Source organism: Watersipora subatra, chromosome 5, assembly GCF_963576615.1.
Source record: "Watersipora subatra chromosome 5, tzWatSuba1.1, whole genome shotgun sequence".
NCBI lineage: Eukaryota > Metazoa > Bryozoa > Gymnolaemata > Cheilostomatida > Watersiporidae > Watersipora > Watersipora subatra.
In genome coordinates, this window is record NC_088712.1 from 10,531,007 (window position 1) to 10,603,095 (window position 72,089).

Here is a 72,089-nt window from a genome sequence, read left to right on the forward strand (position 1 = left end):
GTCATATGATTATGGAATCTTCAAGTCAGCACTGTGCAGTTTCCAAATTTTTTTAATCTATTCATAGTTTTTCAAATATTTTTTGATCTTTAGCACATCTAATAACTTCTTTCACAAGTTTTAGCATTTACACCATTTAATTGCTTTTATATTTCTACCTATTCATATGCACTTAGTTGAGACAATAAAACACGATTTCACAAAAAGTTAGGAATTCATTTTTGGAAAAGTTATACTAGGCAAAACTACTCGGTTGATGTGATGCGCTTCATGCCCCACAGCATCACAGACTCCAAAAACTACAGCATCACAGGCTCCATGCACTACAGCATCACAGGCTCCATGTCCCACAGCATCACAGGCTCTATGCCCCATAGCATCATAGGCTCCATGCCCCACAGCATCGCAGGCTCCATGCCCCACAGCATCACAGGCTCTATGCCCCACAGCATCACAGGCTCTATGCCCCACAGCATCGCAGGCTCCATGCCCCACAGCATCACAGGCTCCATGCCCCACAGCATCACAGGCTCCATGCCCCACAGCATCGCAGGCTCCATGCACCACAGCATCACCGGCTCCATGCCCCACAGCATAACAGGCTCCATGCCCCACAGCATTACAGGCTCCATGCCCCACAGCATCACAGGCTCCATGCCCCCACAGCATCGCAGGCTATATGCCCCACAGCATCACAGGCTCTATGCCCCACAGCATCACAGGCTCTATGCCCCCACAGCATCACAGGCTCCATGCCCCACAGCATCACAGGCTCCATGCCCCACAGCATCACAGGCTCTATGCCCCACAGCATCACAGGCTCTATGTCCCATAGCATCACAGGCTCCATCCTCCACAGCATCACAGGCTATATGCCCCACAGCATCACAGGTTCCATGCCCCACAGCATTACAGGCTATATCCCTCATAGCGTGAAAGGTTGGTACAAGCGCTTTGTTACTCCAATTTAAAAATGAACTTGTACAAAGTGTTTGTAGATGACATGAAAAGGTATTTTTAAATCGTTTCTAGTTGTTTTTGATGTTTGAGGTGATCTTACTGCCCGGATGTTTTAAGATTAAACTTGATAAAGCTCGAAAGTAATTAAAACACATCCAACAAAAGTGTGAATATGAGGGATATAATTGTAAAGGTGCTGACTCTGTAGAAACGCGTAGCTCTTCAACACGAATGCATAAGCCAATACCAACTATCACAGCGATGACTACTAGTGATATCATTATGCACGTATTTATCCTTTATGAGTTTTAACCACCAACTTTATCAATTGTTATCTTGAAATGTTCTGGCAGTCACGTGACCAAAAACATCAAAAATGAACAAAAATGATGTAATATTCTGATATAATCGTTGATAGAATCGCTATAGTTGTTAGGATAGACTCTACAAAAAATGTGTAAGTAATCTTTAATGTCAATGTAGTCACGAACAAGTTTACACAAACGCTTTCACTCTACAGACTCTAGAGCTCCCAACTCTAAAGTCAGTAAATATGAAACTATTCCAAAGCACAATTTTGAACAAGTTTGGAAAATTAATATAATTATTAAATATAATAACTCAATGAAACCTCTCTTTTGTATTTAATGTTTTTTATTACACTTGAACATCACCTAATATAAATATTTATAGAGTGTTATATACTTCTTATTGTCAATAACATTCAAACTAGATGTATCTTATTTAGAGCATAGTACAATTAAAAAGTTTTTTAGCTTTATGAGGCAGTTTAAGATTTTTGTGTGGTTCTGATAAAAAATAAATTACTAAATACGCCCTACCTAGATCATTAAACCTTACTTATACAAATATCTGGAGGTTGTAAACAAAATCTGACCGGTTGGTAGTGTTTTCATAGCACAAGCAAAAAGCCAATTGAAACACACTTTCATATTGTCTTTCAACCCTTTCACCGTCGTAGACAAATTTATGAGAAGTCTATGGTTGACTGTCATAGAAGCATTTTTCTGACTTTCCAAGCAATTACGTAGTAACTTACTTATATTATTTGTTGACAACATAAACAACAATCTTTAGGACTTTTATTGTATTGAAAGTGTTGTCCGAAGGATTCTTATAAAAATTAGCCAAAAATCACAAAGCAATTTTAAATTATTGTTTAAAAATTTCCGACTTTAAAATGCATCTTTTTCTTTCTGACATTCAAACTATTTACTGTTACCATGGTTTCCGTAAGTACATCTCCGGTTAGAAAACAGGGGATCACTTATATTGATAGCATTATAGCCAGTTCAGACTCAGATTTTCATGATCACACAGATGTTTAAAGTAGCAGCACTGACTATGATGATAAATTTAATAGTTTTGTGATATTACGGGACATTGTAGATGATTGTTTTAGCTTCAAGGCAATTGTAGCTTCACATAACTTTTATCAATGCACAAAGTAAAGATAGATTGATTTTTTTGTACAGCGCTATTTGTTAACATGTTGACAAAATGAAATATATAAAAATGTTCTAGATAGAGGCTGAAGCTAAAAACATTGTAGACACATCATGAAGCAAAATCAGCAATTTATGGTAAAACGGTTGGCAGTAGGCCAATAGCTAAATTTGTAGATGGAGGGCAGTGGAAGGGTTAAGCGGTTTTTGGCATGACCAGACCATCAACGCATAACCCTTTGCATTCAAAGAATCATGCCCCTACACAATCAAGCCACGAATCATATAATTTAAAAATTTAAATATAGTTCTTGTAAAAGGCAGTATTGATCGCATATTTATAATTCCTAAACATTACTTGATTTATTCAATCCACTAAGTCTCAGTCTAGACTTGTTAGTTGCCATTGAAGGATATAATAACTACCAATCAATTGTGAATATTGACAAATTAATTTCTACTAGCTATGACATGAGTAAATATTCTGAACCTTTTTAACCATGACAAAAATTACTCTTGATTCTTTCTGCTACAGTATTACATAGAACTATAGACATATTGATAGCACACAGGCATTGTATTGAATTATTGATTGATTAAATTAGTAAGTATAAATTATTTTTGGCTATCCATCAGCTCCAATCACTGAACTAATATCATAGCACACAGGCTCTTAGAGTCATGTTTGCTTTATAGCCGGCAGTCCTTATTTAGTGTGTTATATGCTTGTACTTAGCCGGCATGTATGCAAGTATTCACCTAACTCCTATAGCAGCTAATTCATGAGCTAAGAATAGCAACTTGCCTGCCTCTCGAAAATATCAATAACATTAATATACACAGTATAAAAAGAAGTGTAATATTATAAGTAAAATCTGTTTACTGATTTAATGCTAACGGAATATGACTGGTAAATTGGACCTACTTACAAGTACATTACAAGAATTGCATAGATTTTATGCACACTTCCTGTAAGCACTGTGATTCACAGAATGATCAATTATACTCACAGCATGTTTCAGCCTTCAAATTATATGCTTATCTTTACTAAACTAGTTGCTTTAATAATCACAATGGCTGACCAATTCTTTAGTTGCTCTTTAGTAAAAGCTTTTGATATCATTACAAATTAACCTGCAAGTCTTAAAAATGTACTTCCTTTTTAAAACAAAAATATTATCACTGTTTTAAAACTTAAATTTAAATTCTGTAAAGGCTTTGAACAAATGCATCTAGAACTGAAAAAATGAATGATTTTTCATTGCAAGCGCAAATAGGCAACCCACTTGGTGAGTAATTGTTGTTAAGATAACACGTGCAGTAACCCATTGTAAACAGAAGTAAGCATTACAATGGCAATTCTTTGAGCTTTGAGCTTTGAGATCTGAATTATTGGTAGAGTCTCTATAATAGCGACAACCAACTTCTTTTTTACTGTTGAAAGAACCGACGCTTCACATCGGAGCAATCAGCGTAACAATATAATCTACTCATACGTCATTGAGGCACTTGTCACAAAGGTTAATGCAGCAGTGAAACGGTTAATTCATTTCGTGGCAAAGACAGACTTTCAACGGACTGCAGACTGATTTTGTACCATAATTTGAATATAATAGTTAAAATTTAAACATTGGTAAGTTTCAACAATTAATAACTGGTAATAGCAATTAGAAATTGCCATCTAGCAATTAGCAATTGATAATTTGCACTTAGCAATGGTAAGTTAATAGTTAGCAGGTACAAGAATTATAAAATGTATTATAAATACTTTAATTTAGAACTTAAAACTAGTAAATGTGGTATATGTCAAATAAAAATGTAATTACTGTGCTGCATTTTCTGTATATTTCTGCAATGCATGCATCTAGTCTGATCGCAATTGCAACCAAACCAGTTTTAATCCTCATAAAATTACCTAGCTAATCTAAAATTCTAATATGTGCTGAAACACTACGATTTTGTTGCTAACATCAATTGCAGCAAACCTACTTGTGTTTAACTGATCAGCCTTTTGATCAGAAAACAACCATCGACAATAGCAAAGGGCTGGTGGTTAGTAAGCGTGATTCAATAATGGTCGTAGACGTATTCAGTTAAAGGAGCTATGGATTCTGCGAGATTTCAAGAACTTTCCATGTTTTAAACAGTTCTCAAACTAGAAATCAGTTACCTGAGCAATAAACATATTCTGTCACAGTGACATATTCCCAAAATACCGCAGAATGAATATGCATGCACCCATGAGCTGCACTTAGCAAATGTTGAATTTATTAAAAGCTGTTTACAGAAAAACAAACAAAAAGAGTGAGCAACTCCAATTTATAGTTTTTTCGGACTAACCATACTGATGCAATTGTTAGCTCCTAATAACGATAAATTTTTCCACCAAAGATATTAGCCCTAATGCTTTGCTTGAATCGAAAGAGTAAGCTCAGGTACATAATATTAGATACATGAGTTATGAATAAAATTGGGAGTGAAGAATTTACCCTGCAGGTACTACTAGCAGCCTATCATGATAAGTTCAGCATGCAATATGTCGTAGTGCAGAATCAGGAAAGTACACTGTCATCCATAAAAGAGTTGTGGAAAATCCTTTGAAGGTTTGCGCAGCTGTGTTTTTGGTTGGTTTACACATGTGTGTGCACGCGCAAGCGCTGTCACGCACACACACATGTGTAAACTTATGTTTGTGCGTGACACACATATGCGTATGTGCGTCACGCACATATGTGTGTGCGTATGTGCATGATGCACATACGCACACACACACATATGTAAACTTAACACACGTATATGTTAACTTACATATGCGTGTGCGCGCAAGGGCGTCGCAAGCATGTTTGTTTGTCAAGATAGCAAAGCTTAAACATCAGGAGGTTTTAAGTAACAGTAAGTTGTGGAAGACATGAACAATGACTGAATCAAACAGTGATGAAAGTCAAACAAGCACTTTGTGTTGCTAGTCAACATAAATATTTTACACATTGCTTTAGTCACTGTTTATTGTGACACTTTTTCCTCTATGAATATAGTAGCACAAGCTTATCGTACGAAGACGTTATCGCTAACTAGTAACTACCCTGTAGGTGGCATTCTCCCAAAAGGAGTGAATGTGGATTATGATCATCTTTAGCATATGAAAAACAACTTCTATGATATTCAACTTTGCCTGTGCATTGTATGGGTCCTTTCTGATAGTGTTTGAGAGACGTGAATGTAAATCCTTCATATTTTCTCAAGGCAGCCCTATTTTTCAAAACACCTTTAGATCTCAGCGACTTATTCATTGTTAAAAATAAATTTGTTAATAATCCACCAACACATTTATTTTTTATGTATTTTTTTAATCCATTAACACTGTAGTATTTCCACACAATCTAGCTAACGATTGCATACAATTTTATTACTCCTGTCACAACTGCTAAAGATTTGACAGCTAAATAAAATGGCATTGCTGTGCCTTTATTAGAAGTTAGATCATTCAAAAGTTATCTTATATTTAAAATATATTTTCTCTGTGACTGTTACAAAGATATACTGTTACATTGTCTCCAGAATCATATTGTATGAGTCAATTATTAAATAGTTTTTTACCTTACAAAATATTGACTGTCTGCTTTCGTCATCAAATAAAGTACCAGTATAGTTTGTACCACTTGGTGGCAATACAATTTCATGATACATTTTCAGGCAAATTCCAAAGCCAGCAACAAAACAAATACACATAATATGATCTGTTTTGTGAGCATAAAAATGCTTTGCTTGAATCGAAAGAGTAAGCTCAGATCTCATTTTAACATGAATTGCCAGATGATATGCTTCAGTTTGTTCATTAGCTAAGCATCTATATAAACATCATATCTGTAGACTCTATAGTGCCATAATTGGACTTGAGATAAATTGCTGGCAATTATTCACAAACAGTAAACAAATGTAACACTAGGGCTAATGTTCAAATGACCGCTACACAAACTTACTCCATAATTAAGTATATATGCAGTTATCGTTACAAGGTCTTGATAGTGTTGTATCCGAGCTATCGAAATAAGGAGAAAATGATATGACCACCAATATTATTATGAACTCTCAAGAACCTCGTATCTAACTGTTCAAATACGTATGACACAACAACACTTCCTGTTTGATAGGCGGTATCAATGGTGATGTTATTTACGCTTACCAGTTGCAATGTCAACTTTTCATACTATTTGCTTGCACTTGCCAATAGGCTATTGCCTAAGTTCTTATATATAATTATTATTGCGGAAACTACAATCATTTTTAATTGACAATATTATTTATAAAAATAGCATCTTCAGCACATTACAAAAACTAGACAAAAGCCTCTCAAGAATGATAGGAGAGCAATGATCATTCAACGACGTCCACAAATATTGCAAAGGACTATGCCAGCAAAACTGCACACTGAAAAAAATGGGTGCAAAAGTTAGAAATTGTCTAAGCTTAGAGTCAGTAATATAACTAATCGTAGCCCAGTGTACATGCACCTCTTTACTAGAATGTCTGAGTGTAATGCGAGTCGGGTACAAAGGATATTTCTATTGACTTTTATACTCAGCTAATATCATTGATTGTGCTATTCATATATGGTCTCTTAGGCTAGACTTATTATCATGTGGAATGCATTGTGTGAGCAGTTTCATTTCATACGTGTGTTCCGTGGTTACTAGGAGGAAACTACTGCTACTGTACTTTGATGGGTCGGCGAAGAGGAATTTTTAACTTTTGCACACCTTTTATTTCAGTGTGCAGTTTTTGTGGCATAGTCTTTACTTCTATCTTAAACCAAAATCATAATCAAATCTTTATCAATAATTTTAATAAAGCGCTTAAAGATTGTTATTCTAACCAAATACAAGTAATTAGTAACAACCAGCCATAACTACATGCATCTGTGAGTTGCCGCTTTCATGGCCGGTTAATTGTTTACGCAGATTACATTGATGTTAGCAGAACTTTACTAGTGTAAAGCTGGATGTCTATAATCGTTTGTAGTGAATGTCAGACAAAGTTTTATTTTCCGATGCCAACACCTGCTAGAATGAAGCTCACACATATCTTATTTTATTAGGTTGTTCACTGATAACTGGTCATCAGACTGATATTTGTTCACTGATAACTGGTCATCAGACTGATATTTGTTCACTGATAACTGGTCATCAGACTGATATTTGTTCACTGATAATTGGTCATCAGACTGATATTTGTTTACTGATAACTGGTCATCAGACTGATATTTGTTCACTGATAACTGGTCATCAGACTGATATTTGTTTACTGATAACTGGTCATCAGACTGATATTTGTTCACTGATAACTGGTCATCAGACTGATATTTGTTCACTGATAACTGGTCATCAGACTGATATTTGTTCACTGATAACTGGTCATCAGACTGATATTTGTTCACTGATAACTGGTCATCAGACTGATATTTGTTCACTGATAACTGGTCATCAGACTGATATTTGTTCACTGATAACTGGTCATCAGACTGATATTTGTTCACTGATAACTGGTCATCAGACTGATATTTGTTCACTGATAACTGGTCATCAGACTGATATTTGTTTACTGATAACTGGTCATCAGACTGATATTTGTTCACTGATAACTGGTCATCAGACTGATATTTGTTCACTGATAACTGGTCATCAGACTGATATTTGTTTACTGATAACTGGTCATCAGACTGATATTTGTTTACTGATAACTGGTCATCAGACTGATATTTGTTCACTGATAACTGGTCATCAGACTGATATTTGTTCACTGATAACTGGTCATCAGACTGATATTTGTTCACTGATAACTGGTCATCAGACTGATATTTGTTTACTGATAACTGGTCATCAGACTGATATTTGTTCACTGATAATTGGTCATCAGACTGATATTTGTTTACTGATAACTGGTCATCAGACTGATATTTGTTCACTGATAACTGGTCATCAGACTGATATTTGTTTACTGATAACTGGTCATCAGACTGATATTTGTTCACTGATAACTGGTCATCAGACTGATATTTGTTCACTGATAACTGGTCATCAGACTGATATTTGTTCACTGATAACTGGTCATCAAACTGATATTTGTTCACTGATAACTGGTCATCAGACTGATATTTGTTCACTGATAACTGGTCATCAGACTGATATTTGTTCACTGATAACTGGTCATTAGACTGATATTTGTTCACTGATAACTGGTCATCAGACTGATATTTGTTCACTGATAACTGGTCATCAAACTGATATTTGTTCACTGATAACTGGTCATCAGACTGATATTTGTTCACTGATAACTGGTCATCAGACTGATATTTGTTCACTGATAATTGGTCATCAGACTGATATTTGTTTACTGATAACTGGTCATCAGACTGATATTTGTTCACTGATAACTGGTCATCAGACTGATATTTGTTTACTGATAACTGGTCATCAGACTGATATTTGTTCACTGATAACTGGTCATCAGACTGATATTTGTTCACTGATAACTGGTCATCAGACTGATATTTGTTCACTGATAACTGGTCATCAGACTGATATTTGTTCACTGATAACTGGTCATCAGACTGATATTTGTTCACTGATAACTGGTCATCAGACTGATATTTGTTCACTGATAACTGGTCATCAGACTGATATTTGTTCACTGATAACTGGTCATCAGACTGATATTTGTTCACTGATAACTGGTCATCAGACTGATATTTGTTTACTGATAACTGGTCATCAGACTGATATTTGTTCACTGATAACTGGTCATCAGACTGATATTTGTTCACTGATAACTGGTCATCAGACTGATATTTGTTTACTGATAACTGGTCATCAGACTGATATTTGTTTACTGATAACTGGTCATCAGACTGATATTTGTTCACTGATAACTGGTCATCAGACTGATATTTGTTCACTGATAACTGGTCATCAGACTGATATTTGTTCACTGATAACTGGTCATCAGACTGATATTTGTTTACTGATAACTGGTCATCAGACTGATATTTGTTCACTGATAATTGGTCATCAGATTGATATTTGTTTACTGATAACTGGTCATCAGACTGATATTTGTTCACTGATAACTGGTCATCAGACTTATATTTGTTCACTGATAACTGGTCATCAAACTGATATTTGTTCACTGATAACTAGTCAACAGACTGATATTTGTTCACTGATAACTGGTCATCAGACTGATATTTGTTCACTGATAACTGGTCATCAGACCGATATTTGTTCACTGATAACTGGTCATTAGACTGATATTTGTTCACTGATAACTGGTCATCAGACTGATATTTGTTCACTGATAACTGGTCATCAAACTGATATTTGTTCACTGATAACTGGTCATCAGACTGATATTTGTTTACTGATAACTGGTCATCAAACAGATATTTGTTTGAATAAACAACCTGAAAATGTTCAGCTTGATCATTCAAAACATTTTAATACCAGTTTGTTTTCTTTTTACTGTTACTACTAAACACTCTTAAACTTTTTTCAAAATCATAACATACCAAGTAAATGATACGAGTTTACGCTATATGAGCTATTATATGCTTTACTCACAAGTTATTTACTGTCCAGTTTTTATAATCGCATAAGATGTGATTATAATTTGACAGCGTGCATCTGTATAAACTGGAAGCCACAGGCTTGAAAACTATGTAGCGCCATAATAGATTGTGAGAGAAATGGCTGACATTTCAACGCAGGCAATATACAAATACTACCCTAGCGCTGCGCTATGGATCAAATGTAAGATACACCAACTGGCTCTTTAAGTAATAGCATTAATGTAGCCGTGTTATTGTTACATGATGTTGGGAGTGTTTTACCAAGCTAATTAAATGTCCATGATGACATGACAACTCCTTCAGTTCATTAAATGCTATCCACTGTGATTCTGTTTTCATACCATTCATTTGCACTTTCTTTAATATCGATGCTTAATCCCTATATTTAATTATTAGCAGCCACCATGCTAATTCTTTAAAAACCTTCTTATTTATAAAATTAACAACTGCAGTGCATTACAAAAATAGACAGAAAACCACTCAAGCGTAGTAAAGAAGTGGTCTATCAATGGCGCCCACAAATAATGCACACGCGCAGGCATGCACAAGCCAAACTGCGGAGTGATAGCAAAGGGTGCAAAAATTGAAAACTACCCAAGGGTAGAAGATCAATAGGCTATCAACGACTAACACTAATTTTGCACAGGCCTATGCAAGCAAAGCTGCAGACTAAAAATATGGGAGCAAAAAATTAAATAAGCTTAGAGGCGGTAATATAACTAATCGTAGCCCATTGTACAATCAGCCCTTGATTAGACTATGACTGAATGTAATGCAAGTAGGGGACAAAAGATATTTCTATTGACTTTTATACATTGCTATTATCATTGATAAATTATAGGCTAGGCCTATTATCAATTGGAATGCATTGTGTGAGCAGTTTCATTTCATACGTATGTTCCTTGATTACTAGGAGGAAACTACTGCTAATACAATTTGACAGGTGGGTGAAGATATTTCTTATGTCTATCTTAAACAGCATCTCTAATCATATCATTATCATAGATTTTATTGAAGCATCTAAAGGTTCATATACTAACCCTGTATGTGTAGTTAGTAACAACGAGCAATAAAGATCTCCGATTGAACATATTCATAGCCGATAATTGGTTTGAGTGTATTACATTAATACACATTATATTCTATTAATTGTTATAGCAAGTTAACCTTTTTGTGTTGTTTATTGTTTAGTAAGTTTTCAAAGTAAGACATTTTTGGTTCATTTAAAATGTCTTTGAAACTTGATTTTTTGTTATCTGTTTGAGTGAACTGGTTGAGATAATTGGGCTACTACTAAGACAGAATTTTGCAGTTTTAGGTCTGCTACATAATTCATTGCTGAAAATTGTCTTAATATGGTTTATTACCTACTAATAAATCTATAAGAATTTTGATAGATTACAAGTAATATTTAATAGAATTCATAGGTAAAGCAAGCTTGCATTTTACATGCCAAACTGTTTATTCTTTGGTCAACTTTAAAATAGTAAATAATTGCTAATCATTACTGTTAGGTTAGTTAGTTAAATATCAATAGATATATTACATGTTGTTTTGTAGCTGCTGTTTCGCTCCTGGGGTAATAGCAGTTTTCTGCATGAGCCCTCAAGTAACAGAATCGTTGCTGGTAGTGAGCTGTTAGAGTTGAGCACACAATATAATAAGGTTTCTGAACATGATCTCCCAACTAAGCAAAATCAATTCTCTTTCAATTTTTACAAAAAAATGGTTAATCGCAATATAGCAATGTTATTATTTAGAATCGACCCCAAATTCTCCACAAGAATCAACAATTCACACATTAACAAAAACAAAACAGACATTGAATATGTTTTGTAGATTTGTGAAAATGCTGCAAAAAAACCCTCAATTTTTCCATTGTAACAAAACTTACAGGCATGACATAATATAAAATGTGGTAGTCTGAAATATCTCGAATTTAGTTTAGACAAATTTCCGTATTAAAAACAATTAGGTTGCTGTTTGCAGCATTCTCTTTTATTTATCCCAATCTGGATATAAAAACTTTGAAAACTACAATGTCATGCTGTGTTATGTGAGTGAAAGAAAAAGTAACAGGTTGGTATTTTACTACAAAATTAAAACCTTTCTTAGTAAATTTATTGTGGAAAAACTTTCAGTAAATGTATTGCTGTTTTGATCTATGATCAACGTTTTAAAATAAGCACTTAGACAAGTCACAATAAAAACTGACCTTAATAATAGTATTACAATAATGGGCAGCATACAAGCTAATCATATACTGATTACCAAGAGAACAGGTTAGCATTACACTAGTTAGCTAGAATTATAATAAGGCTATAGTATGGGTTAGCATATGAAATCACTGGCATCGGCCAAAGCAGTAGCTAGCAATACCATGATGGTCACAATATGTCAAAGCAAAGGCTAGTGCTATAGGGATGAGTCGAAGCAAAGGATGTCATTTTAGTGATCAGCAGAATATTATGAGAATTAGAGTTTGAGTGCTAGAGACAAGTATGAGCATGTGCTAGCTCTGCAGCGTTAAAGTGAAGTAGAAAACTACACTCTTATGATGTTTAAGTAAACCATACATAATGTTGAGTAAATGTCAAACATCTCAGAGCATCGACAGTTAGAAAATCACCATATTGAGTCATAGCACAGATTAGCACTTATGTGTGAGTCATAACATAGACTGGCTCTTATCTGAGAGTCATATCACAGACTAGCGCTTATGTCAGAGCCATAGCACAGACTAGCACTTATGTGAGGGTCATAGCACAGACTAGCACTTATGTGAGAGTCATAGAACAGACTATCACTTATGTGAGAGTCATAGAACAGAGTAGCACTTATGAGAGAGTCATAGTACAGACTAGCACTTATGTGAGGGTCATAGAACAGACTAGCACTTATGTGAGAGTCATAGAACAGACTATCACTTATGTGAGAGTCATAGTACAGACTAGCACTTATGTGAGGGTCATAGAACAGACTAGCACTTATGTGAGGGTCATACCACAGACTAGCACTTATGTGAGAGCCATAGAACAGACTAGCACTTACGTGAGAGCCATAGAACAGACTAGCACTTATGTGAGGGTCATAGAACAGACTAGCACTTATGTGAGAGTCATAGAACAGACTAGCACTTATGTGAGGGTCATAGAACAGACTAGCACTTATGTGAGGGTCATAGAACAGACTAACACTTATGTGAGGGTCATAGAACAGGCTGCCCCTGTAGTGATGAGGTGAAATAATTGAAACAGTTTCAAAAAGATTATTGCTGTTCAGTAACTTGTCAGATGGAATTAGATTGGCAGATGGAAGAAAATAACTTGCAGAATTAAATGTTAAGATTATATTGAAAGCGAACAATAGGAACTTGCAATTACCTAAAGGTTGACTTGCAACAAAATTCACATTAAAGTTATTTGGCATCAAAATATTCACCATGTCTTATTCTGTTGTGTTGTAGGTGCCAAATATGTAGAAATGTGATTACAAGCTCTTAAAAGCTCGAAGACGAAACAAAAGAAAAACGTGAGAACAACAGACATAGTTTTATTGAATGCGTGAAGTATATTAAAAAGGTTGACTCGCAACAAAATTCACCTTACAGTTATATGGTATCATAAGATTCACCATGTCATACTATGTTGTGTTGTTGGTGAAAAATATATGGAAATGTGATTACAAGCTCTTAAAAGCTAAAAAAATGAACAGTTAATCGCAGCAACGAGAGACCACCATAGTTTGGAATCGCTTTCCAAAACGGCTCAAATGGAACGTAGTTGTTACAGAAGGGTTCCTGTTTACACTTTCATGCAATCTCATTCGTCAAAATATTTTCACAAATATACTTCATACACTCAATAAAACCATGTCTATTGTTTTTACGCATCTATTTTATCATTGTAACGCTGTTACTTTTAGCACTGATATCTTTCAACTTACCGTAAAAAATTGTTAAACATTTTAACCTTAGCTCGAAAGAGTACATATCATTGTCTGATAATCATGACGAGCCTGTTGGTTACCTGTGATAATCAAAAAGTGCTGCAAAAATTATTTTCAAAGTATTGGGTCACATGATCAGATTACGACTGGACGATTAGTCCAAGCCGAAATAAAACTGTAAAGTAGCGAGCATCTATATTTGATACGGGGTCTTCGGTAAAACCCGAAGTGTTTGTCATAAACTAGTGCTACCGTAAGTTTTATATTAAGCTTTTTTATTGGCCTTTCAATTCACGTGAGAACATCGTGTGACAAGACAATAACCAAACTGTAATGAATACGTCAGATAAATAAAGAGATTCCAATCTATGGCGGTTTTTTGTTTTTGAGCTTTTAAGAGCTTGTAATCACATTTCCACGTATTTGGCACCTACAACACAACAGAGTAAGACATGGTGAATCTTTTGATATCAAATACCTGTAATGTGAATTTTGTTGTAAGTCATATTTCAAGCAATGACTATAAAACAGTCTGACAATAGATATATGTGCAATAACTTTTTGTAGTGCACTTCAGCATACATTGTATCAATGAATGATTACTTGTCATTCTATGTAACAACAGATATATAGAACTATATGTGTGTTATTAGGTAGACACCAAAATTAAACTAGCAAAACGTACCTAAGCCAGAAAACCGACAAACCTGACTAAATACAAACTCATAATATTTTATTGTTCATTCTGTCGTTAATAATCTTTCGGGCTAAAACTAAAAAAGTTCATACTATTGTAAAAACTCGTAAAAAAATGTTTACAGTAGTATCATATCTATTGAGCAATTGTTCATCATCATTCCATGACTCACAATGTGCTAGAAAATTATAATTAGTATCATAAAACTCTTCATTTGCATCACAATCATTTAAGACCTACCAACAAACAAATCATTTCATTTTTTTGCGATACCGTGCCAATAAAGTTTGTTATTATAACGAAGGAATTTGATAAAGATATTTGAGAATGGTTACAAATGGAAGGCAAATTTTCGGTATAATATCATGCACAAGAGTTAATTTGATTGGTTCACACTGTTACATAAAAAAAAGCTTTGGTAAACAAAGCCATGTGAATGCTGGAATTCCGGTCAAAAGGAATTCTGATACACCCTACGCCAGCTATGGCAATATGGTGGAGCTAGACCCAGATGCGGATCTCCACAGTGTTTTTGGGAATCTTTCAAATTGGCTGTCAAATATATAGTTGAAATAATTTTTTAATAGTTTGCTGTCAAAAAGATTTCTGTAAACTTTTTGTAAAATTTTTGTAAATTTATTGTTTTCAACAATAAACTTTGTGAAAACCAATCATATAAAATGACTCACAAATACTCCTATTGATGAACTTTAAGAGTCGCTACAAGTAGCAAAAATCTAGGTTTTGATAGTACTGTAAAGTCAAAGCTCGCTCATATCATTTTTTTGACTGATATCAGACCTATTTATTACAGCATATTCATACAGTGATTTTTAGTCAATAAATGTGTATATAAATAAAGTATTTTAAAATTGTATTTGATGCTTTGTTTTAAACAGTACGCAAATAATTACATGTTTATATATGATATGAAAGAAAAATGCGCATTTTCAGCACACTGTGTATCTTTAATCGGTCAGATTTGGCTGCAGCAGATCAAGACCAATATCATTTAACTTTCATTGTCCTACGCAATGCCATAAAACTGATTGTTAGAGTTCCAAGGGTTAAATTAATTAATAACAGCAACTAAGTTTAAGCAACTGTGATATCTCATTTCCTACAGTACACAAGAATAATAAATAAACACCTTAATATTAACAAATATGAAATCTGCTCAGTGGCAGTTTAAGACTCACTACGGTGCATATTAACAACCTAACCACAGAGCTTTCAAAAGTGTTAGCCTTAGACGCTTGATAAAGTACCCGCCACTCTACCGTGAACTAGCACTTGTAGATAATAAATTTGGGATACAAATCTTATTTCATGTTATCTTGAAAATCTGCTAACAATAATATAATAAAATATGCTGGTCACGAAACAAACAAAAATATGTAAACAAACCAACATTCGAGTGACATTATCTACAACATTGGCTAGACAAGTATGTACATGGATATTTAAACAGAGTGATATCCTTTGAGCAAACGAAACAGCCTGTATTTGTAATAATATGTAACTATATAATGTGTATTGTGTTCTACTGGGTGAAATAGGTTTAATTTTACATACTAAAGGGTAATACCAGCTGTCAGAAGTAAGGCATTTACTATTTATTACAGTTATGCTGTATATATTAATTCTTTCTAGTCTGATCCCGGATGTTTTGGTACACAGTTATGCTTTCCTCTCTCTCATCCTGGAATAACCGGGATACCAAGTTGGTGCGGCTTAGACATAGTCCAATGACTGTCTGGTAATGACATAACAAAACTAATTATTTTACCCCTATGTTAGGTCTCTTTAGGAATATAACCTTAGGTTCTACAGTATGTGTCTGTATGGCTCTACACTCTTTTTATTCACATTTTAAAAAGCACCAGGCTGCGAGCCGTTTTCAGTCATTTTTTGGCTATTAGTAAATATGAAAAGTTGATATTTATTTGCCTCTAGCATTGCTATTAGCTATAGTGGTGAAACTTTTTCAGTTGATGGCAGATATAAAGATCGAGACATTTTGTATGATCATTCAAAAGAACAAGGTTATTACAAGTCCTAGTGACTAGTGGATATGAAATAATTTAGCTGACCACAATATTTTTATATCGTTTTCAAAATAAAACCAAAACTGTCATTTGAGTAAAAGAGATTGCAAGATTTATAGCCAGTTACAGTTAGATTGATGATTTATTCTCTGTATATGTATTTTCGTCTGTCAATTTACTCCCGTATTTGTTTTTATGAGATAGGAATAACAAACCCGCCCATGGAACTAGGAGTAGTAGTTGTCATATTATTAGTAGAATCAGCTGCAAGCGGGAAACCAGAAATAAAATGATCCTTTACATTTATCATTGCATTTAGGAGAGGGTGTAGATACGTTAGGACTTGCTGACCATGGACCAACAGCATCAAAAGGATCATGATGGTGATCAAGACTTGGACATAGACATAGCACACACATAGTACCGAAGCATACTGGGCGTGATTTGCGATTAATGGGTTTGCCTAATTGTGTTTACTTGTAAATCTGAGAATAGGTCAATAAGTAAAATTACTAATTTTAATCTTTTAACACCGCTGTCAATAATGTCAGGTAAGATGGGATAACTCTGCTAACTGTTTAATTGAAGTTGTTGTGCTAATCTTGCTATATCTCGTAATGTAAAGATATTTTGCAGTGACTTTTTATGAGCTTACTTAAAACAAAATTACGCAGTATCTGATAAAATTTCATTGTGATGTAACATTTTGAACAATCATACCATTCTTGCCAAACTTTGCATACATGAAGCTTCGTACAAAGTCTCATGTCATATCCATGATTTTGTGCAGGGTTCAGAAAATATTGATAACTTAACATGCATTATAATCTTGTCGGAAAATATGACAGCTTTCTAATGTAAAAAACTAGAGCAAAATCTAACAATCCTAGACCAAGCAATCACAGTTTTAATGCATATCTGGGTTGATATTGAAATTGCAGGAAAAAATCAATTATTCATAGCAGGACAGTCCATCCATTCATAACACCGGTAGAAAGGGTTATAGCATTTGTTGTGAACACACCGGTTGCTTGGATGTAGTTACAAAATCAAGCGCTGTCAAGTACTACACTATAGAGTACAGAACTGAATTCATTACAAGCTAGCTTAAAAGTTTTCTATCATAGCTTTAGTTGTCTTTGTGCAATGATCCGTAGCTAGCCTAGGCTCATTTATCTGGCACATGTATTCTGACAGAGTTCGAAGTGTGTTAGTCTCTAAGGCTAATTCAATAAATCATTATCAGAGCAGTTTCATTTCATACGTATGTTCCGCCGCTACTAGGAAGAAGCTAACGCAACTAAACTGTGGTGGTGAGTAAAGTTATTTTTAACTTATATCATAAACCATTGTACAAATTATAAAGATAGAAGTACTCAATACTTTAAGAAACTGCTGCCTAAGTGTTAATGCAAGGAAAGACTATTGGCAGTGCATAAAAATTAGTTGGGAGTTTGTCTAACAAATATTCTGGAGCAGTTGTTTATTTTGATCTAATGCAATGAGTTGACAAAGCAACATTAGTGTTTCCAGTTATGAAGCTCTAGCGTTAGATCGTAATGCTTTAGGTTGTAACACGAAAGAGATCATTAATTCTGAAGCTTCAAGTGAGTAATCAGACTTTAAACATTTCTCCTTAAATTTATAAAAAGTAAATAATGTGGCACTACTATTCTTTGACTGGTAAGTCAAATATGTAGCGCTTATAATATAGCTGCCAACTCCAATGTGAAGGATGGTTTATAAGAGGTAATTAAAAAAGATAAAAACTTTAAAGAAAGCATAATGAGCTACAAACTAATTTATCGAAGCCTGTACTGTTTAATGTAATGTTCACATATGAAGTAATGGCTATGATTGTACTGAGCAGACTGGTGATAGTTTGCAATTAGCCCCTTTTCTGTAGTAGATAAATGTGTATAGTATTCAAACTAGCAATTGTGATGCATAGCTTCTCTTCTTAGACGTCAACTCCTGCAGTCAAACTTCGAGATAGAAAGATCTGCCTCACAGTTTTGTCAAAACTGTCTTCGGCTGATACTTGACATATTTTCAATGTGCTCAGATTGTTGACAATCTATTTGGCAGTGATTACATATAGGCCTGCTGTAGCATTAATCATCTACACACTAGTCAAGTATACATCCACTACTGACAATGCCTGTCTCATGGCAAGACTAATGTAGTCCATCTAGCGAGGATAAACTGGTCCTTGATGAAGTTACACTGATAACTGAGTTCAGAGTTGTGGGAGTGATGAGTTGACTGCTGATAATGTGTAATTACCACACATTCAGAACTCAAACAGTTTTTCTGATAAAGCTTTTAGCAAACATTACTTCTAATTTTTTATTTTATGTACCTCTTTCTCTTAACATCAGAATTTGACATGCAATAATATCTATCATGTTATTATTTTTATTGACAAAAAGAAGCTCTTGAAGCTTGTATTCACATCAAATTATTCAGGAGTTTTGATGTGAATACTTAATTTTATGTGTCTTGATTAGTTTTAAACTATAAACTACATGTAAAATTGAGTCAAGCAGGCTATGATATAGAAAATTAAAAAATATTTGAAAAAGTATAAGCTAAATTGTAAAAAAATACTAAACTAATCGTGAATACTAGAAGCATTTTTGCAACTTCACCTTTAGAGGCAAACAAACAGAAAAGTAAACCTGGCAGCTCATGAGTTTTGTGATAGAATGGAAATAAAAACAATTTGAGCAACTTGCTATAACCTACCTTAATTTTAGTTCATGCTGATGTAATTTTGATAGATTTGTAATATTAAATATTGTTTGCAATTGGCAATGCTCATTTTTCTTTCCTATTACTTACTATTTTTAAAACTGTAGAGACTATTATGCGCATCAAAACAAACCAACCCTTGAGGGTTACATCATAATGGCTTATTACTTACTAGTTAATCTAAAGACTGCTAATAAAATACAGGGTAATCTGCATGCAGAAGAACTAATAGTAATAGTTAAAACTGATTACATTACACCGTTTGATTATTTATAATTGTGGTTAACTGTTGGTAGATGTGAAGAGTGTTGCTTTGATCTTCGCTGTTTCCTGTTGCAAGGATTGAGCCAATTAGACTCAATATACCACATGACTTGTTTTCTGTATCGATACACATCGGTGGTGGAAATATTTCTTTTTCTCAGAATTACTGATGAAGTAGTGTGTCTGATAATACAATTAAATAAAGAAAGGTAATTGAGATATAAAAATGTATAAATATAATCTTGTCAAAACTTGAGTTGCCAGTAAATTCTAAGTCATGGCAACAAGCTATTCATTTGAGAGAGTCATTTCATTCACTAAATTTGTGTTTACTATTTATTAGACCATGTAATTCACTTTGGGCATAGATATTAAACTCATATTTGTAGTTCTTGTTATGGCTGCCATGGAAGAGATTGTGCCACCTGCTATAGAATGTGGTTTCTGTTTGAGACAAGGAGTTGCATTACCTAATCCTCGCCAACTCACCTGCAACCATGTACATTGCCTGGAATGTCTGACTGGCTTCTATGATGAGAATAACATTCTAGTGTGTCCATGGGAAGACTGCAGGTATGTTGCTCGTGACAGTGTGTGTTTCATGTTTGGAAGCTGGTCAAAATTTGATTTAAATAATATCTTGGTACGAATATTAAAATTAAAGTCTTCTTCATAAATATTCTCTTTGAAAAGATCTTAACACTTGTTCTGGCTTTGTGATATTTTGTAAAGAAAATATTCTCATAAGGCTCGTGTGTAGGCATTGCTAGCACATTGAAGATTTGCTAGGAATCCGTCAATGAGCACAAAAGGCTTACAGCTAGCGCCAGCTAATTCCAGACATTTCACATATTGACTAAGAACTGAAACTTATAATAATATGATCAGCTTCACTTCTTAGCCCGGCCCGAGGCGTTGAGTTTATGTTATGAGCTCAGGCTGGGCCGCTGGACAAACTTATCAGTTTACTGAATAGGACACCTAGCTAAAACTAAGGCAACACCCCTGATAAGATATCAATCAAGTGTAGTAAAATGATCTTAGTCACGTACACAATACACTCGTAGTAGAGCTATAGTTACACACTTTGCTTCAGTTGGGGAACCTGTTCAATTTTATAGAATCACAAGGACTTAAATATTCATATGTGCAAATAGTGAAAAGTGATAAGCTTGGAATCATAAAGTACTGATTTATATTATTTCCCTTTGCTTCTGAATATTCTCTTTAAAAAAATCTTTAACACTCGATTTGGTTTTATAATATTTTGTAAAGAAAATATTCTCATAAGGTTCGCGTGTAGGCATTGCTAGCACATTGAAGATTTGCTAGGAATCCGTCAATGAGCACAAAAGGCTTACAGCTAGCGCCAGCTAATTCCAGACTTTTCACATATTGACTAAGAACTGAAACTTATAATAATATTATAAGCTTCACTTCTCAGCCCCGCCCGTAGCTTTGAGTTTATATTATGAGCTCAGGCTGGGCTGCTGGACAAACTTATCAGTTTGCTGAATAGGACACCTAGCCAAAACTAAGGCAACACTCCTGATAAGATATCAATCAAGTGTAGTGAAAAGATCTTAGTCACGTACACAATACACTCATGGTAGAGCTATAGTTACACACTTTACATGAGTTGGGGAAAATGCTCAATTTTATAGAATCACAAGTGCTTGAATATTCATATGTGCGATGAGTGAAAAGAAATAATCTTGAAATCAAAAATCACTGATTAGTATTATTTTTCCTTGTTTTTGAGTGATCAAGCATAGACAGCAAGATGACAGAGTCAAGTACTAGTTTCATGTTAATTTATCCCACATTGTATAGTTATTATCAAAGCGGTGAAAAGTTTGTATATCATATTTGTTGCTTAAAAAGTTACTCACTTCCAGTTTGGAAATATTCATTACAAAGTACAGACATTTTTTCTTCAACTTAAGATTTAGTTTGTTGCTTTAGATGATTTGATTGCCAGGATGTATTAAGATAAGAGTTGACACAATTAATTGTGGTTAGGAGGCTCATTAAAAAATTATTTCTCCTAAAATAATATATGCGGTCACATTTCTTATTTGTAGCCTCTGTTGTGATATGGGCTACTGTGTTCAAGTGGCAGTCTCTATTGACAAATACTTTCTATATATATATTTCTCAAAGTCTGTCGACGTGGCACAGCTAGTTATTTTATATTTGCTCTCTATTGTTGTACTATGAATTCCAATATAGCTTCTGAAAGATTGCAATATATATTTCACATGGTTTAGGATTAGGCTGGTTAGAATAGGTCATATTGCCTTTCGCCAAATGCTGAGTAAGCGTAGAAGTGCTACATTTCACTTATAAACATTACGAGTGCTGAAATCCTTTGTGGAGTTCTGACGTCACTTTCCTATGAGCGTTGTAACTGCGATGAAGTTTTGTTGCTTTTGAAATCGCTGCTACTGTTTTGAAATTTCAATCTTAAAATCTTTTGGTTGTCAGATCAGATAGAAAACAGAAAATTTTCAAAATATGGATCTCAAAGTTGGTCTTTCCATCCGTTCGAGTGTATTGTGACTGCGGCAAAGTTTTAGGAATGAAAAATTTGCTATGCGCTTGTTTTGAAATTGAATTCTCCAAGTCTACAAACAGCCCTTACATCAATAGACTACACTAAAACTGGTTATACTATTGGACATAGCTGTGTGCATACTTATTACAGATGCTGATATTGCATGTCTTTATGCTTAATACTTCAACTAGCATTACGCTAGTTTTATGCCAAAATTGTTGGCTGGAAGGAAAACTTAAACTCACATGGTCAGCAAGTCTATTGCAATCAATATAAAACTAGAGTAGGCAGTGCAGCCTGTACAGAATGTATTACTTGGAAATAAATGCAGTACACAGATATAAACACAGTACAAAGAAATAAACACAGTACACAGAAATTAACACAGTACACAGAAATAAATGCAGTAAACAGAAATAAACAGTACACAGAAATAAACACAGTACACAGATATAAACATAGTACACAGAAATAAACACATTGCACAGAAATTAACACAGTACACAGAAATAAACACAGTACACAGAAATAAACACAGTACACAGAAATAAACAGTATGCAGAAATAAATGCAGTACACAGATATAAACATAGTACACAGAAATAAACAAAGTACACATATATAAACACAGTACACAGAAATAAGCACAGTACACAGAAATAAGCACAGTACACAGAAATAAACAAAGTATACAGAAATAAACACAGTACACAGAAATAAACGTGGTACACAGAAATAAACGCAGTACACATAAATAAACACAGTACACAGAAATAAACACAGTACACAGAAATAAACACAGTACACAAAAATAAACACAGTACACAGAAATAAACAAAGTACACAGAAATAAACGCAGTACACAGAAATAAACAGTACGCAGAAATAAATGCAGTACACAGATATAAACATAGTACACAGAAATAAACAAAGTACACATATATAAACAAAGTACACAGAAATAAGCACAGTACACAGAAATAAGCACAGTACACCGAAATAAACAAAGTATACAGAAATAAACACAGTACACAGAAACAAAAACAGTACACGGAAATAAACACAGTACACATATATAAACACAGTACACAGAAATAAGCACAGTACACAGAAATAAGCACAGTACACAGAAATAAACAAAGTATACAGAAATAAACACAGTACACAGAAATAAACGCAGTACACAGAAATAAACACAGTACACAGAAATAAACACAGTACACAGAAATAAACAAAGTATACAGAAATAAACACAGTACACAGAAAAAAACACAGTAAACAGAAATAAACAAAGTACACAGAAATAAACACAGTACACAGAAATAAACAAAGTACACAGAAATAAAAGCGGTACACAGAAATAAACACAGTACACAAAAATAAACACAGTACACCGAAAAAACAATACACAGATATAAACATAGTACACAGAAATAAACAAAGTACACATATATAAACACAGTACACAGAAATAAGCACAGTACACAGAAATAAGCACAGTACACAGAAATAAACAAAGTATACAGAAATAAACACAGTACACAGAAATAAACGCAGTACACAGAAATAAACACAGTACACATAAATAAACACAGTACACAGAAATAAACACAGTACCCAGAAATAAACACAGTACACAGAAATAAAAACAGTACGCAGAAATAAAAACAGTACGCAGAAATAAACACAGTAGACAGAAATAAACACAGTACACAGAAATAAACAGTACACAGAAATAAACAAAGTATACAGAAATAAACACAGTACACAGAAATAAACGCAGTACACAGAAATAAACACAGTACACAGAAATAAACACAGTACACAGAAATAAACAAAGTATACAGAAATAAACACAGTACACAGAAAAAAACACAGTACACAGAAATAAACAAAGTACACAGAAATAAACGCAGTACACAGAAATAAACAAAGTACACAGAAATAAAAGCGGTACACAGAAATAAACACAGTACACAAAAATAAACACAGTACACCGAAAAAACAATACACAGATATAAACATAGTACACAGAAATAAACAAAGTACACATATATAAACACAGTACACAGAAATAAGCACAGTACACAGAAATAAGCACAGTACACAGAAATAAACAAAGTATACAGAAATAAACACAGTACACAGAAATAAACGCAGTACTCAGAAATAAACGCAGTACACAGAAATAAACACAGTACACAGAAATGAAAACAGTACACAGAAATAAACACAGTACACAGAAATAAACACAGTACACAGAAATAAACACAGTACACAGAAATAAACAAAGTATACAGAAATAAACAAAGTACACAGAAATAAATGCAGTACACAGAAATAAACACAGTACACATGAATAAACACAGTGCAGAGAAATAAACACAGTGCACAGAAATAAACACAGTACACAGAAATAAACACAGTACACAGAAATAAACACAGTACACAGAAATAAGCACAGTACACAGAAATAAACACAGTACACAGAAATAAACACAGTACACAGAAATAAACACAGTACACAGAAATAAACACAGTACACAGAAATAAACACAGTATACAAAAATAAACGCAGTATACAAAATAAACGCAGTACACAGAAATAAACACAGTAGAGAAAAATAAACACAGTACACATGAATAAACACAGTGCACAGAAATAAAAACAGTACACAGAAATAAACACAGTACACAGAAATAAACACAGTACACAGAAATAAAAACAGTACGCAGAAATAAACACAGTACACAGAAGTAAACACAGTACACAGAAATAAAAACAGTATACAAAAATAAACGCAGTACACAGAAATAAACACAGTACACAAAAATAAACACAGTACACATGAATAAACAGTGCACAGAAATAAAAACAGTACACAGAAATAAACACAGTACCCAGAAATAAACACAGTACACAGAAATAAAAACAGTACGCAGAAATAAAAACAGTACGCAGAAATAAACACAGTAGACAGAAATAAACACAGTACACAGAAATAAACAGTACACGGAAATAAACCAAGTATACAGAAATAAGCACAGTACACAGAAATAAACACAGTACACAGAAATAAGCACAGTGCACAGAAATAAATGCAGTAAACAGAAATAAACAGTACACAGAAATAAACGCAGTACACAGATATAAACATAGTACACAGAAATAAACACAGTACACAGAAATTAACACAGTACACAGAAATAAATGCAGTAAACAGAAATAAACAGTACACAGAAATAAACGCAGTACACAGATATAAACATAGTACACAGAAATAAACGCAGTGCACAGAAATAAACACAGTACACAGAAATAAACACAGTACACAGAAATAAACACAGTACACAGAAATAAACACAGTACACATAAATAAACACAGTACACAGAAATGAAAACAGTACACAGAAATAAACACAGTACACAGAAATGAACACAGTACACAGAAATAAACACAGTACACAGAAATAAACAAAGTATACAGAAATAAACAAAGTACACAGAAATAAATGCAGTACACAGAAATAAACACAGTACACATGAATAAACACAGTGCACAGAAATAAACACAGTGCACAGAAATAAACACAGTACACAGAAATAAACACAGTACACAGGAATAAACACAGTACACAGAAATAAGCACAGTACACAGAAATAAACACAGTACACAGAAATAAACACAGTACACAGAAATAAACACAGTACACAGAAATAAACACAGTACACAGAAATAAACACAGTACACAGAAATAAACACAGTATACAAAAATAAACGCAGTATACAAAATAAACGCAGTACACCGAAATAAACACAGTACAGAAAAATAAACACAGTACACATGAATAAACACAGTGCACAGAAATAAAAACAGTACACAGAAATAAACACAGTACACAGAAATAAACACAGTACACAGAAATAAAAACAGTACGCAGAAATAAGCACAGTACACAGAAGTAAACACAGTACACAGAAATAAAAACAGTATACAAAAATAAACGCAGTACACAGAAATAAACACAGTACACAAAAATAAACACAGTACACATGAATAAACAGTGCACAGAATTAAAAACAGTACACAGAAATAAACACAGTACACAGAAATAAACACAGTACACAGAAATAAAAACAGTACGCAGAAATAAAAACAGTACGCAGAAATAAACACAGTAGACAGAAATAAACACAGTACACAGAAATAAACAGTACACGGAAATAAACCAAGTATACAGAAATAAGCACAGTACACAGAAATAAACACAGTACACAGAAATAAGCACAGTACACAGAAATTAACACAGTGCACAGAAATAAATGCAGTAAACAGAAATAAACAGTACTCAGAAATAAACGCAGTACACAGATATAAACATAGTACACAGAAATAAACACAGTACACAGAAATTAACACAGTACACAGAAATAAATGCAGTAAACAGAAATAAACAGTACACAGAAATAAACGCAGTACACAGATATAAACATAGTACACAGAAATAAACGCAGTACACAGAAATAAACACAGTACACAGAAATAAACACAGTACACAGAAATAAACACAGTACACAGAAATAAACACAGTACACAGAAATAAACACAGTACACAGAAATAAACACAGTACACAGATATAAACACAGTACACAGATATAAACACAGTACACAGAATTAAACACAGTACGCAGAAATAAACACAGTACGCAGAAATAAACACAGTACACAGAAATAAACACAGTACACAGAAATAAACACAGCACACAGAAATAAACACAGTACACAGATATAAACACAGTACACAGATATAAACACAGTACACAGAAATAAACACAACACACAGAAATAAACACAACACACAGAAATAAACACAGCACACAGAAATAAACACAGCACACAGAAATAAACACAGTACACAGAAATAAACACAGTACACAGATATAAACACAGTACACAGAAATAAACACAGTACACAGAAATAAACACAACACACAGAAATAAACACAACACACAGAAATAAACACAGCACACAGAAATAAACACAGCACACAGAAATAAACACAGTACACAGAAATAAACACAGTACACAGATATAAACACAGTACACAGAAATAAACACAGTACACAGAAATAAACACAGTATGCAGAAATAAACACAGTACACAGAAATAAACGCAGTACAAACAAAAATAAATACAGCACACAGGAACAAACACAGCACACAGAAATAAACACCGCACACAGAAATAAACACAGTACACAGAAACAAACTCAGTACACAGAAATAAACTCAGTACACAGAAATAAACTCAGCACACAGAAATAAACATAGCACACAGAAATAAACACAGCACACAGGAATAAACCGTTTCATTTATAAGTTTGAAAGGGGACTTTTGTATATGCTGTAGACGTTGATTAAAACAAATTTTCTCTGGTAAAACATTTTTAATGGTAATAATAGCTACTAATACTTGGGCATTTATCTAGTGTGTAATACATATGTGTATCATTTAAAATTTGACATGACTTAACATTTAGGGCTTAAATATGCATATACTGGCGGCGTGCATATTTTGCTTAGCCAGCCTATGTAAGAGTTTTCCTACGTTACGTACGCCTATGTTTTCAACCAGCGTTTCAGGTTGAAAAGAATTATTTTAGCAGACCTAAAATTTTCGCATGTTACCATTTTAAATAGCTTTCACAAGAGAGAAAAATAATTGTCATAAGCAGGATGACGCTTGCACATGCTAGCTAAGCACAAATCATAACTTTATACCAGCAATCAAGACTATAGGTGTTTCTCTGCACAAAAATGGTTGTTTCATGTTTTGAAGCAAGCAAAGTTTGCGTATTATATGTAATTACCACAAACTCTCTATACAATTATTCTATTAAAACAAAATCTTAAATATGATTATGTCCTGAACTTTGTTAGATGCGTGAAAACTGTCAAAATTTTAGCAAATATCTAGTGTCAGACTACTAATTATTTGCTAAAATTTTAATCCATACACATGAAAGACTCACAACTGGCAGCAGCTAAATATAAGCACTTATCTACAGAGTCTGCAAATATTGCATGTAATTTTGGTTAAAGTTGATTATCTAAGTGCTAGCAAGCACCAGCTAAGTTAAGCGCTTCAATTATTGACTGAGAACTGCAAGCTGTACAACAAAAAAACTGATAAGAGCCCTTGTGCAAACTTATCCACTCAATGGTTAAGACTCCTGGCTAGAAAATTAGGTGTCATGCGTGGTAATGTAAAAATTAAAATATAGTGACATGGCGTTAGTCACGTAGCCAATGTGTTAGTCAGTAGCCAGTGCGCTAATACTAGGGATACAGTCCGGGTTTGACACATAATTGACAATGGACGCCAAAAGGAAAGAGCTGACAAACGGGGATATAGTGTGAACCAGCCTTAAGAGCCCTGTGGACAAACTTATCGGTTCAATGATTAGGACTTCTGGCTACAGAAGCAGGCTTCATTCTTGCTAGCGTAAACAATCAAATATCATTGCAAAATTGCTTTTGTGCATAGAAACTGCACTATTAATTATAGGGGTGTAGTTAGAAGGTTAATTGAAGTAGAGGGAACCAAGTCTCAGTGTTTTAAAGAGTTAAAATCACTAGAATATTCATATGAAAACTGAATGAAAAGTGAAAAGTGAGATGCATAACTAATATGGCTGATGTATCTGCTAAAGTGCTATAAAATATACATGAACTTCATATCCATTTTCACTGAATGAGACTGGAATATGAACAGTTTGAGGATAAAAGTTGAAGCTGTTATAAAATTTATATTTCTTGTTAAGAAGTAATTGCAATTAGCAAACACAGGATTTAATATAAACTTATTGTTAGAATTTTTCCCGTAAGGTGTTAGGTCTGAAGCACATTAGCGGAGATATGAAGATTATGTTTATTGTTAATCCTGCATGAAACTTCCAACAACCAGTTTTACATTCATAAGTTAAACAAATTGGTTAAACTTGTTTAACTTTTGAAATTCAAATGTAAAATTACCTTGAAGGTATTTGAGTTTACACTTTCAATTTTTTAAACCAAGTTTATTTTTAAATTGTTTTCTGTTGTTTAAAGGACAAATCATTCCTTTTACTAGCATTGGTAAACTTTTCCCTTTAAATTTTTTATTTTTGACCAAACTCACCGACAATCAGCTAGATAAATATGTCAATTTTGCTAATTAAGTCAGGGCAGCAAGTTTAAACACTAACGCAATTCAATTTTCAAGTTAGCCGGCCACAAGTTATTAACAGCTCCCCTGAGTTTAGGTACTCCTTTAAAACTCAGTCTAAAAACATTGCTTTAGTAAGCTATATAGCCAATGCAATGTTAGGACACCTGAATTAACTAAAAGGCTTCATGCTCACTAATGTAATCAATCAAATACATTGGTGCTACCCTTTTTCCATGAAATTTTTCCATGATTTATCTTTTCTGGTAACAGGACTATAATCACACTCCTTGCTGAATTAGCAAGAACAAGATTTAGTTGTTTGAAAAATTGCAAGCACTAGAGCAAAGGTGCCCAAATACTTTTGCTGGAGGGCCAAACAGGTAACCAGGCCTTATCAGGAGGGCCAGGAATAGATATAGCTGTATATGTAAAGGTAATGTAATGTAATAATGTATCTTTAACTAAATTTAAAACTTTATTCCAGCCAACATAAGCAAACACAAAATAAATTGTAGAGGCGCAGACGACGAGACTTTTATTGCAATAGCCAATGTGAACACGAGAGATAGAGAAAGGTTGTATCACACATTACATCATTTTGGGCAAGTCTGGGCATATTTGACAATTTGACAATATTTGGCATTTTGACAATGAGATTGCCCAACACAACAAACAACATATCAACTGATAGACAAAGAAATATACTTGATTTTAAAATCAACTCAAATTTTACGCAACCACATCTTTAAAGAAGTGCGTGAACTATAGTTTGCATAAATTTTATTTGTAGATTTAACATGAAAGCTGTTGATATCCCTTTCGGTGGGTTAAAGCCCGGCAAAACCCCCAAAAGTCGTGTGATTTATCTTTCAAAATTCAATAAATTTGGTATTTTATGAACATGCATAGCTCAAATCTTAAATTTATTTCTCTGAACCAAATATTTTGTACGTAAACATTCATTCACATATCTAATACTACAAAAAAATACAACCATGTGCAATTTTTCCTGTATGAAACGCTTGGAAGCATTTCTTTCGGTAGGGTCAAATGCTATAACGTAGCCATGCGAGCTACCATAATGATCATTTTTCTTTGTATATTCCAAGTATGTTAAAAGTCCAAAAAGTTTATATCATCTGAACTATTATATTCTGATCAGACAAAACGTCACTAATGATCACAGTATCAAATAATCTTTTATTTTACCTTTTGAAAGTTGAGCCGATGTTGACTGGTTTTTCCAAATTTTGTTCTTTTCCAAGGAGGTGAGATTTATTTTGCTTTTAGCACAAAGCAACGCCTCTCAAATAATCGTTTCATATTGTAAATCATCGACTAATATCTTGTTGATGATATTTAAAACTTACTAGTGTTCATATTCTTTGTATAATGTTGCTAGGCGACAGCTTTAAAAACGTCTACCTAAAGCGACATAAATTTTGCTTCCCAATGCGACCGATAAACAAAATTTTGGTCGTTTCCCCAACCAAAGGGATATATTTTATCATATGTTTTGAACTATTGATGTTTGAGGTAATGTGACTGCCAGCATGTGTTGATATTAAAATTGACACCATTCACTGTGGTTGAAACACTCAGATCAAGCAGAAGTGCCATTATGGTGTTTACAGTTCCAAAGAGCTTCAACACACTAACATATATCAACTGTAGCAATGATAACAATTAGTGTTGTCATTTTCCATGTATTCTTCTTTCGAGTATTTTATTGACAATCATGTTTAGCCAACCAATTTCTAAAAACTGAGTCAGAATACTTAAAACAGACACAATTACAAATAATAGGGAAACAGCGATTTTACTAACAGAATCTAATACAAGTTTCTGTGTGTTTTCTTTAAAAAAAGATTCAATATTGTCATGGTAATTGATCTTACACAGAGACTTTGTGATAAGCTGAAGCAGCTGTCTATAGATAACTAGTAGTGACTGGTAAGGATACAATCACCTTTTTCTTGTGGAGAGAACCAAGCATCAATGTTTTTTTTAATATTGGCAAGCACTAAAGCTTTCACACCGGCTTGAAGAAATAAGCATTTAAGGTATACAAGGAACCCTGCTGATGGTTATCACCTCCTCTTATTTTACATTGACCAATCTAGACAGCAAGTTGACAGAGCAATATTTTAAAGTCCCACCATTTTGCTAAATCTCATGTTATTAATATCTAAACATAGAACAATAATTGTGTAAATTATCTAACCAAATGCAGAATGGAAATGAATAGAGATAATTAGTCACGGCAGTATGTCACATACTTGTTTTCAACTAAAAGTGTACACATGGTATTGTAAGTACTAAACCTTTTAAAAATACTGAAGTTTCTTTGTATTTCCTCCATTCAGTAAAAAGTTACCTGTGTATTGAATACTAGCGGCTCAGTGATATTCATCATGTTTTATCTATGAAAATAAATCTGTAAGTTCTGTAAATTTGTTACAATTTTCTCCCTTCAGTAACCTGCACATTTACATATTGATCACTAGTGGCTCAGTTATAATAATACTTTTTGATCTACAAAAATAGATTTGTTCATTTGAAAAAAATATCCAATCAGAGTAACTCGTGGTGAGGCCATGCAGCCATCATATTTTTCTTCATGCAAACATAGCCTTTTTAAGGTCTAAGGAACTTGGATAGCCTTAATGGTGTTTGTCTTAACAAAATCAATGGCCGAAGTACCGTAAATGCACCTAATTCTATGATTTAAGTTTTAGATGATGTAAAGAGTTAATGTGGAGTTTTTGAGTCCTTCTAACTCAGAATTGCATATACAGTTATTAATAAAAAATTGAGACCACTCAGTAAATCAATGCATATTATTGGTTTTATAGCAAAAGGAGCACATTTTGAAACATCTACCAAAAAGTTTAAAAACTTAGAATTTTTGGACAAGTTGCTTAGAATTACCGACATGAAATTGACAAGGACGGATAGTGTTTGAAAGGTTAATGTAATTTTACATTAATTATTGACTATAAACCTAATAAAAGAAATAGGAAAAAAACTGGATACAAACTTTTTAAACTAAACAAAGTTGCTGATACAAACCAATACTAGGATAGTAACTTTGCATTTATTAAAATAAAACCTCAAGTCTATTTCTCTTTTTTGAAGGGTTGAGGAGGTAAGCTTGGAAGGATTTTAGACCAGATTAGACAACTTACGTGTATATTACTTTTCAAAGTCCTTATGGCGCAGGCGTTCCAAAAATGGACTGTTCACTTGGTAGAAGCAACTAGTGCAATTCATTTACTTAAAAAGCACCTACATGTATTAGCTGATAAAACTGCAGGAAGTTGATACGAGTTACAGAGCTACAGTCACCCTACAAACACTTCACAATGCACATTAGAGTTTAAGATGCCAACAAGGTTTTCTCTTTTTGCTGCTTGGACATTCCTTGTTATTTCTGCTCATGACAGAAATTAAATGTAGTTTTGTGCACAATTCTTATCACTCAGCTTAAAGCAGTTTTATTTAAAGTCACTGTTATTTTTAATTAAGTCAAAATGTATTAAACTGGTTCTCCCATATCATTTTTAAACATATTGACCGACAATCAACTAATAGGTTTCATTAGGGCAGCTATTTAAATCTTTAATTATTTTTTAGTGAAGTCGATGTTTTACGTTTCAGATGTGAATAAAAATATTTTATTAGCTACGCAAAAGATACCTACTTTTTCTACATCAACACTGTAAAAATACGCTGTTCATTTTAGCTCTTTGAGCAGTCAACACTGTCCAGTTACACAATGGTAATTGATCACAACAATGATAATTTTTGGCTGTCTGGCTTCTCTGCTAACCCAGGCCCCTGCCTGGTGGTAAATACCATTTAAATTCAGTACGTGTAGTGTATATATCAAAAGTTACTAACAAAAGGTTCACATTTGAAAATATAGCTACATATATAATATAATTGTAGTTTATTTAATGGATATGTTCTGCAATGCAATGTAGCATTACAAAGTCCTATGTTCGATTCATACCATAGGGATTTATTACCGTCGAGACAGACATATATCAATATTTTTGATGCTAACTTTATTGAATTTAGCTTTTTAAACCCAGACGTCAAACTAAGTTCTTATACTTGTATGTATAGATGTTCTTGACTATTTTACTGAACTTCAATCTTATCATTGCTAAAATTTCATCATCACTAAAAATTGATTACCTATCAGTTACTGGCTCATTTTCACTCTAACTTTTAGCCGACATCATTAAAACATTTTTCAACTTAATTTGGCGAGAAAGCCAAACAATGTTGTTTTTATAAAGAAACAATTTTTGTGAGCAGATAAATGTTTAGAACAGGCTGTTCCTGACAAGGAAAGTGTCAGTAACTCTGGGCATTTTTCAAACCAACTGAAGTTTTTAAACTTTTAATAAATATCTCTAAATAAATCTAAATGTGCTCATAATACAATGATATTTGGTAAACACTGGTGAACTAGTAGGGCAACTCAGAGCAAATGTCATCAAACAGAACAAAACAGCGGTTCACCATTATTCTGGGTGAAAGTATAAAAGTTACTCCGATTTTATACACTTGTAAAAAACTTACAATAGTATTAACCCTTTCACTGCCAACCATGTACGAATTCGGGTATAGGCTAAGTGCCAGCAATTTTACAAAAAATTGCCGATGCTGTTTCGTGATATGTAAACAGTATTTTTTCCAATTTCAATCTCTACCTAGAACATTTCTGTTACATATTTTAATTTTCCAACATTTTTACCAACATTGCTATGCAAAAATTCAATGGATCTGTAATTTGTATGATGATAAAGCTATAGGAAGCTACGATCGATGCGAAGCTAAAACGATCCTCCATAATGTTCCGTACTCTTACAAAATTATTACTTTCACCACTATCAGAGACAGTGCTGCTGCTTTAATTATCTGCATAATTACAAAAATCTGATTCTAAATTGGCTATAATGCCATCAACCTAACTAATTACTTGTTTTCTGACTCACACGCGGTAATTAATAAACTCACACAAAAACAATGTTCGTTTCTAAATTAAAAATTCTCAAACAAAAGTTTAAAACTGTGTTGTTATTTTAGGCTAATTTTATAGACAAATCTTTGGACAACATTTTCAATTTCATAAAAGCCTTGAAGACGGTGGGTTACGTTGTCAACAAATAATAAAATTAGCTATCTACGCAATTGCTGGGAAAGTCACAATAATGCGTCTACGGCAGTCGTCCAACGAAAACGATTTCTTTTTTAAAGAAATCGCAACTCCAACTTTTCCACTAAGTTGGAAGAGAAATATTACGGACCACTTTTTACTAGAGGAATGGCAATCTGAAAAAAGTTGTATCTATTTAAAGCGTTTTGAGAAAGTTTTGGATGAATAGATCATTGAAATCCTTGCCGTTTCCATGTACATAATAAGCACAACAACTGCCTCCATTGAACTCGGCCAAAAATTTTGTTGAATTCATATGGTGAAATCAAACCTAATGTAAATATGTGTACCAAACTTTTTGTAAGGAATCGTTTTTTTACATGTTTATGAATATCTTATGTTTGTTTTCTTATAGTCAAGTCTGTGAGGAACCTCTCGAACGGCTGCCAGCCTATGATATTGTCAAGAATAAGCCGAAGTCATGTGATCTCTGCGCAAAGAAAGGAAAGGATAATGAGCAAGCATTTTCCTATTGTCCCCTGTGCGATACAGTTTATTGTGTAAAGCATCACGAGGTACATATGAATGAGTTGATAGCTTATTTTTTATTCAACATTTCAGCATCAGGCATTGAGGAATAATTAAACTTCTAAGTTATCAAAACTGCCTCACTAATTAACAATTCACTGCTGAATATGGTTGTTATGGTTATCTGTAATGGATCTCATTTTGTAGCTGTCTAGCAAATGTTGCTGGTTACATTTCATTTATTCAGATGTTCTGATCAAGCCAGAGTTTTTATAGTGTGAACTGAAAAAGCATTGTTGCTAATTATCTTTAAAAGTTTCAGTCAGGTTTTCTCTGCATCTCACAAGTGATGAACAACAAGAAAATCATTCACATCATAGTTACCATTTATTTAATATTGTCAAGGTTTGAGCAAAATAGAGCTTTTAAAAATTTTCCTCATGCTACAAACACTGCTGCTACCTTTGCTACAACTAACTACCAAGACGTACATGTACTTCATTATCATCAGTCTTTGTAATTTCAGCCACCAGTTTTTTTTAATTGTGATACTCTTTTAAATTGTAGTTTTGAAGTAATATGTTTTCTGTCAAATTTGTATTATGTTGTTGAAACCAACTAAGGTTGTTTATAGGGTAATGACTTTTTTGTAATTATTTATGATCAACCACAGTCCATAACTGCGAATAATATAATTAGATGATATTAAGTTTCTATTGATAAGCAACTGTTTTACTCATCCTTTGTTTTCATTCCTCAGTAACTATCAGTAAATAGAAAAAGTTAGAAGTTGTTAAATGGTTTTAGTAAGTCTAAAATATCAATTTGATTACCAAATCATATTTTTGTTAAAATTGGTTCATTTTTAATGCTTTGTATTGGAAAATTAAAATTGTGCAACTACATTGAAATACATAGCGAATAGTAATCTGTTAACTCTAGAATTGGGTTGATTACATACACATTTATTGTGTGAACAAAGTTGTTGGTCGCTTGAAGTAACTATCAAACTTTTTGAATATCTTTCTCATCGCACCTTCGAATCATTTTTGAACACCCCATTTATCTAGATTTGAGTCACTTTGACATTTGTTCTGACAAACTTTGCATTTTAGTTGCATCGAGAGTACCATGAAGCGATTGAAAACATTCATCCAACTATAAACATGGAGCAGTATGAACTACTGAAGAGTCAGAAAAGCAGAGTCTGTACTCATCACACTGACAAGCCAGTCAGTTTGGGATGTGATAAATGTCTGAAGATGATCTGCATTGAATGCGTTCGAAAAGCCAAGTTTTGTGATGATGGTAAGTGGTAACAATGTTAAGATCGTTGTGCATAGACTATAAGAAAAACTTGGCTAATTTTATTACACAGTAAACTTAAAATATGTCATAAAAATTCTACAATTCTCACTGGTTTGAATTAATTATTTCACCTCATAAACTAACTGTCCTAGTTAGATTACTAAAATACTGAAAGTAAGTTTTGTAGGTAATACAATGCAGAGAGCTTTCATATTTATGAATAGTTTCACCAAGACAACCTTGACTTGCTACTGTTATTATACCTATTTGATATGTAGTTTAGTGATGGATCATTGATAGTATTTGTTCAACTGTTTGATATTATTTTTTAGTATATATAATATATTTGTTAAAACTTCACCTCTTGTTTTAATATCACACACCCATTTTATATACCTTCTTACCTAGACATTAAAGATATCATAATAACTGCAGCAGGTATTTATATGCTAGCCACTCACTCCCAACCAGTTTACATTTTAACCCTTTCACTGCCATCCATGTACAAATTTTGCTATTGGTCTAGTGCCAGCTATTTTACCGAAAATGGCTGATATTGCTTGATGATATGCATACAACATTTTTTCATTTTCAAACTCTATCTAGAACATTTTTTGTATCATATTTTATTTTGTCATCATTTTAACTAACGCTGCTATGCAAAAAATTCAATGTATCTATACTTTGTGCAACGATAAAGCTATGTGAAGCGATCGCTACGAAGCTAAGACAATCCTCCACAATGTTCCTTACTCTTACAAAACTATTACTTCCACCACTATCAGAGTCACTGCTGCTACTTTAGTTATTTGTATAACCACGAAAATCTAAATCTGAGTTGGCTATAACGTCACCGACATAATAAATTACCTGTTTTCTGCGGTGTTTTATGAACTCACACAAAAATTGTTCGTTGTTGATTAGTAGTTCTCAAACAAAAGTTTAAAATTGCTTTGTTATTTTAGGCTAGTTTTATAAAGATATCTTCAGTCAAAGTTGTCAATATCTTGAAAATCATAAAGATCTTGGTTATGTTGTCAACAAATAAAAATATGAAGTTACTACGCAATTGCTGGGAAAGTCACAATTATGCGTGTGTGGGACTCGACCCTAGAAAACGCATAAATGCGTCTTTGGCAGCGAAAGGGTTAACTTTATAAATAATTAATTTTATTAAATGTTGCTTAGTTTTTGTCACCGCTTTATCTCTTTCAAAACCTGTAATTTTATATAAAAATTTTTTAGTGACAATCAGCTAAATGTTCTCGTAATTAGGAAAATTGTACAAGTTTGATTGGGAACTTTTATTTTTTTTCAGGAGAGTCTCATCAGCTGATGTCATTGGATGAGCTTGCTGAACAGCTCAATGATGAGATTAACAAGCTAAAGAAAGGGATGATTGAGAAGGAAGAGGGCTTGGAACGAATCTTCAAGTTCACTTCTCAAACACTTGCTGAATATGACGAGGAAACGGCTGAGACGGTGCAAAAAATTCATGATAAAAGGGATGCACAGGTTGTAATGACATTGCCAAATGTTTAACAAAGCATTTCTTAACTCCAAATGTTATTAGTTAACAAGATAGTATTAGTTAAAATGCTAAAACTTTTGAACAGTTCTCAATATATTGTCATACTAATTCCTATAGAGCTAGATAATAACACTATAAATATAAAGGTTAATAACATTACTATAATATACAAAGGTTAGCATAGATAATTATCAACTTGAATAACAATACAAGATCTAAAGGCCTCTAAAGTTGTAGTAATGCTCTTGTTGTGAATCTATTTCTGTTAATTTTTTGCTATGGCAGACTTTTTTTTATAAACTTGTTATGTATGACTGGATGGGAGGTCAAGTGGATCACAGATAAACTTCTATTCAAAAATGTATTTTGACTATATTTTAAAGTGAACTAAATTCAAAAAAACTGTACAAAAGTGCTTCTGCGTCAGCATAATATATATTTGATTTATGCTGTTTAACAACTCAAAAATTTGTCTCTAAGATGTATACTACCTTTTCTCAAATAGTCTTTTCTATTAGCAGTTGTCAAAGTCTTTTCATAATATTACACAAAGTAAAACTAAACTGTACAATAACTTATCTTGTGAGGTTATACATGATAAACATAATGTTTCCATATGTGCCATATATGATATAATTTTAAATTTTCATTTGTGTAGTTATGCAATTATTGTGATGTATTTGACAGTGTAGTCTATTGTGGATGGTTTCCACAATTGCAGGTGGTGATAACCAGCTATTGTATACTAATTAATACTTTGTCAAAGTCAGTAAAACGCTTTTGAATGTAGCAGTATTAGTGCATTTAAGACGAACGTAGTCATAAGATTGATTAACTTGTTGAAGATCAAAGCTTTGGAGTCTAAGTACAAACAGCTAGAAGCTGAATATACAGAGGATCGACTAATAACCAAAACGCTCATGACAGACTTTCTTGAAGATGAGATACTTAAGAAATGGAGCCAAATAAGAAATATCATGCGCAAAACAGAGTCTCAAGCCAAGCATGCTCATCAGGTATATACATCATTCAATCAGTGAAGACACTTTAATCTGGAAGTTTTTATTTGAAACATATAACATTGTCGAGTATGTCATTTCTCTACATAGACTGCTTGCATCTCAATACACTTGTTCTATTAATCTCCTAAATTTTTGACCCGGCCAGAATATAAGGTGTCTGGTCTACTATGCAGTGAGTGTTTCTCCTATTCGTTTTTTATAGCGAAAAGGTGCTTTCCGCCTAAAGCGTTTTTTGTTGGTCAAAACAGATAATAGCCACTAGGAGTTAACTTTGGAGTTGAAATTCTGACAGACCTCCAGTTAATACTTGCAAACTTATCTGGAGTGATTTTGGCTGTGTGTGGTTAGAATTGTCTTGCTAAAGAATGGTGCCAGTTGACGACATTCTTCTCCTTGTGAACCTAACTTAAAGGAAAATGTTGTAGCGCATCAACAAATTTACTGCTGTTGACAGAACCAGATTAAAACAGGCCAATTTAGAACGTGAAATATTTGCAACATGAGCTTGTCTAGATGTGATCACCTTAAACTTTTAAGCCAAAACAGGTCTTTCAGATCTACCACGGAGGTTCGACAAGCCTTCGACTAAAGCTTCAAGTTTGCACTGCAGCGTTTTTGCATTTCTAGACATTTATTCTTTTCATACATTTACTTCTATAGACTTTTGACAGTGTGTCATGTATTTAGCTCTACTCTTTTTATCAGCATTAAACATATTATCACAGTTTTCTGCTCTTCCAATTTAGAGCTTTATAGAGGGGCAGCTTTGGTCATGTAACTTCAGAAAACAGGGCCGATGTTAGATGTGGGTTTTCACTTGCAGTGATAGCTATAAGCCTTGTAGTTAAATGGTACCCAGAGCACTATCGCATAGTCTAAATGGAAGTTTATTAAAGTAATTAGGGTCTTCGCTTACTGAATCACCCTCACAGTATTGTAACTTTAAGAAATAACTAAATATTAGAGTTGTGTTGATGTGGTATTCTTTACAGCTATTGATTTTGGAAACCTTTAATTATAGTGCAATTCTGAACTTCATGAGCTTTAAACTTAAAATGTGAATAAGTCCATGTGTTTCCCATATAGCTTCATATTGCTCTGTTATGTGTTCATGTTGCTTATGGAATATGAGCTGTCAGTATACTGATAGTTTTAGTAGGCATACGCCGCCAACACGCACTTACCTCCCTACACACTTATCCACAACCATACCTACTTACACATGCTTACACAACCACACGCAGAGCCAGACACGCACCCAGATAAAGTGTGTCAATTCAGCAGCAGCTTATAAAATGCATAGGAATTATGCAAATAATTTAAAATGTAGCTAATTGGTGATTTGTGTATGTTTTGTTGCCTCACAGTCTCTTTTGCTTGAAGACTTCCATTGTTTATACTGTTATTGCAGTGTGACTTAGTCTCTAGCTACAGGGACACAAAGAATGAGATACAAAGGCTGATTGATGAAATCATACCATCAGTACAAGTACCTTCAGTCAGCAAAGTTAGAGAGAAAAGTAAGTCTAGTCAGGAAAACTTTTATTTCCGGATACTCTGTAGATGAGCCATAATTAGAACCACAATAAATCATTTTCCTATTTCAGCCCACTCGCTAGAATAAGTTTAATTTCCACTTGGTAAAATATTGTACACCATTAGCTGACTGTTCACATCAAAGTTTTATCACTCCAAGAAAAACACTATCAAATAATAATACTAGCAGAAAATTTGAAAATCTAAAACAATATCTATTTACAATATTTAAAAAACACCATGCAGGAAGCTGACTTATATGTTCATTACACTTGAAATCATTAAAATATGCAACTGCTTTGAGACATCAGTAAAAGTTTCACACAAACTTTGAGTTATTCGTTTTTGTAAGTACATCAGTACCTTTGAAATTGCCACTGGATTATTCTATATAATATTTAAACTGCTAGGGAATAGCTAACTAACAAATAAAACATATGTGACACAGATTTATCAAGGTACAGCTTTGGCAGCCTTTTATTGGTCATTTTAAGAGACTATATTTGCTGCAAAAAAGCTACAAACTCAAATTAAGGATATTCCACGTTTTTGGCAGACATTTTGGTTCCAAAAACTCTGTGCCCTGTATTTTTCCAGATTCACCATTTGGCAAACATCTTTTCAACTACACCCAACTAGTGACTTTGGTCTGGAAATACAGGCATCCCCTATTATTCCTTTGTATTTTTTTATCAACATTTGATTTGTGAGTAGAAATAATAAGAACAGAAACTTTTTCTGCAATCAGTAAGTCATGTGTGAGTTTGTAAAAAAATGTTTTGTATAATCAAACAATAATGTCCTTTTCTGCAAAGTTTAGTGCATTGTCGGTCCTTTTTTTATCATTCTCCATAATTAGCAGCCTGTAAACCTAGACTAGAACTTTGCCATACAAAGTGGAATATCTACAATTGCTAGTAAATTGGAATGATCAGCAATTGTTTAACTCTTAGGCTAATCTGGGTTGCATCAGTACGTCAGCTATACGCGACAGCAAGGCATTCTAAGTGTTTTCTAAGGCATTACTTGATGTAAAATTTTCCACCAATTATTTTGGTATTAAATAGGTTTTCTAGACTAAAGTTTAAATGTCATGGCGATCTATACGTGTCTTTTTCAACTATCAGGTTTTACTGAATATGGATTTATGTCCCGTTAAAAAAATTGATTTGAAAGTGAAAAAAGTTAAAGACTACAAAACAATTTTGTCACCATGTTATTTCAACAACCAAATGTAAGAACTTTATATATATTTCATATATTATATTTTAATTGGGTTACATAATCAATAATTGCAAATTTGTAATAAATGGTTTTCTAAACAATTTGTTTAGCGTATAAGTATAACTACCTTGTAAGCCATTTTGCTGTTAGAAAATGACATAAATATATTTTATCAGTTCCATGGGCAAACATCTTTTATGTCGTTTTTCGTGGATGTTGATGAGACGGTCGCTTATTTAACACAAAAAGTAGATATCAATGTTTTCAAACCCTCAATATATTTATTACTGATTTATCAATGATTAAAGACGTGGTTGCATCAAGTTTGAGTTGATTTTAAGAGAAAGTATTTTTTTTTCTCTTTCAGTTGATATGTTGTTTGTTGTGTTAGGCGATCTCATTGTCAAGATATTTGAAGATTGAAATCGAAAAAAACTGATTGCGGTAAAAATGCTCAGGCCAAAAAAACATGCCCTCGCTTGACCAAAATGATGTAACGAGTGATACAGCCTGTCTCTATCTCTCATATTCACATCGGCTATTGCGATAAAAGTCTAGTCCTACGCAGCTCTATTGGCATAAATTATATTTTGGATTTGCTCATGTTGGCTGGAATAAAGTTTAAAATTTAGCTACAGATACATTATTATGAATGTCTCAAATGCCTCAAAAAAGGAAAATTCAAAACTTGTCATATTAGCTTTCTCTAAATGCCGTGTAAACATTTGAGTACTGACTACCAATTCTACTGGTTACTGTAATTAGGTTGTCGAGTTAGCTTATTTCATCAAGGCCTTTGTATCTGCTAAGTTCTCAGTTGCTACACGCACACCGGAAACTAGCTACTAAACAAAATAGGCACGCCGCCATCATTGAAATTAATATGTTCAAATATATGGTGAAACCAACTGCATCAAAAAAAGTCATGTATAGTCTATGTTATCTAGTCATTATTAGTATCAATTTGTAGAAAATTTTACTGGTCCCACTCGATTAGTTAATTCAAGAACAAAACCAATGGTTTTATGAGTTGATCGAAATAGTGAACGCAAAACAACATCAAGTTCGTTGAAATCACTTAACCCACCGATTCTGACAAAGGGTTAATAAAACCTTTCTTGTAGCTGCATGTTTGGCGGTTTGTGGACTTGGCTGTTTTCAGCTAGTAGAGTGGAGCACAAAATCTTTTGAACTTAATATTTGGTCCGTTAGAATTGAGTTGAGCTATCCAAAAGTACCTGTCAATACAGCTTTGATTACACTCCATAAACCATCTATGAGAAAAGATTTTAACACAGATGATAACAGGGCTCTAATGTATTCAATATGTTCTGCAAATCATGTTTTGCATTGTTTTCAACAATAATACTTTATTACATGAATATAATTTTTTACAAGCCAAAAGATTTTCATCGCATCACAAAGTTTTTATTAAAAACATCCCTCCAAGTTGTGGCCATTCATATTGTTTCAGTTCATATAACAGAACAAATTAATCTACTGCAGCAAACTCAAACAAAACATATTATGGTTTGTACAGCACACATTCATGTCTTTCTTTCACGTTTATGGCAGTTTCCAAAACGACACGACTGCTCCGGTAGTGAAGCTGTAAACCAGGCCTGCATTCACTGGTTGCAAGTTGGGGCGGTTAATGTTAGGCGACTAGTTATGAACGCCTGGGGGTGTTGAGGAGTGGGAAGCGGTGTGAGCCCCCAACAGGTTTCTCTTGTGTAGGGCCTCAGCCGGGCCTCTCATGTGAAGTTTTAAAATTTTTTATCAGAAAGGATCAACATTTTTCTATTTTTGGAGATTGGTTTGGTTTTAGGTGATGTGACTGACGAGACGTTTTTAAATTAAAATAGGCAAAACTTGACGGCAGTTAAAACGTTCAGAAAAAGACATCTTTTTCTTTTGAGCGTTCTAACAAATATCAATTTTGCTGATTTTATTTTAAGTTCATACGGAGGTTTCCACGCTTTTGATGGGGCATGGCCAAGCGGATGTTTAATAAAACTTGATATTTTACAAACCTTTATAAAAGTCATTAACAAGAATGTTTTGCCACTGTTGATGACAATAATGACCCCTAAGAACTACTAAAAGTTGATGTTTGTCTCTATGGCTTGGAATAAAGTGATAGTCTACAGTGATAAAAACCGTCTCCATAGCCGTTGGGCAAAGAACTTTTCGAATAAATGATGTTGAGGTCAAGTTATCTGAAGCAATTTATCATTGCGTGGGAACGGACCAAACAAATCCGTTCGAGTTAACCTTGTGTTTGAGGTTGAAATGTGACATTTTATCCGAGGGCGAGTTATCCGAGTTTGACTTTACCTAGCCGCAGAAAGTTCCTTAAAAGTTGGGGCAGCTCAGCCGGCCAGTCGCCCCAGGGAATACGGGCCTGCTGTAAACAAGCATCCTGCAACATTGAAAACAATGTAATAAATGTCATTCATATATATGTATATATATATATTATGATATATAATATATATATATATATATATTTGTATATATATATCGTTCTAACACGTGTCTACTGAAAGCTTTCAATTTGAGAGTTAAATAGATTGCGAGTGTAATTTTCAAAACAAATAAATGTTTAACAAAGGCATAAATATGCCGAACCAACAATCCGAAGCTTTGTTTCTGAGAGTTGAAGGTGAGCATTGATCAATCAATTTTCCTCACTTTTTACACACTGAAAGTGAATTCTAATTATAAATCTAAATTTTTAGCTAAAATGCCAAAGAAAATGCTATCGCTAGGTGAAACGATAAAAAGTTGTTAAACAATTAAAAAAGTTAGGCAACAATGATTCGTGATAGCAAAAAGTTATAACTTTACTTATTAGTAGATGTATTCATGACTACTAACATTATTACCGTTAGCTTAGAATATAAGTATATATAGGATACTCAAAGTTGAGAATAGATTTACCTCCATTCTCCTATCTTCCTCTGCAGCATAACGCTGCTGACGCCTGTCGTCTCTAACCATAAACTGTCTGCATGTCTGATGATTAATGTAAAATAAATATGTCGATGCATGTACTAGTAATCTACTGGTAGTCGATGTGCGTAACTAACTATTAATAGATTAATCTCCCTAACAATGAGAATCTTCTTCATCGCAAACAACTCGTTTTACGATTGATAACAATTAATATGACTTATATAAAAATTTCGTCCTGATGATTGGCTCAAGAAGAGATCTTATATTTATCGCTTGTGGGCTCTTGTCACAGGTATCCCTCGTTACATCATGAATGAAGCACCCGCTGGAATCTGAGCTTTCTAAAAGATGGCCTCATTCAAACGCATATATCTCTGCACAGGGTTAGTCTACAAAGACAAAAATGACATCAAATTTTAGCTGATGTTTTAGTCTTTTATTGGACTTAATTTCAAGAAATTGACCTTTTTGATGCAACCACATCTTAAAAGATTTGAAAAGATTATCTGAGAGAGAGCTCAGATGTTGATAATGTGGTATTTGCAAGTTATCATGTTGTGAATAAACGACAACTGCCACTATATACATGTAGAAGCCCAATAAGCAGAATACTTGTGTTATAACTGCTAGTGGGACAGTGGCTAAGGAAATTTAACTATACCTTAGCCTGTAATGGTTTACAAAATTTCACTGACTTTGATGGTGACAAGCTGCCATGGCTCCAATTCTTTTCCTCTCACTCAGCCCCCAACTTCATCCCACTTGCTGGCTCAGCTTTCCTGGAGTATTTTTTTATATTTTTTTCCTACTGAATAAAATGTAAGCATTTTTTGAGATGTTATCATAACAGAAACTAATGACTACTATGAGTCTACACGTGTCCAGCTGGGAGATATGCAATAACAGACTAAATCGAATTTATTGATAAGTGCCGTTGTTGCTCGACTAGGGGAATTTATTGGACTTGACCTGCAAAAAAGGTTTGTGAAAACCTCAAAACAATGCTGCTTTTAAGAGCAGAATTAATTTATATATTCACATCAATACTTCAATGGGAAGGCTTTCCTATCATCTGCTTTCTCTTGATTGTCTGACTCCTTATATGTCTTCTCAGAAAATTAAGCTTGGCAATTCTTTTCTAGTGGCCAGGTGGCCGGCTTGGACTGGCATGGCAGCATGTCAGTCTTTGTGATGCCAGCTCAGCTGCCGGCTTGTCCGGCATTTGTACTTCTGACTGGCTCAATCTCCTCATCGTCGAGCACGATGAGGAGCCCTGTCGGGTAGAGATGACTCGAGCATTTCTCGGCCAGGCTTGGCTGACAGTATTTTTTCATATGCCTGGCCAGTTGCGTGTCTCAATAATTTTTTGGGTTTTGCCCAGTCACCCTTATTCATCACATTAATGTCATATATTGATCCATAGACTTGTAAAACTGGTTAAAAGCATTGATACAACTAAAACAAATTTGCATTTGTAAATAATTGGAGATGAATTTAAACAGCTGACTTTATAAAACAAAAAATTTATCAACCACATGCATATTTTATTGTAATATTGCAACTATCATGTGTTTGATCTAATAAAATTGTAAGCTTACCTTGGAGATGAGTTTCGTTGAACTCGTTTAACGAATAGTATGGATCTGTGTCATGTAATTAGGTCACATGAAGGTGGCTACTGCAAATAATTTTAATCCAGAAAATTATTTGCGTGCCTGTGTTGTACATACCATTTCACATTAAACTTACAGCTGACTGAATGAAGTTGAAATTCCTTCATATGCACACAGTATAATAATAGTATGAAAATATTGCAATAAAATTGTTGTTACCCTTTTGAAAAGATATTTTCATAGTAACTGTTTGAAACAATTCTAGCATTGCTATGAAATACCTCCTAATCAGTGTTAAATGTATTATTGGCATATTGTGCTATGACAGACTCATATGCATAACTCTGTTGATCAAGCAGTGAACAACTTTAAAGAAGAAACCAAATGAAGAATCTAAAGAACAGGTTTTAATTAAAACATCTTGAAGCACCCATAAACTCTCAACAAATTTTCAGTTGCCCTAAACTATGCATAATCAACCATCCAAAAATCTAAAATTATGTCCTTACTTTCAGTATTTAGATTGCAAACTAAATACAAGTTTTATGGATATATTGTTGGCAAGCATATTTGAAACTAAATATCCTATAGTTATTGTTTAACAATTTCATCCACCTTGCAATAACTTTTTGAAATAAGTTATTTGTGCATCTATTTATACTTAAATACTTACAGGTGGAAGTAGTGAGATAATGTTAGAAGTTGTCTCCACTGACGGATTTCTAATTGATGAACAGCTAAAGCTTCGATCTTCTAAACCTCTTCCAAAATCCCTCAAACTCCTTCACACAGTCTCTTTACCATCAAATCCTTTATCAACAAGAGTCTGGAACTCTCAAATATTAACTGGAATGGATAATAAAGCAGTAGCTACTATTGACAACTACCAAGTAAAAGGTTCATTCATCACATTCAACAGCTACCCTAAAGCAATGGAGGTCTACAAGGACAGACTATATACAACAGTGTATGGTGATCCTTGGACCATCTATGTACATGATCAGCAGGGAAATCGGGTCACTTCGTGGAGTCACAGTGATACTTGTGGCATACGCACAGGACTAGCCATCACTTGTGATAAAATAGTTGCTCCAGACAGAGGGAACAAGCTTCTCATCATCTACTCACTGACAGGGAATAAACTCAAAGACATTTCTTGTCCTCAGCTTAGTCAAAATGATTGGGTCTCACTCTGTGTTTCAGGATCAGACAAGGTTGTTGTGTCTAGCCATGACTCATCTCAAGTCTGCTTGATAGACATCTCTCAAGGTCAGCTGCTTTGGACTTGTAAAGATGTGCCTCATCCACTGGGAGTAGCATGCTATGGAGATAGGTATACCCTGGTGGCAGCATCCAACAGCAGCACTGTGAGAATCCTGGATAGCTCAACTGGTTAGTTTACTTATAAATGATATATAGAATATATGTGAGCAGTTGTGTTGACAAATATGCTGTACAATGTAGTGATTGATAGATATACTATTAGATACATAGTGTTGATGTAAACCCATGTAATGCTACCCTGACTACTTATCATAGTGAAACTAAACACTATACATAATAATAAAGAGCTCTGATAGTCTACTTGCTATAAATATTATTAATTATTACTATTAATGAAAATTAACTAAAAAAGGAGGCGAACAAAATGTATATGAAGTTAAAAAAATTCAGCAAAAATAATATCTGATCACTTTATTATCATTTATATTATGATAGAAAAGAAGATGTTGGTCATCAAATGTTTCGATACACAATATAAATAAAATTTAAAATATTTTTTCTTATTCACTTGTTTTTTCTGGTTTTAGTAAAATTTGAACTTATATGAAAAGACGCGCTTTGCCTGTCAGCTAGCTGAAGTAAAATAAAACTAGCGTGAGCTTCTAATTACAAGAAACATACTTTTTATAAACCAATTCAAATTCATCCTGAACAAATCTCATATAATTGCCTATAAGCCTTTGAATGTGTGCCTTGAACTGCAGGCCACACAGATAATTTCTATCTGGATGACATCTTTAATCTGCTACTGACACTTTCTCGTAGCTTGTATTTGGCATCTTGCCAACATTTCTATGACCGTAAGAGACAACATAAGATTTGTAATTAGTGTTCTGCAACATGTTCATAACCCAATCAGCTGGTAGTTAGTCTATTTGTATTAATCATGACTGGCTCTGGAAAGGCAGCCTGTCAAGCAAGGAAGAGAAGCTTGCTCTAGCAGTAATTAGACTAGTGCTGTAATCTTAGCCTAGTGTAAACATCGCTAAATAAGGTGGAGCAGAACTGGAACATTGATAAGTTTGAAGCTTGAAGCTTGCTATGAATAAAAACTGAATATTGTTCTTTCACAAAAAGCAATACAGTAACGAACAAAAAAATGTCAAAGTCTTTCTGCAGTATGGAAGAATGGTGTAGTCTTAAAACTTTCATTGTGTTTTTATGACATAAATTTCACAGCTTTCTAAGTCACATCCAACTAATTAGCTGTTGCGTGGTGCTATGTCAGTTCAGTGATGAATGAACTTTTGCTAGGGAAGGATAAATCCAACATTACCTATTTTTCTGAGAAGCTGAAGATTACAGTGTAAACTTTTAGACAAATCTGATTAAATTATTTTAAAAAGTGTTAGATTCATGAACAGGCTGTGAGTGTTGATAATACTTATTATATTGTAGGTGAGGTAGTCTCAGAGCTGAGAGACAGCGCTATTGAGAGTGGTAAGGTGTTTGACATGGACATCTCTGGAGACAGACTAATTGTAGCTAACTGGAGAAGCAAGAACATAGCAATATTCCAGCTACAACCATAGCTGCTGCTTCATCAGTCTGAGTTGCTGCCTTCTCTTTCTTAATATAAATTATAAACTTTTATATAAAAATTAAGAGAGATTAATCAATGTTGGTTGAGTGGCTTCAATGTACATGTAGATGCAGTTGGCCACATTTTGCTCTGTAATTTGCTACACAATGATTAAAAAGCTTGTCTTGAATAGCTGTCTCTCCACTAACTTTGCTGCTAGTGATTCTGAATGATTTGTTCAAGGAGAAAATTAGCATTTTATATGATTTTCGCTTTTATGATTTAAAAAACTTAAATAGGTTGGACATTCTAATCAAAACTCATGTATTTTTTTTCAATAAGAACAATGATGAAATATTATTAACAGTCGATAACTTATAAAACAATATTTTTTGTTGAAGAACTGAATGGGTTGAGGGCTTTGAGAAAAGAAGATATAGTATCGATATTGGTAGGCCTACACAAGGTTATAAAATATACTGTATTCTGATTGGTGTTTCTGTACCTTTGTCATCAGTAGCAGGTTTCCATTCTTCATTCATGTTTGTTAGTCTTTCAAAATTCATAATTTTGTATACTTAAAAAATTGAAGATGTAATTACCTTATTGCTATATATAATAAATCCATTTCCATATTACTGGTTCCAACAATGAACTTAATACAGCGCGCACTTGGGTAGTCTATAATGTTGTTCCTATATGATTTTTCTGCCTTATGATATGGAACACAATGTCTTTTAGTTTTATTCGTACTAAATATACTAAATACATACATTTTATTATGTGCATACATAATTATTTATTTTTTGAAGTTCTTTATCAGGGTATGTTTCTATTCAATAATTGCTACGGACTCCCCTCTATACGACATTTTCACCTAGGATGCCAAAAATAGAACAAATAAATAATTATATAGAGGAAATAAAAAGGAATATGTAAAAGCTCTTAAAGTTCCCAATTATACATGCTTAACACAGCAGTCAGTAGCTACTCATCTGTGTATACTATCTTGACTCAATGTACTGCTGGTTTACATCAAAATGTTTACATTCTTGAAATATGTTTAAATTTTCAACAGCTGCCCCAGAAAGATTAATGTCTAATGATCCCATTATAGAGTAGCGCTTGACATTTTAGGTGAAGCTTTGCTGCTGGCTGCGTGCCAAGTTTGCTAGAAGAAAGTGGACAAAGTTCGACTCACTTTCACTTCAGTTTTCTCAACTGTACTCAAATTATTTATAAAATTAAAACATCCATATACCACACTATAAAACCTCATGTAGGTAAGAGCTTTTTAATAAATGTGCTCTCTCAATAATCAGATCCGGAAAACATTGCTACTGAAGCACATTAACTGATTATACCCAACAATAACACTTTTCAGTCTAGCTCAGGGGTCGGCAACCTGCGATTCTTTCATCTCCTCGCTGCGGGTCATTCTGACTTTGGATTTTCTTTCCTTTTTCACCATATGCCAAGTAATTCATAAAACTATAGAAGTTTTATTACTAAAAATTTCTAGGATAAATTAAAAAAGATATGATTATGGTGATAAATCAAACATTGCCACTTGCTATGCGTTATTATTTATGTTCTATTATTATTAGTACCTTATCACATGATTGTCACGTGGCTTTAACTTTAACATAAAAGTACAGAATAACAGAATACTGGATTCGCGCAGAAGGTCAGGTCGCTACGAGATACGTTATAATATTATGTCAGCAAACGGGGTTAAAAATTTATGGATCTAGTAAAGCTGGCCAGCCACTTAGGTCTGCAACATCGTCAACAACATTTCTGACAAACAACACTAATGCCGGTAGTACACCTTATAACAATTTATGCCCCAGTAAAACGGCCAAAACTATTTTGTCGTTTGCAAAAGTGTAATTTTGTTTTCTCAGTGGTTAAATCAGTATACATGCCACATCATTTCGTTTTATGGTGTAAACATAGTATGAAAGCATTAAAAGCTAAACAAAAAAGTTACACGTAGTACTTTTTCTATTTTTAAATAAAAATATAAAAGGTTTGTGGTTACCACTTCATTTTTTCCTGCGGAAAATGGGTCCAAATGGCTCTTTGAGTGGAAAAGGTTGCCGACCCCTGGTCTAGACTATAACTTTGCAACATTGCAGCCTTGTGTTTGGCAGTGTGCCAATTTCACTAGAAGAAAAGCCAACCATTACAGAGCCTGTTCTTATAGAGGTTACTAGCTGTATTACCCGCTTACAGGAACAGATTCACGTGCAGCACAAGGTTTATTGCGAGTTGTCTTTCATACTGTAAATCAACTCCAAATATGCATGCTACTGAAATTGTTGTCCTGATCAGAGTATGCATGCACATATACGTGTCAATGTTGGGGAGAATAATGGAAATCTGCAATGTGTCTTACAGCTAGAAGCGTGTAGAATCTAGTAAATATTCTAGACTCATGTGTATAGATAGATTCATGCATCCGTTCATACTTGTCTATATTTGCAGTTGACGATTGCGAACTTCTGCCGCTGAACTCCCGCCTCGGCTGATCAGTCTTTACCCGCCGAGCAGTTGACAATCACGCTCTTGCACTCGCCTCGCAATCAATAACTTCGCACTCCCAATCAATCGTCTTGCAATCAATCGGCCCGCACCGACCTAACAATCAATCACCTTGCATTCTCTTCGCAAGCAATCGCCTCGCACTCGCCTTGCAATCAATCACCTTGCACTCGCCTTGCAATCAATCACCTTGCACTCGCAACAAATCCTTTTGCAACCAATCGTCTCGCAATCAATTGCCTAGCACTCAACCGCTTTGCAATCAACCGCCTCGCACTCGCCAACTCATTCATCAGGAAAGCCGCGCTTGGAGACTCTTGCTGTAATCAGGGCAAAAAAGGTCACCCGCGCATCCCCGAGTGACACCACGGCCGTAAGCCTAGCTGTGCTACCTGGCATTGACCGGGTAATAAAAAAGTCTTTGCACAAAAAAATGATTTGTATTTAACATGTAACAACATTTGCCATTCCAACTTTCAAACTACATATCATGAAAGAAGTGTTTTGTGTAGTTGAAATAAACTAAGAGAGAAAATAAAACAACTGTAAAGGTTTTTGAACATTTTTCAAACGAATACAACTTTCAAACTTCATATCATGAGGAAAAGGTTTTTGTGCAGGACAACTGAATTAAAAATAAATAAAACAACTGTAAAGGTTTTCAAACCGATGTAAATTTAAAATTTCATAACTTTCAGCGACCTATATCTTTTGATAATGTATAGTGGAACTTCCATTCTCGACCATAATCAACTCTAGAAGTTTGAAATCTGAAACAATTTTTCCCATTAAAATAAAATAATGTAAATTTTAATCCGCTTCAAGGCAAGAAATCAACTTCGGTAAAGTATTTTTTCAACATTTTACATCATAAGCTGTACTTGTATTTGGGTAATGAAAAGTATGCTCAGAAAATCTTTTTGTATTTTTTACATATATAACAATATTTGCCATTCTTACATTCAAACTACATAGGTAACTTGAGAAAAAATGATAGGTAACCTATCATGAGAAAAGTGTTTTGTGTAGTTAAAATGATTTGAGAGAAAATAAAAACAACTGTAAAGTTTATCAAACTTTGTCAAACAACTGTAACTTTCAAACTTCTTATCATGAGGAAAATGTTTTCTGCCAGTCTAATAAATTAAAAAAAAATAAAACCATTGTAAAAGGGATTAGAGGTAAACTTCAAATAATTAGCAAGTAATAGCTAAATTAAGTCGGTTATGCAACAATTACAATAAAAGATGATATGGTAATGATACAATTAATACAAACTGAGAAAACAAAATAAAATTCATATATTGAATTAATAGTAGCAGTTCTTGCAGAAAAGTGTGTGGGTATAAAAAGGTTACTTTCTCACCAGAAACTATCCATCAATTCTTTGAAAATGACAATACTAAGAAATATGACAGAATATCATGGTATTTTGTAATTAAAATTTTATTAAAACAATTTATGCCAAAAATGATCGAATAAAAGAATAATATTAATAATAATGATTGGAAACTAATCAAATAATAACAGCGTTAGGAAAATGAAAAATGTTTAAACTTCAAACACGATACTCAATTTATGTTTAAAAGAATGTAAGTTGAAATAATAACCACAATGAAAAAAACTTTAAAAACTAAAGCTATAAACTTAAAAAGTCATTAGAAGTTTATTAATGTAATAGGAAAATTTAAATTTATATATATATATATATATATATATATGTTTCTCAAAGTATGTGAATGTATGTAAATATAAGATATTGGAGAATAACTGATACTTGCAATCTTACACGATAAATCTTACAGTAAGGTTTGTTGTAAAATGTGAAATCAATTACGAAAAACTAACTGGTTAGCTTTAAAAAGAAAGATGTGTAAGCTAATACATCTAGCTGTACAACCCAGTGTTGCCTGGGTAATAAAAAACTGAACAGAAAATTGATTTGTATTTAACATATACATGTAACAACATTTGCCAATCTACCTAAAACAACTGTAAAGGTTTTCAAACTTACTTTGGCAAACAACTTTTACACTTCATATCATGACAAAAATGCTTTGAGCAAGTCAAATAAATTTTAAAAATAAAACGACTGTCAAGGGTTTAGATGAAACAGCAAAATAATTAGCAAGTAATAGCTAAATTGAGTCTGTTTTGCTGCGATTACAATATGAGATGATTCGGTAATGATACAATTAATACGAACTGAGAAAACAGAACAAAATTTGTGATTGTGTTGAATTAATATTAAAAATTCTTGCATAAAAGTGTATTTAAAAAAGTTAATGTTCCATCAACAGCTATTCATCAAAACTCTGAATACGACGATACTGGTGCGACGATACGATATGTAAATATAAAATGTTGTAGTGTCTTTGTCTGAGAGAATCTAGACGCTATTCCTGCTCAAGATAATACAATTGTCCATGTAAAAAGTAGTGACCTTAACAGCAATTTACCATTTGAAGTAAGTAATATAAGTTCACAAAAACGGCATAGTGTTTCATAGAGTTAATAAAATTTAACTGCCTAATTCTAATATCTATTTTCGATATCAATTGCACAGCTATCTCATTTTCTTTTTAATAACCCATTCAACGATGTTTTACAATGAACTAGAGTGTTGCGAAAGTTGTAAATAACGAATATAGCGCTAAATGCACGACTTTGTTCTCTTGGGTGATTAGCAAGTGCTGCAAAACATACTAACATTCATAAGAAATTTGAAAAATCATCTGACATAGAATGTTAAGCTATATGGAATTTTTTTGCGTAGTAGGAAGCAAAAAATTCATATGTTTTTTACGTTATCTGTAATTTACGTTAGGCAGGTACACACTATAGGAGCTTCTACTGTATTTCTGTGCAAGGCAAAGTAACTCTGGACAATTTAGATGCCACAACGTCTTAATGCTATTACATTTTATATAACATATAACTTATATTCACTTGGCTTTTGGGAATTCATTAATTCCTAAATCCACTTTGAGCAATGTTACATCATACCGTGTTACCATATTGATTACCAACACATTTCATAGTATTGCTCTGTTTAGGTTTTAGGAGTAATCTAAATGTAGAGGCAAGTCACCTGCAAATAATATATGTTTGTGTTGACTTGTAAATGGCAACACAAGTTCTCATCTTTATGCTCCTGAAGAGACATTGGAAACTCAAATGCAAATTTGATTTTATTTAATGTTCAATGTAACTTACACTCAGCTTCAAACTCAGACTCACATTCAGAATCAGACCTGGAAACTTAAAAAGAAAATGATGTTTGCAAAACCATATTAATAAACCCAGACTCAGTAGAAAACATAGTTTTTCTGTTGAAACATGATGATGACCAAAAGCTAAGTAAGATGTGAAGGTCTTGATAGAGACCCATGTATCATAACTTACTCTAACATAAACTGGATGAAAGTTAAACTTACCCAGCATATTCCACTTCCTGTTTTACTTGTTTGTTGTAAACTAGTATGTTACCAGACCCTGGCCATGACAGAGATTTTCATGTGTAATCAGTATGTTCACAATTATTCTGTGATTCTACATGTTGGCTCAGTAACACAGTGGGTAGTGACATTGTCTGCGAAACCAGATATCTGAGCTCGCCCACTGCAAAACATTTTTTTTCCTAAAGTTGCAAGCTTGGTTTCAAACAATCAGAAGAACAGACAGACCCTTGTTACAGGAAATATTCTTTCCAGTCTCATTACCTTCTGTCAGAAAAATCAAGTTCATATTAAAAGGTTAAAGTTTGAATATTACAAACTACTAGTTAAATGCCTGCTTCAGTGTGATGTCTAATGTGAATAATTTTGATCTGCCAAATTTGCATCAGGAGACGCAAGAGTACTGTGTTTATGCTACCAGTTAGAACTTTCATGTTCAGGTTAGATGTTTACGCCTATTGACCTGTTGTGATTGGCTAACAATTGTCAGATAAGTTCAAACACAACATGGTAATATTTAGGATCTTTTTTATTTCCGTCTAGGTACCGCATAAATCTACTATATAAACGGCAATCGTTGTCTGTGTGATTGATTGATTGTCCATCTTATAGAGCGGTCTTTTCTTTTATCGTCGTACGATTTTCAGTCTTACAAAGCAAACTGAATTAATATGTGTAGTAACGGTAAATAAATTATAGAGCGGTCTTTCTTTTTCCATTCGGTCGAACGAAGCCAACCGAACTAATATGAATACTAAATATTGTAATATGGACTATTAGCCGCTACTGTTCTCTGACGATTTGAGCCAAGCGGCTTATATAAAGGTGTGGCAATTCTGTTGTTTTTCTTTCACCGCTCGGGCGCATTAACCGAAATCCCCGATTAGCACGCTTTTTAAACGGCAAATTTTCTGTCGTGCTAAAAAGCACCTTCCTGAGTTCTGCGGCCTAAACAAAGGTGTCTATACAGCTATACAAATGTACTATTCATTAAATAAAATAAATTAATGAGTAGTTATTGACATGCAATTAATGTTTACTGCCAACGTGTACCGAGAAGGTCACGTAAACGTTTGTTTCTTGGAGCCACTGGAAAAACGCATTTCTCACCTACTAAATTTCCACATCAAAAAGGTAAGTGTTTCTCATACGATGTTGTATCGTCTATGAATTGCCACATCTCCACTACTTGATAACGTTGGATTTGCCGCTGTTCGTGATAGTGGGTCATGTTCATTTCCTTCAGCAGCCGAGTTACTAATTTTTTTCCAGCTATGAGTAGGCCTACTGTAACTTACTATTAGAGAACTTTCATGAGTACTCCGAGGGTTGTGATACGCTATTGTGAAAAGAAAGAGAGCAGCTGCTATCGACTTACTGCCACCCTGCATCAGTCATGACCAGCTATACGTCGCCTGCTCAAAAGTTGGCACACGCCGAAAACTGTTTCTTCATACGCCCAACAGTAAACCAAAAATGTTGTCTATCCGCAAGTGTTGCGTTGAGCTAACATTGTGTTATTGTTTTATGTCCTTCATGTTCTGCTATACCACATGCAGCATTCTCTGACATATTTTTCAGTATATATATCTTTTCATGCATTTCTTTTCCTTATTGTATCTCATACAAAGGCTATCATGTCGGCGCTTTGTTGTACTATTGTAAAGTGCTAATGCTGTATCTGCCTTGACACCATAATGTCTGTGCTGTTATACTTGTAAATTTTATTGACACAACCTCATTACTGTTTGTATATACCATGTCAAAACACAGGCTATAAACAAAAAACTGGTGAGCTATGATTAGTGTTTTAAGAATGTAGAAGTCTCCATTCAATAAATGCCGGCGATAGCAAAATATTTTGTATAATTTTTTATAACATGCAAAACTTTTCAATACTGCCAGTTTGAAGAACTTCAGTTTGCCTAGCAATGTCAATTTCATTATCAGTTCTCTGTAGACAAATAGGGCAACTCCGATTTGAGTGGTTTGAGACTGATGCATTGTAGACTAACTGTAAAACGTATGGCAGATTTACATTGTTCTCCCCTACATTATTGACCTATATGACTGCATATGTGTATGCGTAGTGTGATCAGGGCAAAAAAATTCAGTAAACTGCATATTTGGAGTTGTTTTAAAGTATAAAAAACAACTCAATAAACCTCTTGCTGTACATGAATTTGTTCCTGTGGACGCGTTATGCAGCTAGCGGTTTGGGGCCGTGGCGTCACTCGGGGATGCGCGGAAGACCTTTTTCGCCCCGAGTGCAGCGAGTGTATCCAGGCGCGGCTTTCCGGATGAGTTGGCGAGTGCGAGGCGATTGATTGCGAAGCGATTGAGTGCTAGGCGATTGATTGCGAGGTGATTGATTGCGAGGCAATTGATTGCAAGTGCGAGGCGATTGATTGCAAGTGTGAGGCAATTGATTGCGAGTGCGAGGCAATTATTGCGAGGCGATTGGTTGCGAGTGCGAGGCGATTAATTGCGAAGCAATTGACTGCAAAGCGATTGAATGCGAGGCTATTGATTGTGAGGCGGATGCGGGCCGGATGATTGCAAGGCGATTGATGGCGAGGCAAAGGCAAAAGCGTGATAGTCAACTGCGAGGCGGGTATAGACTGGTCAGCCAAGGCGGGTAGACGGGCCTTGGACGGGTATGACGGGCCAGGCCATAGACGGGGTATGAACGGATGCATGAATCTAGACACATGAATCTAGAATATTTACTAGAGTTTACACGCATCTAGCTGTAAAACACATTGTAGATTTTTATTGTTTTCCCCAATCATTATTGACATCATAATAAGTGTATGCATATTCAGGGCAACAATTTCAGTTGACTGCATATTTGGAGTTGTTTTACCGTATGAAAGACAACTCTCTATAAACCTTATGCTGCCCGTGAATCTGCTCCAGTAGATGGGAAATGCAGCTAGTGTGATATATAATGAAACTTTAGTCAAGCGAACTATTTTAAAAAATGTGTAAAACTTTAAAAGTGGATTCATTAATGTAATTTAAAAGTAAACTGTTTCAAAATCGAATTATTTAAAAAATGTAAAATTGTTTAAAATATTTGTGATTTTCACAATTAATTTTGAACACCAAGCCCAACTTCTAATAAATTGTGGTTTTGGACCTATACCTTCAAGCCATTTTATAATTCTTATGCCCTTTCCGTACCGAAATCAGCAATGCCATGATTGGAGACTTGTCTCAGCATGTTGTCATAAAATCATCATATGTTGTACTCCCTGTGAACTATATTATACATATTTGTGTGACCCATACTGCTGAAGTCATTATCCTGCTACACAGTATAGCTAGTATATTATCCTGCATTATCCTTGTTAGCTAGTCTATTATTGTGCATTATGATGTATAGTTAGTCTTTTATCCTGTATTATTCTGTATGGCGATAGTCTATTATCCTTGTAATTACACTGCATGGCTGTTACTTTTTCGTGTTCAGTTGTTGTTTAATCAGTCAAGACATACACACATACTGAACTCTCACTGGTCTTATATATATAACACATACTACAAGCAATTTAACATGATGCCAGTACTTTAAGACTACATCTGCCATACAGTGAGGACGCAGCTTTACTGACATGGCTGGTAGCGGTTCTCTTTGGCCATCTCCAAATCTCCTAACAGCGTACTTGGCTCAAAATCCCAGTGAAACTAGCAGGAATTGGACAGCGTGGTTGGAGACTTCCCTTTTAGATGACAGCAACAGAAAAAATATCAAAGGAATGAGTGTTCAGGGGGCCACTCTACTCCCACTCCCTGGAGTCAAAGATGTGGAGCTGCTAAGGACATTTGGCTCATCAGCGAACTAAGCAAAATACGCAAGTCGACACCAACATGAGAAGCTGCATGTGCTGTAGCCAATAATTATGTTACATCTGATTTACCTGATGTTTTTTAAAGGATTGGGCAAATTACCCCGGTTGCATACTTTGACACTCAAAGAAGGTTGCAAGCCAATAGCACAGAGCCATAGGAGGGTTTCATTTAGCTTGAAAGATTCATTAAAAAGCACACTTGCTTAAAAGTTGACTTGCAACAAAATTCACATTACAGTTATTTGGTATCAAAGATTCACCATATCTTACTCTGTTGTGTTGTAGGTGCAAAATATGTGGAGATGTGATTATAAGCTCTTAAAAGCTCAAAAACGAGAAGTAGCCGAAAATTGGAATCTCTTTATTTCTCTAACGTAGTCATGAAATTTGGTTATTGTCTTGTCACGTGATGTTTTCATGTGAATTGAAAGGCTAATAAACACCTCAAATATAAAACTTTTTGTAGCACTAGTTTATGACAAACACTTCAGGTTTTACCGAAGACCCCGTGTCCAATATAGATGCTTGCTAGCTGCTACTTTAGAGTTTTGTTTCGGTTAGGTCTAATCGTCTAGTCGTAATTTGATCATGTCACCCAATACTTCCCAAATAAATTCTGCAACACCTTTTGACTATCATAATTGACCGACAGGCTCGTCACGATTATCAGACAATGATATGTACTCCTTCAAGCTAAGGCTAAAAAATTCAACGATTTTTAACGGTAAGTTATGAGGTATCATTGCTAAAAGTGACAGCATTACAATGACAATAAAATATATGCGTAAGAACAATAGACATGGTTTTATTGAAAGCATAAAGTGTATTTGTGAAAATATTTCGACGAATAAGGTTGCGTGAAAGTGTAAACAGAAATCATTTACCACAACTACGTCACATTTGAGCCGTATTGGAAAAAGAATCCAAAATACAGCGGTCTTATATGGCTCCGATTAATTGTTCGTTTTTGAGCTTTAAACCCTTTCGCAAGTATATTAATTATTGAAGCCTTTGTGTACAAAGTGAATATATTTGCAAAATGACTAACAATTTGTACATAGGATACATAAAACGTCATAACTTTTTTAGTTACAGGAATAACTATATGAAATTTAAAATACACGTAACTCACACACCTAGAAGACACTACACCCTCACACACGTTGTAGCACTACTAGTAGTTAGATCATGACTGTCGGTACGTTCAGATTCACCACTTTCGCTACCGGTTTCTGATTCTACATCAAAATTATTGGCATCAAAATGGCTTACACTAGAACCAGATTCATCAGTTTAAACCAAATAATCAGCAATATTTTCTTTGTAGTTGATTCTAGTAGCTATTTTTAGACGCAGTCTTTTCGTTTGACTTGCCATTTTTTGTTTTGATAGTAGTTTTAGGCGTAGTAGTAGTTTGCGATAGAAGATGTTTCGGCGGTAGTTAATCGCCATAGCGGTAACCATTGAAACTTTGATCTTTTGTTAGGTTTGACTGACTATTACAGCAAACACAACAATATTATGTTTAATAATATAAAGCTGAACGAATATTCAATGAACTAAACAAAAATATCCAATAACGAAACGTCTGAAAAATAACGGTTTTTTGGTTTTCCTAAACAACATAAATGATGCTATGCTGACTGTTGACTACCGGTGACATTAATTTTGCCACGTTTATGAAAGGGTTAAGAGCTTGTAATCACATTTCCACATATTTTGCACCTACAACACAACAGAACAAGACAAGGTGAATTTTTTCATATCAAATAACCGTAACGTGAATTTTCTTGCAAGCCAACCTTTAATGGAATCTAAATGTACAATAACTAAGGTTTCAACACTCACCGACTGGGTTCATTCGATTAAGAATGTATGAGGCCTGAAAGATAACGATGCGTTTGTTTACACTCCACCGAGCTAAACCGGTGCATCATATGAGAACACTGTAATTTTCCAATTGCTACTGAAATATTTTCAAAATTTTCCTAGGCAAGGTTTTTTCTTCATTATGTGCTCAGGGTTGTTTGCAACGTAACCTCGACAGTGATACCAGGTTTCTCACAGCATTTGCAACTTCTTTTGGGAGGTGCCAATTTTCTACGCTACCATTTGGAAAAAGTTTAGCTCCGGAATTTTCCCTGAGAACCGTCAGCCAAAATATTTTCTAATTTTGATGTGGTAGAAATGTGGAGGAATTGCTAGTTCATGTACCTACAAAAGAGAGCATGATACTATACTTTGAAAAGTGTTGACAAAATGTAGAGAAGTCAATCCCAAGCTCAATCTAACAAAATGTATATTTGAGCAGTCAGAACTCAAATATCCGAGGCACATAGTAGAACAACGAGTAATACGGCCTGGCCCAGCAAAATTCAAAGCTATTATTGATATGTCCACTCCAAATTGCCCAAAAGATTTGCGTTAGATGCTAGGCATGGCAATATACTTAAGCAGGTTTATCCTAACTTGGCTGAGGTTACAGCTCTCCTTTAGAATCTGACGAAAAAGCTGTTCAGTGGCTTTTTAGCACTGAGCAAAGTAATTCAATTGAACAGTTGAAGTCATTACTCAGTAGCGGTCAATTATTCGAAATGTTCGATTCTAATCTACAATCACACTAAATGTTAATAGCTCACAAAATGGAATAGGAGCAATTATTCTGAAAAGTGGTCAGTCGGTTGAGTTTGCAAGTTCTAGCTTAACTAGTGCCTAAAAAGTTTACACACAAATAGAGAAGGAATTCCTAGCTATACGATATGGGTTAAACATAATTCATCAATACATTCATTGTGAGAACACACTGGTGAAAACTGATCATTTACCAATGCTTGGCATCAAAAAGAAAGGATTGAAGTACTTCACACGTAGGTTACAAACAATGACACTTTGAACTCAACTGTATGATTATGACCTAATTCACAAACTTAGCAGCAGGATGTTTATTGTTGATGCTTTGAGTAGGGCTTACCTTGTTTCTATTGCCCAGACAGTGCAAAACTCAGTAAGTAGGGAGTATGAGCAAATTCACGCTATAATCACTAGGATTTTGTCATGCCAAACACACCGGACACACTTTATCAAAAGCTACTATCAACGATTTTACTTTAGACGCACTCAAATCATAGATAGTAAATGGCTGGCCAGGAACTATGGGCTCATGTTCAGAACTCGTAAAACCATTTTGGAACATCAGACAAGACTTGAGTGTACATATTGATATTGTGATAAAAGGCGATCAGTAAGTGATACCAATATCTCTCAGATGAATCATTATCTATGCTATACACAAAGGCTACCTCAGAACGTGTAAGTGCATTGAAATAGCTAAAAATTAAGTTTACTGGACAAGGCAATGTTGGCAATAATACAGATTAAGTTGATGCTTGCGAGACATACAAAGAGACTGCTAAGGCATCAAAATTTTCATACTAGCAGGCATGGAATACTTGGTTAGTGTAGATAAATATCCTGGAGATGACCCAGTTAGCTTGAACTTAAACATTCCACATCCATGCAGATAATTGAATTGCTAAAACAACTTTTTTGGGACTTCAAAAACCTGAAACTATGATATCAGACATCATACTTTACCTCACTTGAAGTCCAATCTTTTATTGAAGCTTGAAGCTTATGATGTCAGTCATATATACACATATGTAACCATTAGCCCTTTTTTCTGGATTAAATGTATTAGCTGGGCTTATACATTGTCTTTTTAGTATAGTATTATTTGTTAACATGTTGGCAAAATGAAATATATAAAAATGTTCTAGATAGAGGCTGAAAATAAAAAAAACATTATATACACATCATGAAACGAAACCAGCAATTTATGGTAAAATGGTTGGCAGTAGGCCAATAACTAAACTTGTACATGGATGGCACTGGAAGGGTTAAGAGTTTTTTGGCTTGACCAGGCTTTTATGCCCCTACACAATCAAGCCACAAATCATATACACTAAATCTGAATTATTGGTACAGTCTGTACAATAGTATCAAACAACTTCTTTTTTTTACTGTTGAAAGAACTGACGATTCACATAAGAGCAATCAGCATCACAATACAATCTACTCATACATCATTGAGCCGTCGCCGGCGCTGTTGCGAGCACGATCGCCAGAGAGCGGTCGCGAGAGCGGTCGTGAGCGCGCGTGTTTGTCAAGGTATCAAAGCGCAAACATCATAAGGTTTTAAGTAACGGTAGTTTGTGGAAAAACTGGACTATGACTAAATAAAACATTGATAAAAGTCAGCATAAGACACTCTGCGTTGTTAGTTAGCATGAATAGTTTACACATCATTGGCCCTACTCACTCTTTATTGTGACACGTGTTCCTCTATGAATATAGTAGCACACGCTTATCTTAAAAATATTGTAAATTAGTAACTACTCTGTAGGTGGTATTCTCTTATACAGGGTGAACATCTTGATGATCATGTATGATCATTTCTAGCATAAAAAAACAACCTAATATGATGTTCAACCTTAGCTGCGCATTGTATGGATCCTTTTCTGATATTGTTTGTGAGACATGAATGTGAATCCAACATATTTTCCCTAGATAGTCCTATATTTCAAAACACCTTCAAACCTCAATGACTTATTCATTGTTAAATATTATTTGTTACTAGTTCACCAATACATGTATACTCTTTTATACAACTTTTTGTTTTTTATCTAAAAAAATCTAGTATTTCAATAAAATCTAGTGTGGGATTGCATACGATTTTATTACTCTTGTAACAACTGCCGACAATCTAAATACTAAGAAGAACGGTATTGCTATAATTTTAATAGAAGCATGATTATTATAAAAAATATATTACAACTGAAGTCAGTTCCTCTCTTTAACTGTGCAAAGATAAATTCTTACATTGCTTCCGCAATCATATTTTACAAATCCATTACTATAAAAAATGTTACCTTACAAAATATTGACGGTTTGGCTGCCATCATTACAACAGATACAATAGTAGTTTGTACCTCTTGAAGGCAATTCTATTCTACATTTGATAAATATTCAGGCAATGTTCAAAGCAGTTAGCAAAACAAATACACATGAAAATTTAGATAACTCTGTGTTTGTGAGCCTAGAATTGTTTGACTTGATCCAAAGGTTAGGCTCAGATTTCCTTTCAATTTAAATTGTCGGATCGTATGCATTATTTAGTTCATTCACTAATGGTAGGCATCTGTAAAACTCAAAGCATTTTATATATGGGCTATGCACTGACATACCCTAGGACACTTATGTATTCGTGGCATCTAACTTTCACATTTTCGCGGCAACATACTCTCGCGAAAATTTCATGAGCGAAACTAAACTATCATAACGAACGAGCGAAAACGCGAAATTAAATGGCTTTGTTCATTGATATTCACAATAAAATCGTCATATTAGAAATGCAGGCAAGTTTCGTGTGTGGTTGGCTCATTGGGTAATTTTTGCTAAACTCATTATAGCTAATACACCGACTGAGCAGCATGGCAAAACAAATTAAGATAATAAGTTTTTTTGGAAAAGCTTATTCAAATTAGGAAGATGATGATATTAGTTTAGTCATTGAATGTGTAACTGATGAGGATGACAATCTAATAGGGAAAGTCATAAAATTGAATAATAATTATTGTGGTGATGAATTTTATTACCAACCAAAAGCAATAACAACTTGGAGCCATGGCCACCGCGTGCTATAAATACTTGAATTCTAATATCGGTACCACATAGGTCACTGCGGTAGGGGCCTTGATGTCATTGATAGTCTAGGAAACAAATGGCTGCAAGCGATTAAATTGAATTATTGATATCGCCTCTACATTTCTACCTGTGGTTCACAAATAAAAACAACCATACTTTTCGGACTATTAGCCGCTACTTTTTTCTGATGATTTGAGCTATGCAGCTTATATAAGGATGCGGCTAATCTGTGGATTTTTCTTTAACCGCTAGGGCGCACTAACGGGAATTTCCAATTAGTGGCTTCTAGCGGTGAAAGAAAATACGAAACAATGCCTCACGGTACTGTCCCGTTATGCACTAAGTTAAAAAGCGTCGGATAATACGAAACGGTGCCGTTCTCCACTGTTCCGTTTTAAACAGAAAAGTTGCTGCCACGTTAAAAAGCATAGTCCTTAATTCTGCGGCCTATTCAAAGGTGCGGCTTATGTATTGTTTTATTATCGTTTATTGAAAAATAAAGCAGATGCAGCTTATATAGAAGTGCGTTTTATAGTCTGAAAAGTACAGCTGTAGTCCCAAATTGAAAAATATTTCGTACCAGTGAACTGGACCTGAGGAATCTAATTATGTTTGTTCCACTGCATTTATTTTCACATTACTATATTTTTGCACTCATCAGAGCTGCGAAATTAAGTTGCAGCGAAATTTTACTCTGTGTGCTACTCACGAACCTAAATACTAGCGAAATATAAGTGTCCTAGGGTAATTAGATGTGGGCTAAATAGCTGGCCCTTTTTATTCACATACAGTTTACAAGTATAACACTAGCGACAATGACTGTTACACTAACTGGCTCATAATTATTAGTATATACGCAGCTGTGTTATTGTTGCAAGTTCTTGAGAGTGTTGTATCTGACCTATTTAAATCAGCAGAAATGATATGACTACCCATATGAATGCTTCAAACACTCAAGGGCTCATATTCAAACTGTTAAAGTAAGCATGACGCGACAATCACTCCATTTTGTATAGCGCCATCGAATGTGATTCTGTTTAAATGCCTGTTGAATTGCCAAGTTAACATGGTATATACCATTTACTTACACTCGCAAACATGCTATTGCCTTAATTTTTATACATAGTTTTCTATGTGGCGATCAATCTAGTTTAAAATACCCTTTTCTTTACAAAAGTAACATCTGCAGCACATTAGAAAAACTAATCAAAACCCACTGAAGCCTAGGTGAGAAGTGGTCTATCAATGACACCCATAAATATTGCACAGACAGGCCAATGCAAGCAAAGCTGCCCACTGAAAAGAATTGGGCGAAAGTTAAAAATCGTCTATGTTTAGATGTTTTAATATAACTAATCGTAGCCCATTGTGTACATGCAGATCTTTATTAGAATATGACTGATCGCAATGCTGGGTGGGTACAACAAGTATTTCTATAGACTTTTATGCTCTACAAATATAATTGATTACGCCATTCTTCTGTAGGCTCTTAGGCTTGGCCTATAATTCATCTGTAGTCTCTTAGGCTAGGCCTATTATCAAATGGAATGCATTGTGCAAGCAGTTTCATTTCATACGTATGTCCCATGGTTACTAGGAGAAAGCAGCCGCTACTACACTTTACAGGGTGGGTGAAGAGATTTATGACGTTTATCTTAAGTATTATCTCTAATAATATCATTATCCTTATTTTTAATGAAGCACTTAATGATCCTTATACTAGCCAAGTACACACAGTTGGTAACAATCAGAAATAACCATCTGTGAGTAAACTTTTTCATAGCTGGTAATTTGCTTAACTGGGCGAAGTTACTGAGCGCAGGACTTTGCTAGTGTTTAGCAGGGTGATGGTAGTTTGCATTGAGCTCCACTTTTGCTCTGATTTGGCGTGTCTAAAAGTAGCAAACAGTTTTAGAAAGGTTTTGGTAAGACAAAAACCTTTGTCTTCACAAAGGTTTTTAAGGCTCACAGCTCACTCTCTCTACTATAAAGCCTTCACATATGATTTCATCTCTTATGTTATTCACTGACAACTGATCATAAGAATAACATAATGTATGATATGATAAACATCCTAATAACGGAACCTTGCGTAATATTTGAAGTGCTTCGAGAAAGTTCTACACACATTGAGAAAAATACTTTAATGAAAATAATGTAATTTTTAAAATATCTATAATACATAGAGACAACCTTTTTAAGCAATTAATAAATGAAAAAAGGTATTTTTCTTAGATTATCCAAAAATCAAAGGATTGAAAAATAGGTTTATATCGGTTTCAAGCTGATGTTGCAAATAGCGATGTCACTTGAGGCATACTTTACTTTAACTTTTTCTAAATATTCATAGAATAAGTAGACTTTTTGAACATTTTATTTTACTTTTTGATATTACAAGTACTACAATGTGTATTTTTCAAATCTGTGAATTTTTGAGAAATCGAAGAAATCGGATCAGCTTATAACTAATGAGAGGTAATGTGAGTTACCTGCCACTTGCAATTAGCCTGGCGCATTGCCAATGAAAAATTTGAGTAATCTTACCAATAAAAAGCAACTTCTGTCCGTGACATTACGCCATCACTTTGCTTTGTGACTGAAAGCGATATATGGGATCACTGTATGTGATCCCACATAGCGACTGAATTGGCATGGCGTCGGACTGGCAAACCGGAAAGTTTGAGAGCAAATTTTCTGCAATACGGGTTCGTTCTTCAAATAGTTTAGTAGTTTTAGCTGGACATACACACATACACACACCAACTTTGGAAAAAAAGAATATATATATAAATTGTCGGATATGGTCTTTATATGGATTGCTATCAACTAATAAGTCTTGCAAAATGTCGATCAAGTACGAGTAATATCAGATAAAATTCATAGTTGAAACCAGTTTACATTTTAGTACTATTTTTCCTTGTGGTAATCTCTAATAACTGCTACTCATTACTGCTAGGCTAGGTAGTAAAATACTAATAGATATATTAAATGTTGTTATTGATTGGGTTTTTGATTCATAGGATTTCGATTCATTGATTGGTTCATTGTGGTTTTATGCTTGCCTGCAGTATAAAAATCTATTATATATATGATTCCACGAACCCTCTTGGAATAACCCCATATAATAGGCAATCAGAACTTGTTCATGTTGTCCTGCGCTAGACATGCTGAGTTCTTCTTTCCGTTGCCCTTTTCCATCGAGGTTCAGTGCCACCAATAGTATGATTGCTTGTGAAATAGTGTTAATTGTGAGCGACAGAATATAAGTCTCCGCCAAAGATCAATTAAAATTAAAATCCTTTGTAGCGCCACAGATTACAAATTCAAATTACCAAATTACACATTCTTGTGTAATTTGAAGCAGTGATCCACTAATCTTGAGTCATTTTACTAATCCAAAATTACAGTCTGTATTTTAATATGAAGATCAATCTCACGAAAGCGTCATCTCATGAAGATTTTGATGGCTAAGTGAAATATAGTGATAACGTCTATTGGTTCAACAAAATCGACTTTCAAACAGCAAAGTTTTTAAAAGAAATAATTTTGTTAAAGTTTTTTTAAAACCTCTCTTACTCAAAAAGACTAAAATGATTCTTGGTAGAAACTAAAAACTCCAACAATTCCAAACAAATACAGTTTAGTTATCAAATGAAGATTTTGAGAATATTTTGTCTCAGAATTTGTGCTTATATTCAAAAATTGAAATGGCCAGTATTTGAAAACTTGCAAGATCAGGCTGAATCAGCTTACAAATTACAGGATATTTTTATGCGTTTACTTTGAGCTTTGTGCAAAAAACTTTATTTAAAATACTTGTATAGTTATTTTTATTAACCTTGGATTCAAAGGAAGTCATTACCTATGATAAGTCAGAAAGGAACACATTGACCGCCACAGTTGATACGACAAGAAGAGTTCATATCAACGTTTCAATGACTTACATAACTTTTCGTTTGTGCTTCATGATCTGTTTTAAATACTGTATTCGTTCACCAGTTTTTCTCAAAATTTATAAATTATATTCTTCCTCAAATTATTGATGTGTTTACCTTTTTAATCGAAGGAATATTGATGCAGGATTTGATAAACTTGGTTGCCATACAAATATAATTTTTAGGCAGCTAAGAAGTGCAAAGGGGTGTCACGAAAAACTTTGCAAATATAAATTTATACCACTTGAGATTTTACTAGCTTTGAGACCATGCCAGTTTATATTGTGTTCTACCATATGAAAGCATATTTATAGATCTAATAATGGCTAACATGGAAGAGATTGTGTCACCTGCCGTGGAATGTGGTTTCTGTTTGAGACAAGGAGTGGCTCTGCCCAATCCCCGCCAGCTCACCTGCAATCATGTACATTGCCTGGAATGTCTCACTGGCTTCTATGAAGAGAATAACATCCTGATATGTCCATGGGAAGACTGCAGGTTAGTTGTTAGTGTTCAACAGTTTAATTTTGGTTGAAGTTTGAAGGCTGGCCATATTTTCCTATTCAGTTAAAATTTGCTCTGTGCGCATTTACTTCCTTTAAAGGGAGTAAAATATTGTATTTCCTTAAATTATATATATTACTTCAAAAACACACTAAGGCAAACAAGTAAATAAAGTCGGTTTATCAAAATAAACTGAAAGTTGAATGAGCGCACTAACTGAAAGTTTAAAGCCAGTATCAGCTAAACACAGGCACTTTGGTATAATTACTAAGGATTGTAAGTCGCAATGCAGAAATAAAACTTCAGTCTGGTTGAAACTGTACCACTGTGGCAAGAGCTCTATGCTACGCATGAGTTAATCTGTCATAAGTTTTTTTCCACAGTACCGTGAAATTTTTGCAACTTGTGGCAACCTGTCAGTATTGCCGAAGTGGTTCACATTACCTACACTATCGTGAATTAATACCGAAATGTTAGGCAGTGTTGACAGCTGCATTGTTTCACAGAATATCTACAACGTTACAGAAATGGCATTCGTCTATGATGACCGTGATCAATGAATAATTTGGAAACAAGGGCTGCTATTAGAGTTGCCCCGATTTTGGTATCGGAATCGGTATCGGTGCCGATATGAGTGTCAAGTATCTGAATCGGTATCGGCCGATCTTTTCTTAAAAAATCTGAACCTTCCGATACTTTTTACAGATCAACCATTTAGCAGAAAACTGTATTTTAGCCTGCTATACTAATAAAAAATCATCAGCTGTAAGCTTCTTACTTTTACTTAATGAATTTCAGGCCTGCCGCACAATTTATTTCATGTCTATAGCCTGATCAACACAGCGAAGGAAACTTTTTAGCCAGAACGTAAACAAAAAGTGTGGTATTTCCCAATTACAGCGATAGGTTTTATTGCAAGCAATCACGAACAAGATAACAAAAGTGGGAAACAAGAACGCAGTGTAATATTTCTATTTACTAGCATTACGAAAGTAATTTAAACAGTCGACGCATAAAGTTATCCATCACTCTCTTGATCCTGACGATACAATGGATCGTTTGTATTATACAAAAAACGGTAACCCTAGTGGCGTATCGGTATGTAGCCTGTCCTCCAACATCTGTTGCAAGGAAATTCCCCTTCAGTACGCTCGGCTACATTGATAATGATGGAAGAAAAGAGACGTCTTACTGAGATAATTGAATCACTAACGGTTTTTAAAAGAAACATTGATTTGCTCTAAACTTCTACAGGCACAGCAGTTCATCCAACAATAGAAGAGGGACTTCGTTATCACAGATAGAACTGTACCACTAACAGGAATTACCTTTATTTACAAATTACAAGAAACATGGACTGTTTTGTTACTACATGCACGGTATGTCAGTATGTGAATATGTATATATTTTTTTCCATAAATGCAAACAAATAAATACAAAAATATTCATGTTTTCTTTGCATTATGTTTGTATTTGCATAATAAAATGAGCTACTATCTATGCAACACAAAAGATCTGAATCGGTATCTGAATCGGATTATTTTTCAATTAGGATCGGTATATCGGATCGGTATCTGAATCGGCTGGTGAATTTAGAATCGGGGCATCTCTAGCTGCTATGACACACTTTGAGACAGTGTATACTAGCTTTGGGAGCTTGAGTGCAATTATATTGATTTAATGATTTGGTCTCATGCCCGAATGAGAATGCTTTTTATTGGCTATTGTGAACAATCAAATATAGTGGCGTCACCTTTTTATGTAGACGACACGCCTAAACTAGGAATATACTCTCTTACTTTTCTAATGAAAAGTAAGCTATTGATCTTTTGTAACAACCGGCGACGAGAAAAATCATTACTTAAGTAACAGCTATTAGAGATCAATGTATGCGTAGTGATAAGTAATTGATCTTTATTGACTGGGTTTGGGTTTAGCCTGAAAGTAAGCAGGGAAATATGTGAGATATGATCATTTCTGTATTAAATTTTAAACAATCAAGTATTATCTATGTCATCACTGTTGCTTTGCAGCTAATTATGCCATCTGTTTTGCAATGCTATATGTTTTCAGTTTATTGTATTGTTCACTTCTGATTACCATAGATAACATGTGTTATCTTAGCTAAAAATACTCACCAAATAGGTTATCCTATTGCGCTTGCAACAACGAATCCGTCATTGCACAGTTTTAGATGCATTCTCTCAATATATAAAACCTTTGAAACCATCTAACTAAGTTTTAAAACAGTGATAATATGTTGCCAAAAACAAAATTTACTTTTGAAACTTACAAACTAATTGTAATGTTCTCTATAGTTTCCACTAAATAGCTACTGAAAAAATTTGGTCAGTCTTTGTGAATATTAATGCAATAAAATTGATAAAATTGAAATAAAAGAAATATCTGTGATTTGACCATTTATGTATTAAACTATTAAACCATCAATTACTGTCTATACCAGCCATGTCCAAAGTCCGGCCTGCTGGCCAAATGCGGTCCAGGGTCAATTTTCTTTCAGCCCGCAACCTCTGTCACAAAATCAATAAGGTCTGGCCTGCCTAAAGAAATAACCCTTTGAAACCTAATGGCCAATTTACAGCATTGCTTAGGGCGTGTCAACATGTCTAACCGCTAGAATTCTGGCATTCACACGGCTTTGTTTACAAAAGCAGTTTCTACATAACATATTAAACCAATCAGAGAAATGCTTGCACAGGATGTTTGACCAGAAATGTCTCATCTATTTGTAACACTTTTCAAATATCTTCACTTCACTTGATTTAAAAACAAGTTTTAACAGAACGGTATCGCGGAAAGATTGGTACAACTCGTTTGTTGGTGGGTCATAAATGATTGTGA

At 34.2% G+C, this 72,089-nt stretch overlaps 3 protein-coding genes across 3 annotated transcripts; 1 reads left to right on the forward strand and 2 right to left on the reverse strand.

Moving 5' to 3' along the window:
• Positions 1–7,509: 7,509 nt before the first annotated feature.
• On the reverse strand, positions 7,510–11,947 carry LOC137397106 (putative leucine-rich repeat-containing protein DDB_G0290503). Its single transcript, XM_068083392.1, has 3 exons — positions 11,942–11,947; positions 9,709–9,882; positions 7,510–9,615 (listed from the first exon to the last, which is right to left on the reverse strand). Exons 1-3 carry the CDS (start codon positions 11,945–11,947, stop codon positions 7,510–7,512), a joined length of 2,286 nt encoding a protein of 761 aa, XP_067939493.1.
• An 803-nt stretch (positions 11,948–12,750) lies between these two features.
• LOC137397107 (trophinin-like) lies at positions 12,751–17,159 on the reverse strand. The gene is made up of 2 exons (XM_068083393.1): positions 17,092–17,159; positions 12,751–13,273 (listed from the first exon to the last, which is right to left on the reverse strand). The coding sequence occupies exons 1-2, from the start codon at positions 17,157–17,159 to the stop codon at positions 12,751–12,753; spliced, it is 591 nt and encodes a 196-aa protein (XP_067939494.1).
• Positions 17,160–18,030: 871 nt separating this feature from the next.
• Positions 18,031–50,005, forward strand: LOC137396228 (uncharacterized). Its single transcript, XM_068082413.1, has 9 exons — positions 18,031–18,053; positions 20,148–20,331; positions 35,116–35,275; positions 36,344–36,536; positions 37,855–38,051; positions 38,913–39,083; positions 40,501–40,609; positions 47,096–47,812; positions 49,103–50,005. Exons 2-9 carry the CDS (start codon positions 20,156–20,158, stop codon positions 49,234–49,236), a joined length of 1,857 nt encoding a protein of 618 aa, XP_067938514.1. The 5' UTR covers positions 18,031–18,053; positions 20,148–20,155; the 3' UTR covers positions 49,237–50,005.
• Positions 50,006–72,089: the final 22,084 nt, after the last annotated feature.

Coding starts and splice junctions, on each gene's coding strand:
- LOC137397107 (XM_068083393.1), bottom strand. CDS start 17,159: ATGTGTGTGCTATGTCTATGTCCAAGTCTTGATCACCATCATGATCCT. Junction 13,274..17,091: donor TTTGATGCTGTTGGTCCATG/GTCAGCAAGTCC, acceptor TCATCACTACAG/GGGCAGCCTGTTCTATGACC.
- LOC137397106 (XM_068083392.1), bottom strand. Junction 9,616..9,708: donor AGTCTAATGACCAGTTATCA/GTGAACAAATAT, acceptor TCTGTTGACTAG/TTATCAGTGAACAAATATCA.
- LOC137396228 (XM_068082413.1), top strand. CDS start 20,156: ATGGCTGCCATGGAAGAGATTGTGCCACCTGCTATAGAATGTGGTTTC. Junction 35,276..36,343: donor ATTGTGTAAAGCATCACGAG/GTACATATGAAT, acceptor TTTGCATTTTAG/TTGCATCGAGAGTACCATGA. Junction 36,537..37,854: donor AGCCAAGTTTTGTGATGATG/GTAAGTGGTAAC, acceptor ATTTTTTTTCAG/GAGAGTCTCATCAGCTGATG.